Raw genomic sequence first — 72,089 nt, forward strand, 5'->3', positions numbered from 1 at the left:
TGACATAGCTTAATTGCCTCTTGTGTGTTCTATAAGTCTAGTGGGTTGTATCAGGCATTAATAGGTCAATCTTTTGGTCCAACAACAACTCTAGCTTGTAACAATACCATCCTGAATCATGTAATCCAGCCACCTAGTCCTATCTAGAGTAATAGGTTCTCTACAAGCCTTCCAAACCTCTACAAAGTCAAGATCCTTAGGGTACAGATTCTTGAGTTCATCAAACCCATCCACTTCAACCTACATTACTATCAGTAACAACCATCTCCTACTTAATGCATTTGCAACCCTTTAGACCTTTTGCTTCTATGTTTTAATAAATATGTAAAGCTTTGCATGAACTCTACCAATTTTAAATGTCTCTGATTCAATTTACCTTGGCTATTTAGGTACTACAATGCCTGGTGATCAGTATACAAAGAAAATTCTTTTGGCAATAAATAATGTCTCCATTTCTTTAAGGCTTGAACTATTGCATAGAACTCCTGATCATAAATAGAATACCTCTTCTTTGCATCATTCAATTTTTTACTAAAATAGGAAGTAGGTTTACCTTCTTAGCTCAACACACCCCTAATAGCACTGCCACTAGCATCACAATCTACCTAGAATACTTTGTTGAAATTGGGAAGTGCCAACACAGGTTACTTTGTCACCTTCTTCTTTAGTAGTTCAAAACTCCTTGTAGCTCCTATCCACTTGAACTCTTTTCTATCCCCCCTTACTATTTCAGTTAGGGGTGCACATATACTACTAAAATTTCTAATGAACCTCCTGTAAAAACTAGCTAGATCATGGAATGAACTCACCTCAATGATAGACCTTGGAGTAGGCCATTCCAAGATGGCCTTCATCTTCTCTGGTCTATTTTGAGAGCCTTAGCTGATACAACAAACCCCAAAAAGACTAACTTCTTTTTGAAAAAGCTACACTTCTTCAAATTAATCATCCAGATAGATGATAAAAACATTTCCCCAAAATTTATTTAGTACCTCATTCATAAGCCGCATGAAGGTGCTTGGCACATTGGTTAGTCCAAAGGGAATGACTAACCCCTCATATAGACCCTCCTTGGTCTTGAATGTAGTCTTTGACTCATCTCCTTCTTGTATTTGTATTTGGTGATAACCACTCTTGAGATCTATCTTTGTGAAGTACTGAGCTCCACTCAAATAGTCCATAGGGTCATCCATTATTGGCAAAGGAAACTGATACTTGATGGTTATTCTATCTATGGCCCAAGAGTCTATACACATTCTCCACTCTCCATCCTTCTTTGGTGCTGGTACTATAGGTACTACACATGGACTCGGGCTCTCTTGAATCAAACCTTTCCTCAATAGCTCTTGAACTTATCTGTTTAGCTCCCTAATCTCATTAGAAGTCATCCTATGAGCAACCTTGTTAGGAAAACTAGCTCTAGGGACTAAATCTATTTGATGATTGATTTACCTTATTAGTGGCAACCCTTCTAGAAAATTATCAAAGATGACATCTCCATACTCACTTAATAGACCTAAAACTTCAAGTGGAATTTCACTACTACGTTCCTTATCTTTTCTAGGAATTAAAGCATAACACATATGATGATGTTTCATGCCATCCAAAATTGTTTTTTCCATCAACAAGACATACCCTAGCACTACTGTATACCTTTTCACCCTCTGCTATCAAGGGCTTCAATTTGTGGCAAACTCCATCCTTTGTTAGAGAGTATGTATTTGCACGACCATCATGTATAACATGCTTATCAAACTGCCATGGTCTTCCCAATAATAAATGATAGACATCCATTGGAATGATTTCATAGAGAGCCTTGTCATGGTAACTCCCAATCTACCTTATGATCATCCTACACCCAAGCAATTTTATAGGGTTGGGGGTGTTTCTCCCTCTTGAACTTTATCTTTGAGACCATCTCCTCTAATACTAAGTTGTTAGTGCTTCTACCATCAAAAATCACATCACAACATTTACCCTCGCACTTGCACTTGGTACAAAAAAAACTCCTCCTTTGTCTAGGTTTAATCTCACCACTTAGTAAGACCCTTTCATTAACTAGAACCTCTCCTCTTTCTACATCCTTTGAATGTGATGACTGTGCATCATCATCCACATGAGAAACCCTTGCTTGACCATCAACTCTCCTATCTATCCTTCCTTGGCATTGAGGGCATTTGAAGGCATGATGACCTTCTCCATTACAATGAAAATAGGTATCATGGAAGCCTCCTCTTCTTGAACCTTGTCCATGTTCTCTACCTCTCACTCTCTGATCTCCAAATTTTTGATCATGGGAGTGGTTGAAACCCTTATTCCTCTGATTTTGGATAATACCCACATCTTCATTTTTCTTCTAGTTCTCATTTTAGCCTCCAAATGACCTACCACCACCCCTTCCTCCTTGACTGTGCCCTCATTTCCTTCCATTAAACCTTTTTTTTAGCTTCTCCTCAACCCGCAAGTAAAAATGGTATGCCTCTTCAATGCTAGTAATTCTAACTAGACTTAACTCCTCTTGAATACTAGGTCTTAACCTACTAAGGTAATGAGTAACCTTTTCCTTGTTTGCTTCTGCATGCCTCACCCTAATAAGGACTAGGTAGAATTCCTTTGTGTATTCCTAGAAAAAAATTTCTACTTGCTTTAACCCTTTCATCTTTTTGAACAAATCAAGCTTGTAATCAACAAAAATGAACTGCTTCTTTAGTTTGTCCATCATGCGATCCCATCTTGTGATTTTCTCCTTTCCTCTTCTATTTCTTTCCAACTAAATCTCTTGCAACTAGATTTTGGCATGGCCTTTCATTTTGACCTTCACAAACTTAATCCTATTAGGGTTCTTGATATCCTCATATTCAAAATATTCCTCCACCTCATTGATCCAATTGATTAACTCATCTGAGTTTAGATTTCTCGAAAACATGTTGATGCTAATTTTAGGTCTTTTTCCAAGCTTGGAAATGACACTAAAAATCTTCTCCTTTTCCTCATTTAGGACTTCTCTATCTCCTTCCCATCCTACCCAATATTTCTTTTTTCATTTTCTTCCTCACTTGCATTGCCTATGTCAACATTAATCCCTCTACTGATCTCCTCCTACAATGCCTAGACTTGTCTCTGAAGTTCTCTGACCTCAGGAGTAACAACTCTAGCACTTTCACCATGCTCCTTTCATAGAGGAATATTCTTGTATCAAAACCCACAAACACACAAACCTAGTGCAAACTACCTCATAGTTGGTGCTTTGTCTATACACTCAAAAAAACCCACTTTGATACCACTTGATGAAGACACAAGCCAAGACAAAAATGAACACAATAGGAAAAGGGGAATATCATTATTAGAAGTGATCTGCTACTATATTCAATACAATGAAAATAGACCCAAAGACATGCCCTATAGGCTTACCATGTTACATTATCTTGGAGAAAACCCCTCCTCCAATACCTTCTCTCAAACTCCACCAAAAACTACATTTAAATTGCCAAAAATGTCCTTAAGTAAACCAAATTAGGTTTAGGTTTAGGAATACATTTTAGAATACACCATTTGGCATCCACCTCCAAAATAGAGGGTTGTAGAAAACATGTCAAAAGTCTGTGTAAAATTAAAAGAATCCAGAAATGGTAGTCCAACTTCTGGTAGGCATAACTTTTGATCTAGGACTCTGATTGATGAACCATTTACATTTTCAAAAAGCTCTCCAAGTGTTCTATAGCCCTATGAAAATATTTTCTTATCCCTTATTCTTTGGGCCCATATGATGCCATTTAGTGCCTTTAATATGAGTTTGAAGTGCTCTTACGAGGTTTCCAAGCAACTTAGAACAACAATAACTTTCAAATTGTAAAGCCTTTTGACTTGATTCTTTTTTTTGGAATGCTTTAAATTACAAATATATCATCCCTCTAACTTACACCCTCTAACTCATTATAATTATGGATCAATTACAAAATTGTTAATGTATAGCATCAATAGAAGTAATGATGCTCATTTGATTCATATATAAATCTATGATTTTTGTTTCTCAGATACATTATTGTTAATGTTTATCATATATGTGTGTGTGTGTGTGTGTGTGTGTGTGTGTGTGCGTGTTCGCTTGGATTAACACAATCACAATGCAATTATCAGGAGACTAACAATGCCTATCAGCAGTCCTTATTGGAATCAACATGTTCTTACTACCTTGTTATTGAGCACTACTTATATTATGGTTATCTTAACTAACATTTTGTTAAGTCGTGCCACCATAGAGGCATGACTCTATGGGGGTCATAACCCTCCACCAATATACTTAAGGGAGAGAAGATTTTCAAGGGAATACATCTATCTGTGACATCTCAGACACAACAATCTGCAAGTAAAGCATTATCAATATTTGTTCATTATATATTTTATAAAGTCTAACCTATAGGAGCATCAAAATATTTGGAATACAATCCATATCATCTGCAATTTTCAAGAAATGAAATATTGATCTCAAGCAATATACAAATCACCATTAATTGAAGGAATACTTAGCACTACTGCAATACAAGTAAGTGTACCTATTGTCTAAGAGTATTTATTGTTCTCATATTATTGTAATTGTTTTATCTATTAGAGATCCATAAAACTCAAACATGGTATCAGAGCCATTTTGATAAGAAAAATCATTACTCATAATAAATCTAAAATCTTATATTTTTAAAAGAAAAAGGGGCTAAATTTTAAATCATTAAAATGGTGAATCATGTGAGACTAGAAGATAGGCTTACGGGTGCATCTAATTTCTCTTCATGGAAAATTAGAGTAATGATAATAATAAGAGAAATGGAATTAGAGGAATATATTGAATCAAACATATCCATGCCTAAAAATGAATCAAAAAAGGTAACATGGAAAAGACATAATAATAAAACAATGAAAATCATAATAGACATGACTTGATGAAGACACAACCCATGAAAAAAATGAACACAATAGGAAAAGGGAATATTATTATTAGAAGTGATCTACTACTACATATAGTACAATGAAAATAGACCCAAAGACATGCCCTATAGGCTTACCATGTTGCATTATCCTAGAGAAAAACCCTCCTCTAGTACATGCTCTCAAACTCCACCAAAAATTGCCTTTACAATGCTAGAAATGTCCTTAAGTAAACCAAATTAGATTTAGGGTTAGGAATACATTTTAGAATACACCATTTGGTATCCACCTCCAAAATAGAAGGTTCTAGAAAACATGTCAGAAGGTGGTGTAAAATTAGAAGAATCCAGAAATGGTAGTCCAACTTTCGAGAGGAATAACTTTTGATCCAAGACTCCAATTGATGAACCATTTACATTTCTAGAAAGCTCTCCAAGAGTTTTATAGCCTTAAGGAAAAATTTTCTTATCCCCCATTTTTTGGGCCCATACAATGCCATTTAGTGCCTCTAATTTGACTTTGAAGTGCTCTTAGGAGGTCTCCAAGCAACTTAAAATTGCAATAACTTTCAAACCATAAAACTTTTTGACTTGATTTTTTTTTCTTGAATACTTTAAATTACAAGTATAATCATTCCTCCAACTTACACCCTCTAACTCATTATAATTATGGCTCAATTAAAAAAACATTAATGTATAGCATCAATAGAAGTAATGATGCTCATTTGATTCATATATAAATATGTGATTTTGGCTTCTCAAATACATTGTTGTTAATGTTTATCATATATATGTGTGTATATATTTGGATTAATACAATCACAATGCAATTATCAGGAGACTAACAATGCCTATCAACAATCCTTATTGGAATCGACATTTCTTACTACCTTGTTATCAAGCACTGCTTATATTATGGTTATCTTAACTAACAATTGTTTAACTCATGCCATCATAGAGGCATGACTCTATGGGGATCATAACCCTCCACCAATATACTTAAGGGAGAGAAAATCATTGAGGGAAGACATCTACCTATGACATCTCAGATCCAGTGATCTGCAAGTAAAACATTATCAATATTTGTTCAGTATATATTTTATAGAGTCTAACCTCTAGGAGCATCATAATATTTGGAATACAATCCATATCATCAGAAATCTACAAGAAATGAAATACTAATCTCAAGCAATATACAAATCACATTAATTCAAGGAATACTCAACACTACTGCAATACAAGTAAGAGTATCTATTGTCCAAGAGTATTTATTATTCTCATATTAATTTAATTGTTTTATCTATCAGAGATCCATAAAACTCAATATTTTATCAGAGCCATTCTAATAAGAAAAACCATTACACAGAATAAATCTCAAATCTCAAATAAAAGAAAAAGAGGCTAAACTTTAAATCATTAAAATGGTGAATCATGTGAGACTAGAAGATAGGCTTGAGGGTGCATCTAATTTCTCTTCATGGAAAATTAGAGTAATGATAATACTAAGAGAAATGGAGTTAGAGGAATATATTGAATCAAATATATCCATGCCTAAAAATGAATCAGAAAAGGTAACATGGAAAAGACATAATAATAAAGCAATGAAAATCATAATAGACATGACTTGGTGAAAACACAACCCATGAGAAAAATGAACACAATAGGAAAAGGGGAATATTATTATCAAAAGTGATCTACTGCGACATTTAGTACAATGAAAATAGACCTAAAGACATGTCCTATAGGCTTACAATGTTGCATTGTCCTGGAGATAAACTCTCCTCCAGTACCTTCTCTCAAACTCCACCAAAAATTGCCTTTACAATGCTAAAAATGTCCTTAAGTAAACCAAATTAGGTTTAGAGTTAGGATTACATTTTATAATACACCATTTGGCATCCACCTCCAAACTAGAAGGTTCTAGAAAACATGTCAGAAGTTAGTGTAAAATTAGAAGAATCCAGAAATGGTAGTCCAACTTCCAAGAGGCATAACTTTTGATCCAAGACTCCAATTGATGAACCATTTACATTTCCAGAAAGCTCTCCAAGTATTATATATCCCTATGGATAGCTTTTCTTATCCCCCATTTTTTGGGCCCATACAATGCCATTTAGTGTCTCTAATTTGACTTTGAAGTGCTCTTAGGAGGTCTCCAAGCAACTTAAAACTACAATAACTTTCAAAACATAAAGCCTTTTGACTTGATTCTTTTTTTTGGAATGCTTTAAATTATAATTATAATCATCCCTCCAACTTAGACCCTCTAACTCATTGTAATTATGGCTTAAATAAATTATTGTTAATGTATAGCATCAATACAAGTAATGATGCTCGTCTGATTCATATATAAGTTTGTGAATTTGGTTTCTCAGATACATTGTTGTTAACTTTTATCATGTGTGTGTGTGTGTGTGTGTTTGAATTAACATAATCACAATACAATTATTGAGAGACTAATAATGCCTATCAACAGTCCTTATTGGAATTAGCATGTTCTTACTGCCTTGTTATCGAGCACTACTTATATTATGGTTATCTTAACTAATAGTTTGTTAAGCCATGTCTCCATAGAGGCATTACTCTATGGGGGTTGTAACCCTCCACCAATATACTTAAGGGAGAGAAGATCACTAAAGGAAGACATCTATCTATGACATCTTAGAACCATCAATCTACAAGTAAAGCATTATCAATATTTTTTCAGTATATATTTTATAAAGCCTAACCCATAGGAGCATCAAAATATTTGGAATACAATCCATATCATCAGCAATCTGCAAGAAATGAAATACTGATCTCAAGCAATATACAAATCACCATTAATTTAAGGAATACTCAACACTATTGCAATACAAGTAAGAGTACCTATTGTCTAAGAGTATTTATTATTCTCATATTATTGTAATTTTTCTAATCTATTAGAGATCCATAAAAATCAACATGGTATTAGAGTCATTCTGATAAGAAAAACCATTACTCAGAATAAATATAAAATCTTAGATTTCTAAAAGAAAATGGGGCTAAATTTTAAATCAGTAAAATGGTGAATCATGTGAGACTAGAAGATAGGTTTGAGGGTGCATCTAATTTCTCTTCATGGAAAATTAGAGTAATGATAATGCTAAGAGAAATGGAGTTAGAGGAATATATTGAATCAAACATATTCATGCCTAAAATTGAATAAGAAAAGGTAACATGGAAAAGACATAATAATAAAGAAATGAAAATCATAATAGAATCTATAAAATATCATATTCTCCCATCCATATCTAGTCTGAAGACTACATTTGAGATGTTCTCCACTATTCGAGAAATATTTGAAATCAACAATACTAGAAGATTATTAACTCTAAAACAAGATCTACTATATATAAAGATGAAAAATGGAGAATCTATAATTTCATATTTTTCAAGGATTTCTAAACTAAAAGATCAACTTGCAACTATGGAAAATTGAGTTAATGACAAAGAACTCAGCATGATCGCTCTAAGATGTCTTCTTTTATCATGGGAAACATTTATTAAGGTTTAAGTTCTCAACCAGAACTCCCAAAATTCGATTTATTAAAGAATGAATGCAACAAGAAGAATCTAGATTAGTCTCAAGAGGACTATGTACAAATCAAGAGGGAGAAATTCAAGCACTCCATGTGAAATCAAACAAGAAAAGAAAATTCAAATACAACAAAAAGGAATCTAAAAAGTCATACAAGCAACATGACTGGTCTGAAGTTAGATGTTTTAAATGTGATAAAATTGGTCACTCCCATAGCTTCTACCTTAAAAAGAAGAAAATTGAAATAGCCTTAGCTGAAATCAAAGGAAAGGATGCAGAGGAAGAAGAAAAAGAAAACTATTCTTTATAATAAGCTCTTTCAAGTGAATTAAACTCTAACGACAACACTTGGATCATAGATAGTGGAGTATCTCAACACATCACTGGTTCTAAAGACAAATTTGAAACTTTCTCTAAACAAGCCTCAGAAGAAGTTACCATTGGAGATGACTCTACTAATCCTATTAAAGGAATTGGTTCCTATTCAATACAACTAAATTCAAGAATTACATTACAACTAAAAAATGTTTTATATGTACCAGGAATAAAAAGAAACCTAGTCATTATTTTTGGTCTTGTTGAACAAAGATTTAGAATCACATTTCAAGAGGACAAAGTTCTATCTTGGCCCAAGAACTCTAATATTAAGAAAGCCACTTCCATTGGATTTAGAGATGGAAGTATTTATAAACTTTTTAATAATCAAAACATAGCACTTAGTCATGAAACTTCAAATTCTACTAGAATTTGGCATAGGAGGCTAGGTCACCTTCACTATCATGCATTGTCATCCATAGGAAAAATTGTAAAAGTTTTACTTAGTCTTAAAAATGATGATTTAAGTATTTTCAAAGGATGTTCTTTAGGTAAAAATACTAAAAAATCATTTCCTAAAAGTAATCGCAAATCTAAATTCATCCTTGAACTTATCCACACTGAACTTTGTGGTCCTATGTTTGTACCTTCTCTCAATGGGTGCTTCTGCTATATAATTTTCATAGATGATTACAACCAAACTTGGATCTATTTTCTAAAATAGAAAGAATCAATTGAAGTTTTATCAAAATTCAAAGAGTTTAAAGCCTTAGTTGAAAATCAATCAAGACAGAAAATTAAAACACTAATGTCAAACAATGGAGGTGAATACATCTCTGATATTTTTCAGAATTTTTGCATAGCTATTGGGATTAAGAGGGAGTTTTTTGTGCCTTATAATCCTCAATAGAATGGAATTGTTGAATGTAAAAATAGAACAATTATGGAATATGCCAGAGCTATGATGCACAATCAAAACCTTCATTCTTCCTTTTGGGCTAAAGCATCTAACAAGACAATTTACATTCAAAACAAATGCCCACACTCAGTATTAGAGAACACCACTCTAGAAGAAGTATTCACCAGCATTAAACCTGATCCAAGCCATCTAAGAATATTTGGATGTCCAATTTATATCCACATTCCTAAAGAGAAAAGAACTAAACTAGAAGCTTTTGGGGAAAAGGGGATATTTATTGGATATAGTAAAACTACAAAAGGATACAAGGTATTCATTCTAAGTCAAAGAACAATTGAGATTAGTAGAGATGTAAAATTTGAAGAAGATATTGACTTTAATATTTTTAGAAATGTTGATGAATCCATTATTGAATCTATTCCTAAAGTAGATGAAAATCAACAAGTAAAAATTGAGTGAGAGAACGATATTGAACCATCTTCTTCCATTATGTCTAATCATGACGATTCTAAAAATGTCAATAATAAAAAGAGGCCACTTTGGGCTAGGAAAATGATAGAAGAAAAATAGGTTGAGCCTAATGAAGTAATGCAAGAGAGCAAAAGAACAAGAAATCAATCATGTTATGTTGCATTGTTAACTAAACTTATAAAAACAAAACCTTCTAGTGTCAAAGAAGCACTTTCAAATTAGTCTTGAAAAGAAGCAATGATTGAAAAATATAACTCTATATTAAAAAATGGTGTATAGAATGTTGTACCAAGACCTAAAAATAAATCCATTGTTTCTTCCAAATGGTTTTTTAAAATTAAACATGCATCTGATGGAAACATTGAAAAATACAAAGCCAGGTTTGTAGCACAGGGTTTCTCATAGAAAGAAGAAATTGATTATGAAGAAAAATTGTTCCAGTTGCTATATATACTTTAGTCAAAACCATCTTGGCTATTGCAAAATCCAAGGGATGGAAGGTTCTTCAAGTGGATGTCAAAACAACATTCCTTAATGACAAGATTGAAGAAGAAGTCTGTATCAAGCAACCAGAAGGTTTCAATACTCATGATAGAAAAATTCATGTTTGTAAATTAAAGAAAGCACTTTATGGTCTCAAACAGGCTCCCAAAGCATGGTATGAAAGGATAGACAACTATCTAAAGAAGTTAGGATATTTCAAAAATGAAACTGATCCCAACTTATACTTCAAAAAAGATGGTGATCATATGATTATTCTTGTGTTATATGTTGATGATTTGTTGATAATAGGTGATGAATATCTCATAAAGAAATGTAAACAAGAACTCACAATAGAGTTTGAAATGAAATACTTAGCTCTACTTTGCTACTTTCTTGGATTAGAAGTCTGGCAATAGGATAATTGCATTCTTTTGAATCAAGGAAAATATATAGTCGACATTTTAACAAAATTTGGAATGATGGAATGTAAACCAGTGGCTACTCCTATGAAAGTAAACCTACACAAGTTGAAAGATGATATGATCAAATTAGAACTTACAAATTGTAGTTACTATAGGTAGATTATTGGATCTTTAATATATTTGGTTAATATTCATCCTAACATATGATATGCTACTCACACTTTGAGTTAGTTTATGTGTGCACCAAAGAAGATACATCTACATGTAGCTAAATACATTTTGAGATATCTAAAAGGTACTATTGGAATAGGAATAAAATATGATAAAGTCAACATCAAACTTCATGGATATTCAGGTTCTAATTAGGTAGGCGGTCCTATTGAATGTAAGAGTACTTCTAGATATTGCTTCAGTCTAAGATTTGGAATGGTTTTTTGGTCCAGTAGAAAATAGACTTTAGTTGCATTAAGTTCCACCAAAGCATAATATATTGCATCTTCTTTGGGTGCTAGAGAAGTGGTATGGCTATAGAAGTTGTTAGCAAACTTGTTCAAAATACCCTTGAAGCCCACTGTGATTCATTGTGATAGTCAAAGTTGCATCAAGCTTTCGACCAATCCAGTTTTTCACAATCGCTCCAAACATATTGAAATTCTTTTCCACTACATTCAAGATATGGTGAATTGAGGAGTCATTCAACTAGAGTACATATGTACTAATCAAAAAATAATTGATATCTTTACAAAGCCTCTTGCTAAAGTGAAGTTGAAATACTTTAGAGAAAAACTTGGTATGATTAATTTGTAATATTTAATATTTAATTAAAAGTTTTAATTCATGTGAGTTTATGTCTCTATTTTTGTTTAGTTGCATCAAATATGTAATGAAAGGTGATGATCTTTCATGGAAATACTTATTTAGAAGATAATTATTTACAAGGTGATGATCTTGTAAATGATAGGCGTGTTATCATGGACATCTCTAGACATTGCTTTAGGCAATTAGAGATCATGAGTAAAAAATTTGCATGTTATTATAATGGACATCTATAGACATTGCTTTGGGAAATTAGAGATCATGGGTAATAAATTTTCATGTTATTACTATGGACATCTCTAGACATTACATTGGGCAACTAGAGATTATAGATAACATTTTTATTACTCTAGATATTGTTTCAAACAATTAGAGATCATAACATACTTTATGATAGTATTTATAAATTGAAAATCTTTATCTGACTAGTCATTGTTTCTAAGTGTTAAGTTCAGACAATGTGATCAAATTTTTCATTTGTGTATTACTTCTCCCTTGCTAAGAGGGAGTGTTAATGTATAGCATTAGTAGAAGTAATGATGCTCATCTGATTCATATATAAATCTATGATTTTGGATTCTCAAATAAATTGTTGTTAATGTTTATCATACATATGTGTGTGTGTGTGTGTTTTTGGATTAACACAATCACAATGTAATTATCGGGAGAATAAAAATGCCTATTGATGGTCCTTATTGGAATCGACATGTTCTTACTACCTTGTTATTGAGCACTGCTTATATTATGGTTATCTTAACTAACAATTTGGTAAGTCATGACACCGTAAAGGCATGAGTCAATGTGGCCAAAGGCCACATAGAGTCATGAATCTACGAGGGTTATGGCCCTCCACAAATATACTCAAGGGAGAATAGATCATTGAGGGAAGACATCTATCTATGGCATCTTAGACCCTATGATCTGCAAGTAAAGCATTATAAATATTTGTTTAGTATATATTTTATAAAGTCTAACCTATAGGAGCATCAGAATATTTGGAATATAATCCATATCATTAGTGATTTGCAAGAAAGGAAATACTGATCTCAAGTAATATACAAATCACCATTAATTGAAGGAATACTTAGCACTACTGCAATACAAGTAGGCATACCTATTGTCTAAGAGTATTTATTGTTCTCATATTATTGTAATTGTTTTATCTATTAGAGATCCATAAAACTCAACAAAAATAACCTATTTTCTACATTGGCATGTATCCCAAGGTTCTCAAAAACTCTAACCCAAAAAACCAATAGTGGATCTATGAGAGTTGAAATCTTTAATTGACCAAAATGGGTATTCAAAAATGAAAACACTTTAAACAAAAACTAATACTAAGCATATTTTTGGGTGATACAAGATTATTCTTACACCATTGGATGCTCCTACATCAAGCTTGGAGGAGAATGCTACTGTTCCAAAATATACCATAGATCAGGCTACCATTAGATAAGGATTGGGCCTAGAGATGAGTGGAAAAGAACATTCAAAATCATTGAAGGGTTATATGAATGGCTTGTCATGCCAATTGGTCTAGGTGCTACCCCTGGCACCTTCATGAGGTTGATGAATGAAGTACTTCATGAATTTATAGGTAAGTTTGTGGTCATCTATCTTGATGACATATTAATTTTCAACAAATCCAAAGAAGAACACACAAAACATTTGGAACTAGTCCTTTAAAGATACATGAAAAGAAGTTGGAAATAAACCTTGAAAAGTGTGCATTCATGTAGACAGAATTAAAATTCTTGGGCTTTGTCATCTCAAAGGGCACCTTGAAGATGGATCCTGAAAAGGTTGAGGCTATCCTTAATTGGCCAACAACTAAGACAATAGGGGAAGTTAGAAGTTTTCATTGATTGGAAACCTTCTATAGGAAATTTGTCAAACATTTCAATCACATATGTGCACCTCTGTTAGATGCCATCAAGGGAGGTGGGAAGAAAAAGTTTCGATGGACTACTCAGGTAGATGGGTCATTTGAATACTTGAAAGGTAGGGTAGCACAATATCCAATCTTGGCACTACCTTCTTTCAACAAACTGTTCACACTAGAAAATGATGCAAGTAACCTTGACATACTAGAAATTCTTAGCTAGGAGGGAAGACCAATGGCTTTCTCCTTCAATATAGTAAATGATGCAAAGAAAAAGTATAGTACATATGACTTAGAACTATATGTTATGGTTTAGGCTCTAAAGAAATGGAGGCACTACTTACTTCCTATGGAATTCATTATCTATATAGACAATCATGCAATAATCTTCCTGAATAGCCAAGACAAGTTGAGTTGCAAACACATTAAGTGGGTTGAGCAACTCCAAGCCTTCACATTTTCAGTTAAACATAAGAAAGGTATTACAAAAAAAGTAGCAGATGCTCTTAGTAGGAGAGCCACCTTGGTGGAAGAAGTCTGAGTGCAAAGCATGGGGATTGATGCCCTTAAATAGTTATACAAAGATGATCCAAACTTTGGAGAAATTCATAAGGTTTGTTGTACATTATCTAATGCATATAACACAAAATATTCTAAATATTTATTCTAGAATGGTCTATTTTTTTAAAGAAGGAAAAATTTTCATTCCTAGATGCTCCATGAGGGAAAACCTAATTAAAGAGAAGCATTGTGGTACATAGGAGGTCATTTTTGGATTGAAAAAACTCTACAACACCTAAGGAGGAACTATTATTGTCTTAAGTTACCTACTAATGTTAGAAAATTTGTTGAGACTTGCACAATATACCAAAGAGTAAAGGAAGTAATGAAAAATCAAGATCTTCTTCAACCCTTACCTATTCCAATCATGGGATGATGAGAGAATGGATTTTATCTTAGGTCTACCAAGGACAAGACAAGGTTTTGATAGCATTTTTTATATTGTAGATAGATTTAGTAAAATGGCTCATTTTTTTCCTTGTAAGAGGTCTAATTATGCTTCACACATTGCTAATCTATTTTTCAAGGAAGTAGTTAGGATTCATGGACTACCAACATGAATTATCTTAGATAGAGATGTGAAATTCCAAGGTCACTTTTGGAGGACCTTATGGAAAAAGTTGGGCACAAATTTATCCTTCAGCTCTTCCTACCATCCATAAATAGAATAGTAGATTGAAGTAGTCAAAACATCATTAGGAAACATTTTAAGGTGTCTAACAAAGAAACATGAGTAGATATGGGATGTGATCCTCCCCCAAGTAGAATTTCCCTTCAATAATTAGTCAACAAACCAATAGGGAAGACACCATTCCAAGTAAACTATGGATTCCATCCTAGAGGGGTCATAGATGAGTTCAAAACTAGTACAAAAGGTGAGGAGTTCTTAGAATGGATCAAAACAATTTATTATAAGGTCAAAGATACTTTGAATCAAAACACTACAAGATACAAATAACAGGCAGAGAAGAAAAAGTGATATGTTTCATTCAATGAAGGAGATCAAGTATGTGCTTATCTAAAAAAGGAAAGACTACCAAGGGGACACACAAAATTGTAGATGAGGAAGATTGTACCCTATCAAATATTACAAAAATTTAGAGAGAATGCTTATGAAATTGTATTTCCTCTTAACATATCAATTTCTCCTATCTTTAATGTTTTTGATCTCACCCTTTTTAAAGGTGATGTAGAGACTAATAATGTAATGTAGGATGTTGATGAACATGTAGAATGGATCAAGGATCTACCACCTAGCCAACCACTTCAGTTGGAAAATATTTTGGATTCTAAGGTGGTCAAGAAGACAAGGAAGAAGACCTATATAAACTACTTGGTCAAGTGGAAGGGCATTCCAAACATAGATGCTACGTGGATGAGTGAAGAATGCATTGCTAGGCATGAAACCTCTAATCAAAAACTATCTTCAAGTGGGACTTGAGTTTTTCAAGAAAGGGAGTATGGTGCAGGAACACCCAACCTTCCATTCTCCATAGAATTTATCATTGCAACTCTACATGAGTTCTACTCAAGGGAATTTATGCCTAAGAGACATTTATAATAGGTAGAAATAGTTTTCTAATAAATCAAGCCACTTGTAAGGATTATTCACCATTGGTATTTTATAACCCATGGGTTTTTGACTATGGTCATTAGGTACATCTTAGTCCTACAATAGGATAGGTTTGTTCTTAGGATTTTAAATCTAGGTACTCAGATAACACTAGGAATCCTTTGTTAACTGGCCCAACTTAGCATGTTCCTAGAGCTTGACATATACTGGGAGCTCAACAATGCTTGAGAATTGACTGGTGTAGATTTTACAATAAATTTTGTTTGTTAATCAACACAACTCAATTGACACTATCTCTAAACTTGGTTTAAAATGAAATGCTTGACACCTATAGGGGAACTATTTTCAATGACTACGTAGGCTCATCTAGTACTGACTACTCAGCAAGGCTAACAATTTTTTGTTACTTTTAATAAACTTTCACCTAATCACTCCCAAAGATCACAACCTTTGAAAATAAATTGGATTAGTCGGGAAAGGTTTTCAAATAGCCCTTTCAGGCAAGTAGAAGATAGAGACACACAAAATATGTAATTTTGCATTTTGAATCAATAAAAGATCTTGTTTTACTTGTAAAACATTTCATTTTCATAGTGTATGGATTGGCATAGGTGAATAAATGATTGATTTGGTAACTTGAACATATTGGTAGAAGAATGATAATGGTTTTGAGAGTTTAAAATATTCTACAACTAAAGTTATCTGAACTTCCTTCTCGAGTGCAGAAAAACCCTTCAATTAGTGATGGAAAGCAAGGCAATCACTTTTTCTAGCAAACCCTAGGCCAAAGATCTCTATGTGTTTGGTGCAAGACAACAGGTGTTAAAGTGCTATAGGCACTTGGGGGTGAATGAAACTAATCTAAGGGTGGACAAAGATACCTAGTAGATCCCTACATGTTTCCTACTTAGTTGCTTAACCTAATCAATCATTGATTTTGTGTTTCCTTCACAAAACCAAGCTATTTAATCATCTCATTCAAGAACAAATTTTATCTATTTCCAATATTCACAAATTCAAACCCCTAGAGGAAAATTTGTAAAGCCCTTTAGATATATCTATTATTCAACAAATCCCATGGGTTTGCAGGAAACCAACTCCGATACCACTATAACAATAATATCCCCCTAGGATATTATGTCCAAAGTTTTTAACCAAATGATGATTTTAAATTTATCCACCCAATTTTACAAGAAATTATAAAATATCAAAACTACAACAGGGAGTCTAAAATGAGATATGAATATTTCCTTTAAATTTTAGTAGAGCAACAAAACTTACAGTCAAATTGGAGAGCTATAAATATGAGATTCAGTTGTCATTTAATGGCCACTCTTACATTATTTGTCATCATCTAATGAACCTTTTCTTATGTTGTCATAGACTTCCCAAAATATCATGTGTGGAATTCATAATAGGATTTGGCCTCACAAAGAGAAGGCACTAATTTGTAGTTAAATATAGTTTATCTTGGCCATAAACTTTCTTGTAGATTAGTAAAACTAAAAATCTTCTAGATTGGTAAACATTCTAAATTCTAATAATATATCAAGTTTATTTTATAATGTTTTTCTCTTCACAATAGGAAATATTGCTTACCAAGGGAGTAATTTTTCTTATTAAAATATCATGTCTTCTTATGAACTTAGGTCAACTTCTCTTAAGCTCATTGAAATATGCAAGATGTTACACAATATAGGATAGACTCCCATTGCTTGTGAATTCATTTTGGGTGGATAATTGTTTAGCGAATTGGAGGAGAATTTTTAATATGGTGCTTAGTTATAAGTGGGGTTAGAAATGGTTTAGAAAGATTAGTGATTCATATATTTTCCTTTATTTAATGTGGTAAGGAAAACATATTTTACATGTTTCATTTAGCAACTTGAATAATCTTATATATTTTCTAATAGTTATATTTATATTTTATTGACCCTATAATATGTAATTTAATCTTAGATTTCTTAATGTAAAGGGGATATTATGTTTACCCCCTCTTGGTCACATTACATTATTAACCTAATTCATAAGATTGGGCCTACATTAGAACCCAATAGTTTAGGACCATCATGGTGGAGCACACTTTTTCTAAATTGTATGCTACAATTTTACATGATATTCCTTCTCATGAGCTTGATCAATGATATGCTTGGGCTAGAGGGTGGGAAAGCTTTCATCCATATTTTCAAACCACAAATTACATTCTGACTCTTAGAGCTATTATCAAGGAATAATGCCCTTACTCCTTTAAGGTTTGTTGTTGCTTTGTAGATTTTAACAAGGCATTTGGTTTAGTTTCTAGGATAGCCTTATTCTAGAGATTGCAAGATATTGGTATGTTGACAACTCTCATGAGTTCCATCATGTGACTTTAAACCCCTCATGGGTTGTCAAGTTTCATCCATAGTACTATATGGGAAAAGTAAGGCTTCCCTTTGTCTCATGTGCTATTGTGACTCTACATTGATGAGTAAGATGGGTTCTTGTATATATACTTGTCACATGAGGTTTCTTGTTACTTAAGCTAGGTGTTGATTGTAACCTACTATTTGTTCATGATGTGGTCCTCATGGCCTCCTTTCTAGAGGGGCTTAGAGAATCCTTAGCCACCTTGATGCTTTATGCAATTTGTAACAACTAATAGTGAATATGAGTAAGACCACATTGATGGTCTTCACTTAGCTCAAGAACTTTGACCTTTTCTTTCTTTTATAGGGGGAGGTGTTTGATATTCCTTCCTCTGATAGTTATTTGGGGGTTAGATTCTCAAGGCCTCACTTCAGTTCGAGATGGACAGTTCAACCTTGCATCAATAAGGGTTAGGGATCATTTCTAGCCCTTATTGAGAGACAATGCTTCATAAATCATTTTGAGGATATGAAATATAAGTTGACTCTTTTGGATACTTTTCTTAGACAAACTATTCTTTATGGTTTTGTGGCATGGGGTCCATCTTTACTTGATTATGATTGGGCTTCAATAGAGTAGATGTAGATCTTGTTTCTTAGGTGGACCATTAGATTCAGATAGTCTACCTCACATATTGTTCTCATCAAGTTTGGGGTTCAACCTTTCAAACTTGTTACTAATTTTTATCTTGTTTGGTTATTACATCATTTCCATAATTTCATGGATTCCTTAGAGAGGTATTATAGATATTCCTACCTAGTCCACTACTCTTGCAAAGGCTATTGTTTAATCAGACCCTATTGGTTGTGCCCATTGCTAGTTCCTGCAAGCATCATCTTTTTGTGATCTATCAAGATCAACATTGACCACCTCTCCTATTTTAGTACTCCTTGGATGCCCTATTTTATCTTTTTCTATCTTGATAGGAGTTGAATTGGCATACCACTTGGACATGTCCCTCTAGGGGACTTTTTCCTAAGATGGCTTTCTTTGTGGAGGACTTTCTTTAGCTACAAGACAATATCATTGTGTGTCCCCCTAGCTCTCTCAGGGTTGTCCCATACTCTTTGTAGCTCTCTTGGTTATTTCAGAGTAGCTTCCCATCAAATGTGCATCTAGAATGACTACCATTTGTCTAGAGAGGACAAGATTTTATAGCTTTGTGATTTAGGGGAGGCTGAGATGAGTACTTGCTTCATTTTTTGCTATAGGAGTTGAATAGGCATACCACTTGGACCTATCCCTCTAAGGGACCTTTTCCTAAGATGGATTTCTTTATGGAGTACTTCTTGAGCTACAAGATGAGATCATTGTGTGCACCCCCTAGCTCTCTTTGGGTTGTTCCATACTCTTTCTATCTCTCTTAGTTCTTTTAGAGTGGGGTCCCATCAACTCTGCATCTAGAATTACCACCATTAGCTAGAGAGTACAAGATTTTCCATCTTTGTGATTTAGGGGAGGCCAAGATGAGGACTTTCTTCATTTTCCACTTTCACATCTAGTACGAGATCAAAGGGGGATTCTAGTGCCTATTCAAAGTGGTCCAATCTCTTCCAACCTTCTTTACACATATTGATTAAAGATGTCTTTTTCTCTAGCTAAAGGAGACATGGAGGCTTATGGATCTCATCCTTTAGTTGATTCTCTCTCTAAGGTCACATTTTGACCTGCTCATCACCTCCTTCACAATGAAACTCTCAAAGTGGGGCATCAAGTGGACACTTGACCCCTCTCCCCTTGAGGATGCCATAGGGTAGTGAATCCACATAGATCCTCCAATTAGCAATGACTTCCTTCTACTTCTATGACTTTGGAGGTCCCTATAGGTGTTGTAGGATGTTGTTACCTACTATATATCCATCAATTATTGGTTTTTTCCTAGTAGATTGGGGGAGTTAGGTTTTTGGGTTGTTGTTCTTGGTTTGGGGATCTTCTCTTGCTTTAGTTCTTTTCTTGTTCCTCTATCTTTCCTTGGACACCATTTGGTGGTCCCACTGTTAGTTGGGTTGCTACCCTATTTCTCTCAATCCCTTTAGCCCTCTTGTTGGCCTTTTGTTGTGATGAAGCAAAAAATTTTGTTTCCATTTGTGAAATAATATTGAGGAGTCATGATAGAAAATGCCATATATATATATATATATATATATATATATATATATATATATATATATATATATATATATATATATATATATATATATATATATATATATATATATATACATATACATTATAGATCAAGGAAGAATAAGTATAGAGATATAAATATACAAATCTTGAATGCATCTTTTAAAGCACATTGGGGAAATGATACAAGATGAGCCCCAACATATTATTCAAAAGTTCCTAGATATTCACCATGAAAAGCAAGCATGCTTATTTGGTTTCAAAACAAATAGCAACATCTAGCAGTAAAATAAAGATGAGAAAATATACACACAACAATGATTTGAGATTATTCCTTGGGACCATCAATGATTCAACAACCACTAACAACTACAACTTAGGAAAAATAGTAAAGGGGTGAACAAGATGCCAAAAGGAATGTATTTAATGATGAATTTATAGAGCTGAGAGATGGTTTCTAGACATTTAGTCCCAAAATAATTAAATTCTCATTTTGAGATTAAGCAACAACCTTCATTTTATACTAGCATATGTGTATAGGAATAACTAATGTGATGATTGGATATAATCATTTAGTTAAAAAGACAAGCTGTGCAATTTGCATGTGAAGATATGATAATATGAAAGACTTGTTTTACATAAAACTAAAAATCTAGAAACAACAAAAATTATTTGAGACTAAAAACAAGCAATAAATGGTGATTAGAGTACTAATGATGATGTCAAACAATGAGCAATGTACACACTAGATTAATGCCTTTGACCGGCATGACCAACAATGATAGAAAGCAATAAGTATAAAGAGCTAACAATAGCAAATAGAAATATGATATGAAGGATTGAGTGGATATGCAACATGTATCATATTTCATACATCTAAGAATGTCATCAGTTCTGCATTGATTAATATAGAGTAAGTTTCAAACATAATGATTTTAAAGTCTTGATGATATCAAAAGTTTGATTAATGCCAAGAAGACCCCAATATGAGATCTCAAACACTCATGAAAAAAATGGAATCAAAACCAAAGAAATGGACCAAAAGATAACTCCTTTATAGTGAGGACCGCTAGAGAAAGATAATAATTAAGTGTGTCCATCATCATACTCCTATGACACAGTGAAGAGATTTTATACACTTAGGGGATACAGTAAATTATTTGGAATCCACAACACTTGAATGAAGAAGCCTCATTGACAAATTACTAAGAATTCTAAGCCAATTAGGGAGCTCCATGGTTATCACATGGCCAAGTAATAATGGATGAGGAGAATCAAGGAACATCAAGGGTTTTGTATATACACAAATTTGCTATTCCAAAGGATCACACAATAATGCAAATTTCAATACCTATATTTCACAAGGCTTCCTTAAGAGGGGGAATTATGTTTTTTATTATTAGTCATTTTTAAGTAGTTTAAATCTAACAACATCATATGCTTGTCATAGGTCTATGGGTGCATGATAACAAGGAAGTAGTGTGGCTTTGATATAGAGATTATATCTCCTAAAGTTGGATAGCGATGAAAAATGGTTAGCCTATGTTGTTATTTTTAATCTAAACAACAACTAGATATAATTAGAGTGAGATGAAACTATTCCCATTTCCAATTACATGTTGAAGTAGCCATGATGTAAACTACAACCATGTAGTTGTAACTAGATTAAGAAGCCTGAAGTGATGTGATGCTTTAGGATCAGTTATACAATTTCCAAAAATTATACATATTCATATTATTATGTACTCTTGAAATATTATATTCTTTCATTGGAAAAGGAATGAATTTTTTTTTTTAAAGATCATGGATTTGGATCGTTGAGTACAATTTTTTACTTCTTTTTTGGAATCTAATTGCATTGGATGGATCATCTATAAGGAGTGTCTTCATTGCAATTTTAATTCTAGCATAATTAGTAAGCATATTTATTTTACTTATTTGTATAAAAAATTTAGAATTTAAATTATTATTAATTTGTGTCCTTTATAAATATTTTAATATTTAGACAAGTGCATTGGATCGTTATTGCATTTAATACTTGATAAACATATATTATGAAATATTTAATTGTTTATGTATTTATGTCTAGTTTGTCTCCATATAATAGGATTTATAATGTATTCTAGAGAATTTTAAAATTGTGATATTTAATTGTTTCTATAATTATGTCTAGTTTGTCTCCATATCATAGGAGTTAAATTAATGCATTCTAGAGTAGTGTAAAGTTGTGTTCGTATAGTTCATCCGTCACATCTAGATTATTGATCTATTTATAGTTTAAGTACATTGAAATTTATAAAGTTGTACATCTCAACTTATAATATTGACTCTATTTGCCAATTTAATTAAGCATTGGTCTTTATACTACTCTTGATTCATAATCCATATGTTGGTAATTGTTTCATATCTTTCCTTTGAAGAATTAATATATTCATTTTTGCATTAATCCATACTTATTCTTATTCAAAAAAATTCATATATTCATTTTTTATTATAAATTCGTGATTCTCAAGTTAAAAAGCTTTCTACAATTCTTGGCATTTAAGAAAGTTTCATTCAAATTCTAATTGATCTTCTTTAAGCATCTTGGATCTAAGTTGTTATCCAAGATCAGGTGTACTCACCTTGGCCTTGCAGAGGCATAAGTGCAAGGAACTTGGATTACATTATTTAGTTTTGTCAAGTTGGCCATAACTGGTTGGATATCCTAGCATCAAGTTGGTAGGGCTCGTAGGATTCCAATCAGCAGTGGAACTAGCATGTTGCACATTAATAATATATCATTATCCTTATCATGGAGCTTTGGTAACTTTCCCCTCTCAATAGGAAGCAATATGTGTGTTCATCTGTTAAAATATTTATGAGAACAAATCATGGACATCTATCTCTATTTTCATATCTTGTCTCTACTAGATTATATTATGTAAGAATTCATGCACTCCTTTGTTAAAATGGTTTGATAGGGCTTACCATAAGAAGGTTGTACTATAGAGGGTTGTGAAGACCATTTTTGTAGATTCATCTAATGAGCACATCAAAGAGATCTCCAATTTTGATTAAGTAAAAATAGGTTTTGATAGGATGTGAAACCTCTTATAGAGTACCAAATAGAAAAGCTAAGAAAGCTCTTGAGGAACTGTGCATCAACACTAAAAAATAATACAAACTATGACAAGTATCCATGATACATCAAACAAGAAAACAAATAGCAACAAGACATCAATGAGACATAAGGACAACTATAAGGTCTTTAATAAATGAGTAGCTTGATCTACAAGTATATTCATGTTTACAATAGAGGCCCTCAACTCATCAATTTCTTTGTCATCCATAACATCTATCTTCTTTGAATTTTCCCTTGTTCATTTACTAGGGCCTTGGTCCTCTTTCATATCCTTAGAACCTTGAATTCTCCCCTATTCTAGTTTGTCCAACAAAATCTTAATGTTATCTACAATAGTCTTCAAATGAAACACCTATAGTCTACAAGTTTCTTTACCACATTCTTAGTACTATCAACTATGTTTCCCATCACATCCATCTTTTACTGCATGTCCTTTATCATATGCTCCATAGCTCTATTGTTTGCTTCTAGTAGTGAGACTCTCTTTATTAAATTCTTGACTTTTTCATTCCCAATAACATTTGAGAGTCTATCTAAATGCTAACCTAAAGTCCTCTCACCTCTAATAGTCCTACTTAGCCGATCAAAATCCCTCCTTATATCATACATCTATTCCTTCATACTAATAATTTCCCTTTTCATCACACCCAGGTTTCCAAAGATACCCTTCATATACCCCTATTCATCTTGGGCAATGCTCTGATTCAAGTTTTCCTCATCCATATCTAGAGTATCTTTTCTAGCATCTGTCTCCTTGATGTCTTTTTCCTCTGTCTTCCCTTGAGACAAAACCTTCTTACCTCTCAACTCCTTCTTTTGAATTAGAAGCTCATCATTAGAGATTTCTAGTTTTAATATTCTTTTGCATTAGTTTTGTGTTTTGACAAGTTGTTGGTTGTTAGTCTTTTAACTTCTATTATGTTTTCACTTTTCAATATTTAGATATTTTAATATTTTTTATCAAGTGGGACTTTTAGGTAATTAGGAACACTTTAGTTTTAGATGAAAAGTGTCAAATACTTTGTTAGAGGATTTATTTATAGGGTGAACTAATGTTTTATTGCTCGTAGTAAGAACTAAAAGATTTACTATGTTTTCTTTCATACGTAGAATGCTTTTTAATAGTGAATGATGGAATTGTTGATGACAGAGATACAATTTCACCAAATCAAATTTAGATGCTTTCTTTGGGGGACCAACAATCCTAGCATGGTCACAAATGGGAAATTTATATGGGTATAATCTTCAATATTTCAAATCTATAAAAACCAACTAATTTTTGATAGCCTTCTGATGCATGTTGATTATCTTATTTGAATTATTTTTTATTCTCCCAAAGTTTTTGTCTTGTTACATAAAACTTTTAAAATAGTAGTAGTATTCTGGCAGGATAAGCATGCAACCTTCTTAATCTCACAATATATTTCTAGTAATTCCTTTCAATCCTAAAATACAAATTAGGTACATTTTCTTTTTCTCAAGCTAGTTGATAAAGAATTTGAGCATTTTATTTTTGAATTTGATGATAAATATTGCATCTTGGAATTACTATTTATTTTCTAAATGTGTGTGCTTATGGTAGATACGGTGGCCCTCTACCTCAAAGCTGGTTGGGTCAGCAACTACACTTACAAAAATAAAATAATTGGTCGAATATGTGAACTTGGATTGTCTCTTGGTACCAATTTTATTTTTAAGAGCTTTATCTTAACTATATTTATCTCTAGCATGTTTGCTAACATAATTCTTGATAATATTTATAATTCCAAATGTTATATTGATTGAGTTTAGATTTATAAACTTTTTCTAATAAGAAAGAATGGTAGTTCTATTAAAATATAGAGAAATAATGCAAAAAAATAGGATATGTGTGTTTTTGCTACATCTAGACCATCTAAGATGCTAGAGAGTAAGGTCCAAGATCCATGGTTCGTTTTATAGATCTACTCATACTATAGACATCTCTACATGATTATTTGGGGTTATACATATTATGGATACTCATTGTTTGGAGATTTTATCATTAAGATTAAAAGACATCATAGATTGTTGTCATACTCTGAATTCTGATTTTTTGATATGACATTGAGCAATTTTTCTATGTTTTTCAATTGTGCTTGCTTGGGATATTTCAATCTCACTTTTCAAAATCAAATCACTTTGAGACACCCTCTTTGTACGTGTCTTTATCTTTTACCATTTATATAATTAGATATTAATTATTTCATCTTCTCATGTTTGAAATTTTTATTTGAGAATTCGATTTGGAGAGGAGATTCAAGGTGAGAGTCCCTCAGTATTCTATTTCTCTAGAAGCATTGTTTTTAGAAGAAGAAACATTATTTTGCATTGATATCAAAATCTATGACATCATTGATGCTCAGTTTTATGGACCATACAGACATATTCATCCATGGTTCCATAGCAACTCATGGACTAGAGAAATATTGTATCTTTGAACTTAGAAGAGATGCACAATCAGTCAAAATATTTGAAGCTCTATGAATATCATATCGACATTACTGTGAAACCTATAACTGCAACTATCTAAGTTATATGTACAATGGCTCCATTGAAACCAAGAAATAAATACATCATCATTTTTTATAAGCATTGGTTCACATATTTTTTGATGTACATCTGTGATTTCATATTGTCAACTCTACATGTAAATACTTCATTCACAATACAATCTAATTAGTTATAACATCATACTGATCTTATCTAATTGACATTGTTCATCCCAATTGATCAAAAACTGAATACATCTCCCAATATTCGATACTCATTGTTAAGATATTTATCATCAAGACTAAAAGACATCGTAATAAAACTCTAAATTGTATCGATTTCTAATTTTTTGATCTGATATTGAGAAATTTCTCTACTTTTGTCAATTGTGCTTGCTTGGGATATTTTAATCACACTTTTAAAAATTAAATCACTTTGAGACATCATCTTTGTATGTGTGATTATCATTTACCTTTTCATAGGAATTTCAATGAGTTCAAATAAAGATTATTAAGTTGAATTATTTATTTGCACAATACTTCTATCATTTTTAGTTGATATTGCTTCAACTCAATAAATACAACTATGTTACATACATAAGATATTGATAAATCAAGACACTAACCTTCTGCATTTACAAAATTCATTAAAATCATTTGGGAGTAGTTGGAAGAATGGAAGTAGGTTTTTGCATTTCTTGTTAATTATTCAAAGCTATAAACTGAGTCTAAATGTCGTGTAATGAACTGTTATATTTTATGTTAATAGTTTCCATCAGCTCACACTTTTCCAATCTCTATGAAATTTAAAATAAAAATATCTTGGGACTTTATAGCATTGTCACTATTTGTGGACACATTTTCAAGGTATTGAATCATCATAAAGAGGGTTCAAGTGTGCAATTTAGGTATAGTTGTTTGTTGTTTTGGTTGTTGATTCCCACTTTGGATCTACCATTTTTTGAATTGACCAAAGATGATCCTCAATTTGTTTGGGCATCATGTTCTGATGAGATTCTAATGCACTAATCTCATCCTCCTCCACCTTCAACTAAGTCTCCAAGCTATGAACAACTTCAGGTGCACATGAAGAACTCTCAAACTATTCTTTTTTCTTCATGTCTAGAATCATTACCAAATCCTTTAATCATCCAAAGTCATCAACTTCATTTCTGTCATTGGAACTAGGTACATTTTTAGATTCCATCCTTGATTGAAATAAGAGGATTTTAATGTTATCCATCCTCTTTTTCTTTCTATGTTGATGAGATTTTCCTTTCCATTGACTTATTGAAGATGTTGTCTTATATTGGTAGCCACCAACTTGGCATTTTTAGCTTTTTACAACCATTCATCATTCATTTATTTAAACCTCTTTACTTCTTTAATGTCAAAGTATGTCAAACCATATCTCATATGATTGATATCTTTGTGTTTACTAATGGGCGTAGGAATTCTACCAATGAATGATATCATAGTGTTGCCTTTCTCATTATTACAAGCTTCTATTTCATTAAAATGATGATGCATAACATAATTATTCTTAAAAAAATCAGTAATGATATCTTGTCATTGTAAAGTCTTACCTTCATCACTTCTAATAAAAATACTAAGGTTAGCTCCACTAAGTATAGGATCAATCCTCATATTCACCTTACGAGACTTAATAAAAATGATGAGGCCTTTGTAACAATCCATTCTAGAACAAGTTGTCCAATTCAAATGTGTCTAAATCAAAAGAATTATGTTGTGTTCTATCATCCACACACACACCCACATCTAAGGAACTATTACAATGTAACTCAATACATAACTCAATTGCATGTTCATCTTGCTCAAATTCTTGAAACTCCATGCTGACAATTGAATCTTCAAACTCATTTTCTAAGAGCATTTTTGAAAAATAAAACTTGTCATAACATGAATCTGCATCATACAATTTATCATTAGTACCCACTTCTTGAGTACTACCATGTGATAATTCAAGAATAGTGTCTTGCACTATTGGCCCTTATAGATGCAAGGTTTCATAGCTGCTATTATAAAAGCAAAAGTGTTTATGCAATCTTCATTCATGACACTAGTATCTTGAGTGTCAATATCCAAGGCCACTTCCATAATCTCTTGTGAATCCTCTTGTAAGGAGGATGTAGTTAAATCATTGTCCAAATCTATCATATTTTTTTTTGAATTTAAATTTTCATATCTATCAAATTCATTATATAATTTTTTACATACATTATTAGAATTAGAAGACATAAAATCATACTCCCTTTTCATGGTTCAAAGATTTGAGAAAGTGTCTAACTTATGAATCCAAGACTAAATTGTAACTTCCCCACTTCTATCAAGCATAGGTAATGTGAATCTGTTGGTTACATGCTTCATATCTTTATTTTGATCTCTTGGTCTTCAATCTCATCTCATCTTGTAATGCTTGACTATCCTTTGATGTAGAAATCTTTCAAAGCTCAAATGTTTCCTAGCCTCTTGTTTCTAATTCCCATTCAACATTTATTGCTATAAGATGATATCCAAATGTTGCCTCTCCTTCTTCAACATTATCATCTTCAATTTCATCCCTCATGAAGGTAAGGAATGTAGGCCTATCAATGGTAAGGGCGGGATAACTTTGTGCTATACTTCAATCATTATCCAACACTTGGTTTTGTCTATCTTAAGTGTTTGTTTGTTGTATCATGGAGGTAAGTACTCGTAGATCTTCAACCACTTGCTATTTCTCCATTGCCAAATATTTTAAAATCTCTCATTCTTCTCTTTCTTCATTGTCTCCTATGTTTCTTCCTTCATTTCTTGGTGGTTCTCCTCCTCCCATGTCATCCATCTCTTCTAAGGGTAGAATCTCAAATTGATTTTTCTCTCATTCTCTTCTTCTATGAGTGTAAACCCTAAGGTGACCTTGTTGATGTGGTTGTATATGAACTTCAACCCTCCAAGATGGTAGGATCAAAGCTCTGATACCACTATAATATCCCTTCCAATTCTAAATTAAATTTTCTGATTCCTTAACTTGATAATTTCATCAACCACTTTTCATAGAAGGGATATACATTGTAAATCTAAATTCTTATTTATTTTTGAATGCCAAACTATAGTAAAGAACTCCAAAACATCCAACAATGAAGATGAAAATGTTGTAGTATTTTTCTTGAAACATGTAGCATTTGGTTACAAATGATAAAATATGCATCTACAACAGTAATACATTAGGGCAATGCCTGCTATGGTTTTTAATGATATTCTAATCCCTTTCGAAATTTTTTTATATAGGACTATGATATAAATTAGATCACAAGACTTCAACAACTGATTTCTAAATCCTAATAAATACCCTAAGATATTTAGATCTAACCTCAATGCAATGAAAAATGTAAATGGATAGGAACTTGGAAACCACCCCCCAAAAATGTGGATTTTTACTATAGCAACCATACTATAGAAAAATATTTTAGCAATGACAATGTTCACCTTCAGTTATAGGAAAGTCTTTCAATTCTTCTAGAATCATTAACCAAATATCTCATCCCTACTGCAATATGGTTGGAGATTTATATCAGACTTATTTCTTCAAACTTTACTCCTCAAATCTAGCCCTAGGCTAAAAATTCAGCACAATGAAAAGATTAATTTTTCTTCTACAATAGTTGCAGCCCTTTGGAGAATCTATCACTTTTCCAATGGACGTAGCAAACCGAAGAAACCCTTGGCTCCACATGTTATTAGTAAAAGTAGATGGCAACACATTAAATATCCAACAATGAGGCTTCACTCCTTATTTATTCTTTTCTCCAACAGGTCAGCCTCCTTCTAGAAGAAATAAATAATAATTATTATTTTCACTTTCTAAAAGATTCACCCCTTCTTACAATAATAATTAATTGCACTATAAACTTATAAAGTAATATAAAAAATATAATTGATATAAAGTGCAAATATCATAGACTACAAGAAGTTCATGGCTACAAGAAACCCATGGCTACCAAAAGTTTGTGGCTACAAGAAGACTTTGACAATAGTAAGACTTGCCCACATAACCCTCTCCTCCACACCTTGGCCTAAGAGGGTCCAATTATAGGCCAAACTCCATTAAATCAAAGTGCTAGTGAGAAGAGGACATTACATATTCTTACTGATTCCTTTCTTTATTTGTACCTGGTTCATGGTGTAGACTACAATAATAATTTCTTCTCTCCAAGACATCTTGGCTACATCTCCTTTGATCATCATGGTTGTGGGGGTATAAGATGTAGTTTGGTTCCTTCTTTCTACAATCCTTTTTTGTTGTGGATATTTGAAATATATATGATAGGCTAAGTTACTGATAGGGGAGGGGTAAATCGGTAACTTATAAAACTTAATTTTTAATTATCAATTAATCCTTTTATGTGAATTCTAATCATGCATAAGAAACTAAAAGAAATAAGACATTTATAACACTTTGACACACAATATGGTGACGTAGAAACCTTCCAAATAGAAAGTCAAATTGGAATGGGGATGAAACCCATAAGCTTTAGTACTATAGTATAAAGTTGGCCTAGTAAGGCTTACAATAATCACTTTTAATGATCTGCCATATTAGGAGCAATAAGGATTACTAGGTCCACCTTGAAAAAGGATTTACAAACATACAATGAAGTGTGTAATTGGTTAACAGATTTAAAAAATACTGTTAATTCTACCTTGTGAAAGGATTTAACTAATCCACTTGTTAGGATGAAATATTTGTTGATCTCTAATTTGTGACTTGGTTTACTAAGTGAGATTCCTTTTAGTGTAATGATCACCTTCTTGTAATACATAAATCTTTGTTGCTCCATATACTATTGTAGCCTTTGTATTTCACACTTCTCCTCTTCTCTTCTAGTTATATTCCATACATACATCTTATTGGATGTGATATAATACTTTACATATATACCAATCCAATTTACAAATCAACAAAGTCGGCTATAGTATAAGTTTACACAAAAAATGCACAAAGTTGGCTCAACAGTAAAAACTCATGTTCTAAAGACTAGCTTAGTGAGTCTTTGATACTCAGCATCTACTATCAATGCTCGACATCATCATGCATTTAGTAGATGTAGAAGCTCAGTCCATACTGATCACTTTTAAGTAGTCTAAACTCAGTTTGTATTGGTGACTCGGTGAATACTATGAAACTCAACATATAAACTAAATCACTTAATTCACACTACATAGCTCAATCGATTCTATCACAATGAGCTCAGTATAAACTAAATCACTTGGTTAACATTGAGTGGCTCGGTCAACATTGGATTCACATCATTGTAACTGCAAACTTGGTAAGCATTGCACAACTCAATTTTCACTAAAGAACTTGTTAAACCTTATGTAGCTCAGTTTTCACTACTGATCACCATCATGGTAGAAACTACTCGGTGCAAACTGAATATTGTCCCTTGAACTTGGTAGCAACTATGGAATTTGGCAGAGTCTAAAATTCTTGGTTAACTCTGTTAACTATACAATATGCTCAATAGATACTTACAATCTAAATAAGTTTGTGTCGCTGTAACAAACCTAACTATAATTTCAACAATCTCCTCCTTTGGCATTGGTGACAAAAAACACTTATAAAACAAAACTGAATTCAAAAATTTCAAGAACACCTTTTATCCATCATCTTGTGTCTCCAACTTGGTAGAGTACTCTGCTTTTGGGATTTTTCAAAATTGCTTTTGTAAAAGATGTTTCCCTGAATATTTGTACATGATAATGCCTCCCCCCCCCCCCCCCCCCCACACACACACACACACACACACACATATAATATACTTTACATCTTTTCATATTTTCACATATAATATATACATTTTCTCCCCCTTTATGTTTACTACATCTTATATTGTATCTTCTCCCCTTTACAATATACATTTTCTCCCCCTTTTTGAAATTAATGCCAAAGACGTATGCTATATACTATACAATAAATGCCAAAAAGTGACAAAAATCTTAATGTACCTCTAGGATTAGTGTCAAAGTCTTGTCCCAATTTTCTTGCAACACCTTGCATGTGTGTAATGCAACTTGAATTTCTATTGAAAGTTCTATCATGTGATCTACAATTGAGAAGTCATTATCATGGATGATTGTTTTTGCATGTGCAATATGTTTTTGTAATGCATCCATGTTTAGGAGAATCATATCCTGGCTTCTTCTCTTAGCAATTCTCCCTACATATCAGTTAAGAATTTGATCTTTGTTTAGTGGGTAGAATTGTAACTCGGGTCAAGTTGCAATTGTTGTGCACTTTCCTTTAGATCTTCATCAATGTTTGAAAGTTTATCTTTAATTTCCTTGGTGAAACTTGAATTATCACAAATTTTACCGAATAAGGAATTCACATTGTTGCAAGAGTTCCCTAATGAGCCTAAATAGTAGACAAGACTACTTAGTGAATAGCAATCTATTGTGCTACTAGTTCCAAAACTTTATTCTCAAACTTCTTCTCAGCTTTCTACAATAATATCTCCTATCCATTCAAATCTTCATTGAATTTATGGACTACCTCTACTAACTAAGCCAAAATTGGTTGAGAATGTCAACATCTATGCAAAGTGCTTTTGCTAGAATATTCTTCACATCTTCAAGCACTTGAAATTTCTTATTTCTTTCATATCTAAGCCTCTACTACTTAGCTTTCTTCTAAAGTATCTCTCCAAATATATGCATTTGATCAAGATTAAGATTGGAGATTCCCAATTCAGAATAACAATCTCCTAATCAAGATTAATTTCTTCTTCCTTCTCTTTGCCTTTATTCAAAAATTTTGTACTCAGTTGATGCTTGGTCTCAACTGTCCTTGTACTTATTAATTACATGCAAGGAATAAAAACAATAGTAGAAATTGTAGGACTGGTTGAAAAAGTGGATACTGCACTTATTGATGAAATACCTTGTGTAACCAAAATTGATGGAGGAGGAAGTATTGATTTTTTGATAGATGAAGTGTTTTTCACTTCTATAAATGAAGTATTGTGCTGTACAGGTGCAAAAATTGTTTGAGTTCTTGTACTTATAATGTTTGACATAGTCAATCCTATAGTAGCTTTCTTTGGGCTTGATGTTTTCAATGTTTTGCTTAGAGAATGAGGAAGTGAGGCTATGACTGCTACTATAATTTTCTCTAGGTCAGTCTCCTCAATGTTCTAAACTTTAGGTAAATCTTCCTCGATAGCTTCATGTTCCTATTCCTATTCCTCATCATCTATGTTATAATAATGTGTTACTTCTTCATCATTAGTTTCCTCTTCCTTGTCATGTTCACCATCATCTTCATCATTTTCATTGACATTAATAACAAAATCACTCTACTTCTAAAGAACATAAATGTTTTTCTATGTGTTGGTGGCATTTCTTACCACATGTTCAATGGCATTCATCAATATAAGGCAAGTGTTGAATCTCAAGGTAAGTTTTTCTTCATTCTTTTTGATGGATTCTTTCACCTCTTTGTCATTTAAGCTTGGCATTAGTTTCCTTAGGGTTTGCTCATAAATATATTTAGTAGTTTTTATAACATTCTCCCATCTTGGCTTGATTTTCTCCATTAAATCACTTGAAATCTACAAGAGTTTTATTAAATCACTTGAATACTCCCATTTACCCATCTTAGACATTATCATGTCTTCTATTTTCTTCTTCTCCTCTGCAATCCTAGTCTCATACTTTAGTGATCTAATTTTTGTTATTCCTACTCTTGACTCTATTTCTTTCAATATTTCCTAAAAGGTGGGTGAAGGCCATTTAAAGATCAGATCTCCTCCTTCTTTATCAAGTTTCTTTCTAGATGTCCTCCTTGTGAGCACAACCATAAATGGTTTGGCAGGCTTGGTTATAATAACCTTACCTTTCTTCTTTATAGGTTCTTCTTCTAACTTCTCTTCATCTTTTGCTTCATCATCCTCAATTTCATCACCTTTGCCTTCAGTCAACAGAAGAGTGGAGTTGGTTATCAATATTGCAATTCTCTTCTTCCCTTTGTTGACCACCTGAGGGAGTTTTATTTCAAGTTCTATTCTTTCCTTTGCTTCATCATAGGTGCCAAAGTAAGTAGAATTTGGGTCAAAAAGCTCATTTATTAGTGCTTCAATGATGTCCTTGGTTTCATCTATGTTAACCTCATAACCTAGAGGCTTAACCCATATAATTCTCAGTCTTACTGCTTGTATATATACTTTATCACTATCAACCATTATCATCAAAAAGTTTCTTTTAGATCCTAAATCTAATATTCATCTTATTCTTGAATGTATCAAAGTAATAATCCATAATACTCACATAGTTTTCTCCCAAAATTTCAAGGATTGCTCTTTGAAGTTCTTATACTCTCTATATTTTTGTTGAATTGATTCAGCATCAACTCAACAAGGTCAAGTGACAGGTTATTCTTGAACACTTTGTATGTGAGATCTACTGCTTCACATGATACACTGTTGAGTTTTCTCAAGCTATATATTTTATGTGTAATGACATGTATCCCAAACTTCAATTCTATATTCATGACATAGTTGATCTTCATTTCCCTTCCATCCCACTCAAGAAGGGTTTTCTTTTCTAGTTCAACTTGACTTAAGGTTTTAGTCATTTTTTCTTTTGCCAACATTAGAAGACCAATGATCCTATGGATCATCTTCTTTGTTATCAAAATAGGTTTCTCCAACCATAGATGGCCATTATGTACATGGCTAAGGATAAATCTTATCTATTTGATTTGAAAGTCCCATGACATGTGTAGAATGTGAGCCAGACCCTTTGCTTCAAGGTGTTGATGCTTCAGTTTTAAAACACCATTCACACACAATTCTTTCAAGGATTCATCCATTTTCATAGTTCCAATATCTTGAATAACACACCAAAAATGTGAATGAATATCATTAATCAATAGTAACTTTGATACAATTTGTGATTGAGCTCCACTTGGATCTAAGGTTTCTGCAATAGCTAGATTCAACTTGAAGTCTGGTGCCTTCCATTCCATGCCTCAAACCAACATATCAGATCCTTTCTTTAATTTGCTACTAGTGGATGTCATTTTGCTCAGTAGGGTTTGAGAGAACATGGAAATCTTTAATAGTAACTTGCACAGATTCCTCAGATGCACTAAGAATATTCTACACAAATAATATTCTACACAAATAGCTCTCAAAAATTCATAGTGAGAAGTGACTTTGATTTTTCCATTTTTATCAAATTTTGTCTTTCGATTGCCACAAATGCCTGGTATGATTGTTCACTCAAATGATAGTCTGTCATCCACTTCACTTGTATTGAGTGCTTGGTAGAGTCATGCATGACTTAGTATCCTCATAAAACTTAGTTACTCTTGACTTTACTTGGCAAAGTCTTGCAACCCGACCTTGCTTGATAAGGTCTACAACCCAACCTCATTTGGTAATGACTAGTATGCATGATGATCCCTTTGCATCTTGAGTGTTGATATGGGTCTTTCATTCTATTGATTGGAACTGATGTGAGATGTCTTCTTTAGAATTCTAGTTCTAATACTCCTTATGAGAGATCAAGTAGAAATACTTGAGTTGAACCCAATTCTTGAGTGACATTTTCTTCAATGCTCAGACTTGCATTCTCAAAATATTTTGGAATCCATTGTTGTCGCATTTGATGTTATCATCTTTGTCTTTCTTTTCATCTTTAATTCTTCTAGTATTCATACAATTCTTGGCAAGATGACCAAGTTCTATACAAATAAAACATCTTCTGGTAGTGTCTCTTGTCCTCATGTGATGTTTTACACAATTCATTGCAATGTGTCCAAATTCTCCATAGTAATGACATTTGCACCAAGTGTTATAGTCCCAACCAAATATGACTTTTACAATCTATTCTACTGGGTTCAATCTCCTAGTGTGTATTGAGAAGATTTGTGCCCATGCTTCTTACACTTGTGACATTTTTCTTCAAACTTATTTTTCTCTTTGTATTAATAGGCTATATGACCATTTTGATTGCAATTGTAGCATTTTCCATTGAATTTAGCTTTCCCATTTCTCCAACCATTTTTTGATGTATGATCTATCTTACCATAGTGATTGCAAGCATGTCTTTGATTCTTTTGATTCTTTTGAGCTCCTTGCTTGGATGATTCACCTTCTTATGTATATCCAATTCCTACTTTTTCTTTTTGTCTGTATTAGATTTGCTCATTTTGTTGATCCATGTTTGCTTGAGATTTCATCATCCTCTCATTGATTTGCCTTTTAGTGTTTAGATCATTTTGCAATCTTTCATTTTCTGATCTTAGATTCATGATTTCTTCATTTGCATTGGTGAGCTGATCAATGAAGTCTTCTTTTTGAAGGGATAGGTGTTGAATCTCATTTTTGTTTCCTTCTATTTTTTCTTTTATCCTTTTTTTCTCTTCCATGACTTCACACAATAATACTTACTAAATTTCTTTCTCTCTTCTTAGTTTCCTAACTTCTTCTTGAATTGAACCATTCTTTTCTAATAGTTCTTTGATTTCTTAATTGCTTTTTGAATGAATGTCTTCAATTCTTTCTTCAATGTAGAGTTGGTCATTCATCTGGATTTCAAGATCTTTTCTCCTTTTTAGGGATTGAGCTAGTTACTCCTTTTCTTTCTTGAGTTTTCCAATAGCCAATTCCAAATCTAGCTTCTCATTATCAATAGCTTTATCAAGTCTGAATACCTCCATAGCCTCTAATCTTTACTCAAGTTGTTAAGCTTCTTTACTAAGAACCACAATGCTCTAATACCAATTGTTAAAAATATATATGATAGGCTAAGTTACTGAGAGGGGAGGAGTGAATCAGTAACTTAAAATACTTAATCTTTAATTACCAATTAATCCTTTATGTGAATTATGATCATTTATAACACTTTGACACACAATATGGTGACCCAGAAACCTTCCAAATAGAAAGTAAAATTAGGCTAGGGATGAAACCCACAAGCTTTAGTACTATAGTATAGAGTTGGCCTGTTAAGGCTTACAATGAACACTTTTGATGATCTGTCCTCTTGGGAGGAGTAAAGACTACTAGGTCCACCTTGCAAAAGGATTTACACACATACAATAAAGTATACACGCAATAAAGAGATTTAAAAAAGATTGTTAAGTTTACCTTATGAAAGGATTTAACTAATCCACCTATTAGGATGAAATAGTGGCTGATCTTTGATTTATAGCTTGGTTTGATGAATGAGATTCCTTTTAGTGTAATGATCACCTTCCTGAGATAGAGAAATCTTTGTTTCTCCTTATACTATTGTAGAATTTGTATTTCACACTTTTTCTCTTCTCTTCTAGTTATAATCCATACATACATCTTATTGGATGTGATACAACATGTTACATATATACCAATCCAATTTACAAATCAAAAAGTTTACACAAAAATGCACAAAGTTGGCTCAACTATAGGAACTTGGGTTCTGAAAACTAGGTCGGTGAGGTTCAAATACTCAACATCTACTATCAATGTTTAGCATTTTCATGCATTTGGTAGACATATAAGCTCGGTCCATACTGATCACTTCCAAGTAGTCTAAACTCAATCTGCAGTAGTGACATTGTGAATACTATGAAACTCAACATATAAACTAGATCACTTGATTCACACTACATAGCTCAGTCAATGCTATCACAATGAGCTCAATATAAACTAAATCACTTGGTTAACACTCAGTGGCTCGGTCAACACTGGATTCACATCACTTTAACTGCGAACTCGATAAGCATTGCACAACTTGGTTTGTACTGAGGAACTTGGTAAACCTTATGTAGCTCGATTTACACTGCTGATCACCAGCATGGTAGAAAATACTTGGCACAAGCTGAATATTCTCCCTTAAACTTGGCAACAACTGTAGAAAATAGTAGAGTATGAAATTCTTGGTTAACTTTGTTAACCATACAATACACTCGGTAGATACTTACAATCTGAATAAGTGTGTGTCCCTAATAACAAACTTGACTGTAATGTCAATAGTGGAGTCCTTGGTACTGACATTTGTCTCTTGATTATATTCAAATCAAAGTATTCAACAAACTCCCAAGAAGTGTACTCTTCTCCAACTTTGTTAGATCTCTAACACATCAAGTTATTACCAATTTCATTTTAATAAGCATTTTGAAGGCATCATTCTAGAGTAACCATTAAAGAATAAGAGTACATATCACCATGATAACTTCTTGTCCTCATAGGACCACACAAATTAGTATGCACCAAATCCAATATAATCTCAGATCTATATGACTTACTATTGAAAGTAGAACTATTAAACTTACCCAATTGACATTCTTTACACAACATTATTTGGCTTGACTAGTGGTAGCAATCCTCTAACTGCATTTGTCTCGCTTTGACCAATCTATCAAAATTCACATGACAAAATATTCTATGCCATAACTAACTATATTCAACCAAACAACTATTATCATTAGTATTCAGATGAATTAAGTTACCTTTTATTTCTCTCAAATAGATTTCTTGCCTTGGATGAATTAAATTTTTGAAACTTCCCACAAATACACATTGGTATTTAATGAATTTCTTTATTAGCTACATAAATTATTGTAAAGCATCAACACACTATTTTTCACAAGGATATGAGATACCAAATAACTTTATAGTTTTATCACATACCAATGGTTTCCACTTGGCTTTTTTTAATGTTTTGATATTGTTTATAATGAATGCAGAGTTGTAGGTCTTCAATTTGTACATTAGGGCTTGAAGTTTGAATTTTAATTGTAAATTGTCAACTTCACTTATGATTCATGAAAGTTAAATATTGGTAGCACACATGAGAAAAACATAGGTAAAAACCTCTTGTATGAGTTCAAACTAAAAGAAAGACATAATAAGCCTCAGTGAACTGGTAAAAATCATAGGTTTCACTTATGAATATCATGATATTCTAATCGTGTTATCCATGGAGATAGAGAATCATGGGAATTAGACTTTCTGTGGGTAATAAGTGGGAAGATCCACATAAGGGTAAATAATATTTCATTTTTATCAAAATTTTTAATGCATATACAAATAGACTTGTTCCATGGGTTAGTAGGTTAGCACACTTGACAATACAACAAGTATTCCCTTGCCTGAAAATTGTCATGCTATGTGCTAAAAAATAATGATGAAAATACACCAAGTATTCCCATAATTGAGAGTTAATTTTACACTCTGATTGACCAAGGGTTTATATAAGATAGCTTTAACATGTACATTGAATTGGATAAACTAGCAAAGGCTTATGAGAAATTGGAAAGAGTTTTTCAAGATTCCTATATGAAAGGATTAATAAGCTTTGAATAATCTACTTATAATATTAGTGATAGTGTTAAATTGGATAGAGATCATAAGCCTCCTTATGATTATGATATTATTGTGCCATGGGTTTAGAATACAATTTCTTTGTTAGAATTTTCTAGGATTGGACAGTAATAGGGAAGTGGTCACTAGTGTTCTTGAAATGATTTATAATATCCATTATCGAGGTGATTCAGTTGAGGAGGTAGGAGAAAGAAATAATTATGTTCAACACATTATTGAATCTATGCAATAATAATTACTAATCATTAAACAATATTCATGCAATATATTTAGGTTCACATCGTACTTGTGGTACATTCTTGAAGCAAAAGATCACCCAATATTTGAGACTAAGAACAACAAGCTTCATATTGAGGTCTAGAAAACCTAGAAGAAATTAGAAACTCCAAGTAAAATATAAAAATGGACACTTACGATGAGGATGAGTGCTAAGAATAATAACTATAACCATCTTGTAGACTTATTTTTATTACCTATTTATTGTAAAATTAAGAGAAATCTCATGCCTAGATTGCCTATGTCTTGTAGAGTTTGCATTCAACTAGGAAGTCAAATTGATGCAGGAGAATCCTAGATTTCCTTGGTATCCTACTCATCTTGTTCATTATGGTAGTTAGTGTTGAGCTTCAATGGTTTTTGAGCTAGGTTTATGAGCTATAGTTGTTATCCAGTATTGGCCAAATGTTTCTAAATGTGCCAAGCTGCCAAGTGTTGGCCAAGCATTCTTCTATGTGTTGAGTTGTCCAATATTGGTCAATTGTTCATTCATGTGTTGAGTGAACCTGATGTTTTTGGATGCTTGGTTCCTTCTTTGACCAATTGTATCTATGATTGGTTTCTAGTGTGAGCTAACTTATGTATTTATATTGGGTTGTGAATTTAGTGTAAAGATCTTGTCTTGGGATGTGTGCATATTGTTTTGAGGTCGACCTTCTATTATGTAAAGATCTAGAATATTTTTGTAAGTCATTTTGGTAAGAATAAATAGGGGTGTTTAGGCTTAGGTTAAGTATCACTTAGAGGATTTGGAGTGGATGGTCCTAAAGTAGTGAGTTTAGAGTTAAAATTGTAGAGATCGTGGATCCAAAAGTTGAATATTTGTATTGGTCATAACCCAAAAGGCCTTACAACTGGGCATATATGTTGACAATTTCATGAATCAATAAAATATTTTTTGTTCCTTCTCTCCTTGGTGTTGTTCTGTGTGTGTTGGCTTCCATTGTGTTAACTTAGCAAGGTGGTTGGTTAGTTAGGTGCACCTTTGGCCCTAGTTGTTAATGTCCCTCCTTACATCACAAATTTAATTGGTTGACTAGTTCTTCATGAAAAATTGTATTGTGTTAATGTTTTATAGTTTTGTGGTTGAACCTTACAAACATCTAATGCATGTGAAGGAGAGGGTTTTTGCATTGGAATATTTACACCAGATTGAGAGTGCATATGAACAATTCAATGGACAACAAAATAAAATGATATTTCCTTCCTTTCCTTTCTTATGTGGAGGGCTAGAATCTAAGAGAAAGGGTTTTAAAGCACGACAAATGAATTGGTAAATTTATTGAGATTTGATATTTTCACTTACTAGAATTATGATTCATGAAACATAAAAGAAAGACCTATTGCTAATGGAAACTTTGCAAGAAAATAGTAACATCAAGAGATGCCATTGGTAGTAAAATTTTAAAAAAATAGATTCTTGGAATGAGGTTAAGAAAGAGATGGAGAAACATGTGAGTAGAGAATAATATTTCAATGCAAGAATTGTCATCCCAAATTATGGCACTACATGTATATCAGAGACACATAAATCAAAGTTAGTGACATACTTCAATTTCTACAAGAAATTTGTTGCATCTTCTAATAAATCTATGCCAAATGAAATTAATATGTATACAAATTTGAATTTTGGTCTCAAACCAAAATGAATGAATTTTCAGAAATGGGGAAGAATTTGGGTGACCCAAAGACCTCAACACCTTTTGGGGAAATTGAGGAGGAAGAACTTTTTGTTTGATGATTATTGGAATAAAGAGCATTCATATGTGGCATATTAATATGACATTGGTATTGATAGTCAAAATGAGTTTGATGAAGATATTCAAGCTACTTAAGATCTTGAGTCAACTAAGACTCAAAGAAAATTTGTTAAATGAATGAACCTATTAAACAAGTATATATTGTATGGGAAACTATGACACAAAACATGGATCATGTAGGTTTTTGTGCCCTTGTTCTAGGAGGTGAAAGAATATGGCATCCAATTGTAGTACTAGATCCATCCAAAAGTGGAAGTAAACTAGTCATCTACAAAGGGAAACAAATGTTGTACTTCTGAAGGGAAACCCAATGCAATATTTGTTAAATCTTCAAATCCAATTGAAGTTGATCTCACTAGCATGGGTGAATATAGTGCAAAAAAGGAAAAAAAATTGACAATGACAACAACAACAATTTTATCAGTTACTACAATCAATGTATGCTCTAGTAGTTTCTGGACAAACCCCTAAAAATAGTCCTAAAACTTCAAGATTTGGAAAGAACCATTTTTAGGTTGTTATAAATTCTCAAAATACAATTGTTAGAACCAGTGACATAGGTGGAGTAACTAGAGTTGGATGAGCATACATGAATACAAGTGGCAATTCACCTTTTAAACACTCAATTGTCTCAACAAACCCAAATTTTCATTTTAATGACTTTGCAACAAAATTCGATCAGAAAAACAAAGTAAATAAGAAAATTATGAAAACATTAAAAGATGATGTAGTTAATGGATCTCACTAGGAAGATCCTTCATCTAATACTAATAGTGTATTTCCAACATATTACCTAAATGCAAAAAAAATGAACTTCATGGTTGTTATATCTCTAGCTAAAGATAATAATATACCAAAAAGTCCAATAAATCCTAATGATTTACATGTTAGTACTCTCTAAATGGATTTCACAAAAGTAAAAAAGTTGACAAAATTAATATATCAAAAGAGATGAACAAAATGATCTATTTGACACTTTTGAGAGGGAGAATCAAACTCTTGTGAAGGAAATAAAATTTTACAACCCAACTTGGAAAATGTGAAGACCAAGGAGAAAGCAACAGACAATAGGTCCAAATAATTGTAAATGAGGATAAGGAATTCTTTGTCTAAAAATTGCAAAGAAATTTTTTGCAACATTGATTTGAAAAAGGGTTGTGTACCATCATACAATCCTTATCAAACATAGTTAGGAAAATATGAGTACATAGACCTTGATCCCATTTATAAGCAATGTTTATAGGCAATCTAGGGTCAAGGTTGTCCCTAGTACACAAGCCATCCTAGAGGGGGTTTAGGGAAGATTATGTATTAAGTGAAGAAAATAAGTAATGAAATGCAAAATAAATATTTTAAAGAGAATTAAAATCTCTAATGTAATATTAAGATAAAAAAATATTCCTTGTGTACTTGGAAGGAATCTTGAATATATTTTCTTGACTCCTTGAGGCTTTTGGTCAAATTTTATGACAAATCTTTAAAAAATTACATACATCCTCCAAAACACAACAACTTTGGTGTGCTACTACTAGGGGAGTGTAGTGTTAGGGTGATGAAAAATTGCTTAGTTTAAGTTTCTAGCTAGAGAATTATATTATATACTCTATTTAAGGATGGATGCTCATCATGTTTGATAAATGGATCTCTAACTCCATATTCTCAAATGTTAAATAGTGTATAAGGTCAGGGAAGATAATTGTACTCACAGTGTATGAGCTTGTATGAGTTGCTTATTTTTTATTTCTTATTTATGGTTGAGATACCACTTTGGGGTTCCATCCTTAACCTAGAAAGGTCAAGTATACCACTAGATAACTTGGAAGATCATTAGGTGCATTCCATACTACTCCTTAATTCTTAAGGATTTACATCACAATCATTAGTGTCATGTAATTATTGAAAATTTACATTAATTTTATGTTATGATTCTTTATTATGGTACATGATTTAAGGGAAACTTAATCATAGGAATATAACCTAGACGAAATTAGGTAACCAAGTAAGGGGCCACCTTGGATGGTATTCCTTTTATGAACTTTTTGACATGGGTAGCAATCACAAAGAAGTTGTCTTGGATATTCATCCTAAAAAGTGTTGTGCACCCACCATACACTTAACATCAAACCTAGCTAGGAAAAAAAACCTTGAGACAATTTTGAAGCCTACATGTAGGCAGTCCAAGATGATTTTGTCTTTAGAATGTAGGTCATTGAGAGGGGGTTTATGAAAGATGATGTGTTAAGAAAAAAATAAAAAATAAATGTGTTAGTGAACAAATTGTCTTCCAAGAAATACAAATTAACCCTAAAACACCCAAACAAGAAGACTCAATCAACACTAATAGTTGGGTCACTTTGCTATTGGAATGCATAAGTGCCCTTTGAATTATTTAGGTAAAGCTCCCCATGTAATATTTAAAATGAATTATCTAACTTATGAACATGCATGCTTTTAACCTGAAAGAAAGAAAGGTACATAAACATCTACTTGTAAACATGACATAGATGTAGAAAGACTAAGTAACTAAAAGAAAATAGAAAAGAAATGACACAAAGTTCATTTATCCAAATGTTGCATTATAAAATGAATGTAGAGAGAAAGGTTCTTTCCAAACATGCAATTAACTAAAGCACAAAGTCCAAAATATAATTGTGACAATAATCATATGTATCAAACTACATTTAGAGATAACCAAGATAATGTGAAGATCTGAAACACTGATTAGGAATCTAATATGAAAACTCAAAATTTTGATGTATAAAGTCACCCTCCTCTGAACCCAACAAAAAAATACAGGCTTTATTGTTTGACACACACGAAAACCACTATCTGGAAAAATATTTCCCTTCTCTCCTTGTATTCACAGCTCCTATTATGTTGTAGCACAAAGTCTTTTGAGAAAATCAAGAAAAATTGGAACCTCCCTCTTTCCAAAAGATTCACAATAAATAGAATGAACTGACCATTATTCAATTATCATAACTAAATATTGAAATCAATATGGCTCTTGATGAATTTCTAGTCTTGATGGCTTCTCTTTCAAATCATTTTTACTTTAACATAATTTCACTTTGAATATGTTATCCTTGATGGTTATAAGTGTAATCTTATAATATTACACTTAGACATGTGGCTTATAAAGAAATAGATATTTTATCACATATGTAGGTCTCATTGTTTGATAAGGATAACCACTCACTCTTCAACATTATAGTTTTTTCCATGTAGACAACTATTGCATCCCATCTATCAAATATATAATATTTTTAGAAAGGGGGATGATTTCTTGATAAACTCTAACTGAATAATCAACTTTTTTAAAGCTAAGATTCAAGGAGTTGATTCTTTGGAGTTCATCAAACTCTTGCCTATGCAATCTATTTTAAAACTCAATGTTCGATACAGGGAAGGGGTGTTTTATTTCTCTAAGTTTCAAATAACTAGCAATCAAGCTTGATTATTTGGAACTTAGTGAGCCCGATCTACTTTTGATGGTTGAACATTATGAGTTCATCTTTTTAGTCTTAATGACATTATTGAATATGTTTGGACATAGCATCAAACATGTTTGTGCATCTCTTCATTAGTCGATCTCCAACTTTTCATATCTACACTTGATGATGGAAGCATATACAGTTATATGAAGCTTGGATTTCATGAGGATGGATTATGTTTGTACCGAGCTCATAGGTTACAATCCCTTCGAATCTTCAACATTTGCACCTGAGACTCCCCTCTCAAATTGTGCAATTGTCTGATGTCATGATTTCATCACATTCCCTTCATTATAGTGATTTCATAGAAGGATTGGAGTTATTGGCCCTTGACCATTCATCTTACCCAATAGTAGATCCTGGAAGATGCCTCTCTCTTCACATTGCACCTTCTACCCAGCTTTATCTCTATTGGAGAATGGTTATGTTAGACCTTCTCTTGTCTACCCATACATCCAAACCTTCATATGTAGCAAGATGGATAAACACCTACAACCAAAACTCATCAACAAGACAAATACCAATTCTCCAAGGTCCTGGTGTGGATTGCCTCCCTCGGTGCTCTATCCACACACTAAAGATCTTCAAGCTCTAATACCAATCTCATGTGAAGTCAACAACAATAAGGTGAATTAAGCCCAATCAAACTTATAAATATGGTATCTCCTATCTTATTTCAAGCAACAACCACATCGGCAAAACTATTTATTCTCTTTTAAAATCTGCATCAAAGATAACTCTGTCTTGCATATTATTATATTTTTCAAACCATCAATCTAAACAGATTCTTTGAATAATCAACTCGATTCCATGAACATTAAACATTCTTCAAAAACTTGATTCAAGAAACATTAAACTTCTTTCATTCAAGAATTAATGAAAATAGAAAATCACGAACGTAGAAATGAAGAATAGAACATATGAATATAGAATTTAATCCCTCTTCTTCATTTCTCAATTCCTCTTTACATTATTCGGTCTCATTCATCAAGACTCCATCTCCACCTCCCATCCAGTTACAAAATATGCCATATATATAAAAGTTTGCAAAAACCCGACAACTAATTATTATAAACATTGTATCTTAACTCCCCATAACCGACTCACTAACCTAGGAATGCTTCTAATGGTTCTCAATGACTGATTAGAAGTAGTTTGAAACACATAAAATAAAATAATAACACTAACTAAGTATCACATCATTTAAGACACAAAAATGGCTTACTTAAGCCATACACAATGAGCAATAATCATTTATAATCTAGAAGCTTCAAAATTTTCCAATTGTCGGATGCCCCTGCATCAATAACTCCCATCTTCGATACTTTGATATGTCCTGACCAAAAAGCTCATGTAATTTCTTATATTTACAAATTTGATGATGAAAAGTGACCAGGGAGTAGGGATGTTCACTAGGGAAGTCAATCTTCATCTTTATAATCAGATGGAGAGGGAGTGTCAAACCCCTTCTGTTGTAAAAGAAAACTAGGTGTGTCCTTGGCACCCACTGCCAAACTTCAGACCATTTCACACCAGAATTGATCGGGCTACACACCAAAAATGGAGTGACATTTTGTCAAATAATTTCAACTCATCCCTTTCAAATTAGCAAGCTGTAAAATAATTTGTGACCTCCTTTCATATCAAGTGTGTCCCTTGAATTTAATTGACTGTACATTGTCTTTGAATTTGCATAACAATGATAATATCTATGTCACATGGTTGAATAACCCATTTTGTGCTCCAATATTTCTATCTAACATAGGGATTAGACCATAGTCTGATATTGTCATTGTTTGTTTTGGACTGAGTATGCCTTCAATTTCACGATACTCAACTCGAAGAAGCCTGCATGCATTTGTGGTCACTGTCCATTGTTGGCAATTCCCAATGTGCTTTGCTAAACCTAGATAAGATCAGATATTTGTGGTAGTCATCATTTTCATCACTAATTTCTAATTTGTGGTTATTTTGGATAAGAATCATACACTTGATGAACATTCTTCATGTGTCTAAATAGTTCATATGATCTTCCCTTGACTCCATGTTGAGAGTTGTAACTCCATTGTCTTTTTAACCAATATATCTGATATCTTCCTATTTAGGCTAAAATCCTAGATGTCGAGTTGCTCATCATAGAAAAGTTTAGCAACTTTCCTCTGTGTTTTGAACTAAGGAGCTTCCATATCATGTTGATATATCATCACAATGACATGGAAATATCAAGTACAACAAAAGATATAATTGCAATTCCTCCATAAAGAGTTCTCTTCCTTGGTGGTAATTGCCAAGGTACTATGCATTTTTAGGGATCACCAATTTTTTTTTATCTCCAAGCTAGGACCCTTCAATAAATTAAGGGTGATCAATCAAACCACTCTAATTTGAGTCTTTGGAATTGGGCTTGAATCATTGGATCTGCGAGCTTGAACTAGTGGTACTTGAACTTGAACCTTGACTCTTTAAACTGAACTTTGAGCTAGTGAAACTGGATCTTAAATCTAAACTTTACTCCTAAACCAATTCATATCTTCAAACCATGACCTCTAAGCTTTGAATTTGAGCTTGAATATTGCAAATAATGATCAGCTTAATGAAATATGAATCATGAATTCAAACTTGTAGTGTGAATTGCCTCGAACCAAATGAGCCATTTGAACCTATTTCAATAAATTGAACCACTTTGAACTAAAATCAAAGGGGTTCAAGACCCTATAGTAAAAATTTAATTACTTAGTATACATATGGGTACCAACATGGGCTCTACAGAAGGATTGCCTATCCTACAAAAGAAGAGAACTCCAATAAATTATGGGTAAAAGACAAGTGCCTTATCCATTAGGCTATAAAGTCAAAAAGAAGGAGAATAGGGAGTCTCTCATAGAGAGGGTGGAGGGGAGTAGGGAAAAGCCAACCAAGGAAATACTAAACTACCAACAAGCCCAAAGCTTCTATATTATTCAAACTAACACTACACATACCCAAAGAATATTTACAATATATACAAAGGTAGGAAAAAAAACCTACCATGAGAATTAGAAGAATGAAGAACTCACATGAATCCATTTATTGGCTAAGAGAAGTAGGAACCTTTCCATAGTAGCAATCTGTGCCTTAATGGAACATCTCCAAACCACTGCCCACTAGCAATCTCTTCAATACTAAAACTCAAGCTGATAGTATACAAAAATTTGGCAAACCAACATTCTTTTTTGAACAACCAAAGCTCATCATAGCATTCCTCATCTCCAAATGGTTTTTATATATCATTCTTCAAATCAAGAGAAATCTCAATTTGGAGACAACAATTTTCATGAAATTTTTCATTGGCCTCTCGACGATGGTCCATAATAGCATGCTTATTTTCATGATCATGAGAATCATGTTTCACATTACCAAAATGATAGAATTCATCTAACATGGGATCAAAATCATAAAAAATTGCTTCAACTTCATCAAGAATCAGTGTATAATCAAATATGTAAAATATTTGTTGCTTTGTTTCTTCCAGTGCATCTTTAGATTTCATGACATATTCACACCTAGGAGGATGCAATAACGAATCACCAAATAACTTCTTATAGTCTATTTTTTCTAAATTCATACCTGGATTGCTCAAAGAGGGATCTCCTTTCCCAAGAGATGATAAAAATCTACATATGATGTATTCTGCTTCCTTGTAGAGGAGAGTATCACTCAATATCCCAACCAAGTCACCCATAGTCTGAAAACTAACTCAAACTTTTCCTCCTTCCATCAAAGTTTCAACATTTTCTAATATGAAAGAAGCGAACAGTTTTTCATCACTTAATGGTGAATCACAAGGCTAAAATAGAGGATTTTCTCTGATAGTAATATCCTCACAAAACCCCATTGGTAGGTATAGTGGGTTGGGCTTACTCCAAATGACCTTATCTCCTAGCTTTTCAAATTTTTCTTCAATCTCTCTTGTTGCTACTATGTCTTGTTGGAACTAGGTTGCTTCCCTTGTACATGCAAGGTGATCATCTTCTTGAAAACTACCTAGTTTAGAGGTAAACAAATCTATCTCTATTTCAATAGTCTTACCATTTTGAATGAATGTTTCATGCTGAAACTTATCACTTTCATATTCAGCTAGTGATTCTATCTTCTCAAGGAAAGTGGGAAAATCTTCTCCTTTCCCATCTTCTATGCATGGTGGAAAAGATCTTAGTTTTTTACTTTTAGCTAGATACAGATCAATAGTTGAACCATTCATAGAGGGATTCTCTTGATTACTAAACTTTCCTTCTTCTTCACTAAGAAGGACATTATTTAACATTTTCAATGGGCTATCCATAGGTTGGAATTTGATTTTAAGATCGCTTTCTTTCTCTTTGATGTCACTACTACCATGATTTTCACTCTCAGCCTGAGTGTTCTTATTTACCCATGTATGGTTTTCTTATGGCTGAGCTATAGCTATTTGGATTTCTTTCTCACTAAGAACTGAATAATTGCATGAGATGAAATGTGAAGATATAGCTGAGTCGTCATCATCATCCACCTCCAAATGTTTCTTCAATTGAAACACTTTCTCCTTAATTTCTTATAGGTCTTTCAACTTGTGAAATCTATAGCACAAACTATCCCATAGCAAGATAGAATTGTGGTCATCTTCAATGCTCAGATTTGTTCTCATAGCATGAGAGATATTTCTTTTGTAGTAGTCCATGAACTCATGCAATGCATTATCATTTGATTGGTCGATTTCCACAAATGAGGGATTTGGCCTTTCTTTTTCACGATCTTTCTCAGCTACATGATAAATCAATAGAGTCACCAAGCTTGCATATGTAAATAAAATATGCAAACTAAGGAAATAAAATAGATACTAATTTTCACTTTCATTTTCCCTAGTAGAGTCTCCAAAAATCTATTAGTGAACAGATTGTCTTCCAAGAAATACATACAAATTGACCCTAAAACACCAAGACAAGAAGACTCAATCAACACTAACAGTTGGATCACTTCATTATTGGAATGCACAAGCTCCCTCTAAATTATTTGGGTATAGCTCCCCATGTAAGATTTATGAAAAATTATCTAACTTATAAACATGCAAGCTTTTAACTTGAAAGCAAGAAAGGTACACAAACACCTACTTGCAAACACAACATAGATGTGGAAAGACTAAGTAACTAAAAGGAAATAGAAAATAAATGATACAAAGTTCATTTATCCAAATGTTGCATTACAAAATGAATGTAGAGAGAAAGGTGAATGGTTATTTCTAAACACATGATTAACTAAGGCACCACTATTATATTTCCCCTTGTTTTTCAACCAATTTTTTCTACCGAAGGCCATATTGGCCTATGATTTCTTCTTCTTTTTTGTTTTTATGCATGCATTGGTCAAAAACTTGACTAAATTAAGTTTTTTATGCTCAAGTTGGTCAAAAATTTGACCATATCAGGTTCATAATAAAAAAGAAAATCATGACATTTTGTCATTTGGCAAGTTTTCTTGGTGGGTTATTTTGGCATCAAGAGTTTGTTGTTTGGTCTGTTCTTGAACCGTATACGATCATTTCTCAGCATAACAAGACCCTGAGGTAAATTCATGTTGCTCAAAGCTTATGAATGTTTATAGGTTGGAATGATATATATGTAGCATTTTCATTTTGCAGAACTACATAAATTTTACATTAAAAAAATCTATGCAAAAATATTTAGGGTTAAAGCAATTATTTTCCCCCATGGTGAGTATGAGATTTAAAATAGAGATTGTTGTGTATCGAGATATTTGGTATAGTTGCTACAACCACAAGAGGCTTCATATTGGCTATGTTGTGTCCATGTAACCAATCATGTATTTGGGCTTTCTAACCTTTTTTGTAGGCTTATGCACTATAACCTGCTCTTTAGGTGTGCAAGGCTCATTTTTTAGTGCATTGAGTATATGCTTTTGGTAGATTCAGAATAACTGTAATGTATGGTATTATCATGTTTTCCATTTTAGTAGGTATCTACTTGTAACTGTGATATCTAACATATATTATAGAATTACTAAAGAGAATAAGAAAAATGCCCTCCTCTTCATTCTTTGGAACATGGTGAACTTAAGCATTGCATGATTAAGTCCTTTCATTGAAACTTTTCATATATCTAGTCTTATGCATCATAACTTGTGCTCTTTAGGTGTGCATGGCTCTTCATCATTGTATTATTGTATTGTGTATATGATTTTGGTAGATTTCGAATGCATATAATGTATAATAGTATCATGTTTTATAGTTTAGAAGGTATCTACTTGTTACTATGATATTTAACATAAATTTTAGAATTGTTGAAGAGAAGAAGAGAATTGCCAACCTCTTCAATGTTTGGAGCATAGTGAACCTAGGTATGATGTGATAAAATCCTCTCAATGAAACTTAGTGTATATTCTTTCCCATGCTAAATATTCACAACCTAAGCATCATGAAGGTATGGCTTTTGGAGTTTGGACATAATGTTGATTTGAAGCATTGTATTACCAGTAAATATACAAATTCCATTGAGAGAATGATGAGGCATGAAAGGCTACACATAAAAAAATTCTAAATTCTATGATCTACTACCTCTCAATGAATGACTACACTCACCAATTGGCAGGAGAGAAGTTGAATGAATGTAATAGTTTAAATACACTAAGATCTGCTTACTCTTGTATAACTAAGAGATGTGCTCAAGAAATATAGATAAATACAATATTGTTAAGGATTTTCTTTTAGTTTGGTCCATTCAACATCATTAGTAACCTCTAATACCTAGGTCACATCTCTAAGAATAATTTCTTTCAGCACATAATATGGGTGAATTTGAGTGAGGTGACCAAATTTTTCTTTCAAAACCATATGTGCAGATATGAACATTAAGTACACCATGTCCAATAGTTTTGTAGATATATTTTCCTGTGAAGAAAGACCAGGCCTGGCAACATGAACTCGAAAAAAAATAAAGAGACAGTTGCTAGATTGTGGTCTCAGTTCTAAAGGAAAGTTGATAAATGTAATTGTCCTTGCAAAAAGCGTAAGGGCTTAAAGAATTGAATAATTCTAATTAGAATAGCCTAGAGTCATTGTAGGCAATATGGTCACATTGAAAGGGGCCATGATTTTTATTGATTGGTGAATGTGGATTTCCAACTAGAGGAACAAAGAGGTGTGAATATCCAAGCTAAGGACAACACTCCCATGGAAGAAGATGATAACATGCTAGAGGATATGATTGAAGAAGATGGTATTGGCACAAATGATGAAGATGCTCATGATGATGGTACTAGTGCATATGATATGATGATGAAGATGATCTTAATATACCTATACTTTAGAAGGCACACATGCCCCTATATGAAAGCTCCCAAACAACTCTTCTCTCTGCTATAGTGTTGATGGTGAACTTGAAGGTTATGAATGTTTTATCCAATGTATCAATGTCATATATGCTAAGGTATGAAATTTTTGTCATGTCCAATGTTAAAATACCAATACATATCTGTTTTTGTAGGTTGATACGTGAGTTTTTGTTACCACCATCAAACATTCTGTCTTGTTTGTACTAAGAATTATCTGCCATTATGAATCAAATTGGAATGAAGTATCAGACAATACATGCATGTCCCAATGATCACATTCTATATCATAAACAACATGAATTTATAACAAATTGTCTTGATTGTCATATTAGTAGATATCAATCAGATTAAATAACAAAAAAGGTGCCTCATAAGGTTCTTTAGTAAATTCATATTATCTACGTCTTGAATGATTATTCAAGTGCACTAGCTTGACACAATTTATAGATTACCATGCACACAATAGAAGTCAAGATGACATTATGCGAATGCCTATGGATGGTTCCAAATTTAGAGAGATAGAAGAAATATGGCCACTCTTTAAAGAAGAACCTTGTAATCTCAAGCTTTCATTGGCAGTGGACAATGTCAATCTATTTGGAGATATGAGATTTGTTTACTTAGTGTAACCTATTTTTGTTATTAACAATAACATTCCTCCTTGGATGTCCATAAAGAGGGAGCACATAATTTTGTCAATGATCATACAAGATATTTTTTCATTTAATGTTAATCTAATTTAATTTATTAAAAATGCATCAAAATAGTCATATTAATTATGTAATGGTTATCTTCATTCAATTACTAGGTAAGTACTAAGTAAAAGATATGAATGTGTATATTGATCCCTTTATTAATGAGTTGTTAAAGTTATGGAATGACGTCACTATCTATGACATCTCTAGACCAATAGGACAAAGACAATTTCAATTACATGCAATGCTTGTATGGACAATACATGATGCCCCTAGACTAACTCATTTTTACGGTATGTTATATTGTTAAGGTCATATATTTTGGTCTATTATAGCGTTTACACATTATTGTTATGTGCTTAAATTTCCCATGATAATTGTACATGATCTAATTATACATGATCTTTTAGTTCTTTAGAAAAAGGAAAAATTCGCATGTCCAATTTGTAGTCTAAAGTTTGAAATTTATATTTTGATATTTTTTTAATTTAGTAATGATGTAATTGATTCTTTTAAAGGTTGTCAATGTATCAATGACCAACTTCCTAAAGGAATAAAAAGTTATCCTACTCAATTTAGTAGGTTACCATACTACAAGGATCTTCCAATTATGTATTTGTTTGATGCTATGCATATTGAAAAGAATATAACAGAGACACTATGAAAAATATTAGATGGAAGGCATGATAGAGAAAAAAATTCTAAAATTTCTAATGAAATTCATGAATCCAATCATGCACTGAAAGATTTTATTGAATCAAATAGCAATGGAGACAACATAAAAATTAGTGCCCTTCCTTCGTTATTATTAGAACAACAACGTGATGCATTAAAAGAAGTTATAAAAAACAAAATTTCCCACAAGATTTATTGCAAATATAAGCATTCTTGTATCAAAGAAAGGTGATTTTGGGCTAGGGTTGAAAACACATGATTGGAATACCTTCATCAAGGTAAGTCATATTCTCTATTTACAATATATATGTAAAATCCATGTACTACCTATTGTATTGTTTCATAATATATTGAAAGGATCATTTTTTAATGATTGCAATATGTCCTACCTCTATTCCTCCCACACCAGTTTGACAACAATATTAAAAAATAAATATATTATCTTGGAAAATACATGAGGTCAGAAGTGTTATTTCTTAGATTTGTTGTACATATATTATATTTAGACTTACTTTACTTTTTATGTAATCTATTGTATATTTTTATCTAAAATCTCATTTATATTTTCTTGCATGTTAGATCTCTTTTAGGTGGTTATTATCTAAATAAATTGATGAAAAAGATATAAAGTATTGGAAGAAATTTTTTCCATAGCTTATGCGTGAAATGCAAAACTGTCTACCTTCAACTTTTTTCAATGCTCAAGAACACTACCTCATATATCAAGTTCAGGAGACTAAATTGTGTGAACTTGTATAAACTAGCTCAATGTGGATGGTTGAAAGGAAAATTTGGATGGATGAGAGGAAATTAAAATTTATGAAGGGCTTGGTTTGATAAAGAGTACATCCTGAGGGTTCTATGATAGAGAGATATATGGTATACTAGACCATGGTGTACCTTAGTGAATATCTTCTAAATTTTGTAGCAAATATCCATGTAGATCACATTTGAGATCCCAACTTGATTAGAAAATTAAAAGAGTACTTGATAGGGAAAGATAGATTGAAGAGAGCGAGTTGTAATTATAAGATGTTATTATAGTTAATTAATTCTTATCCATCATCAATATAATTTATTTCTAACTGGTCTAGTTATTTTCTTTATAGGTGGCCATGAGTGGGATGCACTACATTTGTATATTGCAAACAATATTGATTAGATGATGGTATGAATTCAACAGTCTCAAAAAAATAGTCACTCATTAACATAGGATGATGTTGCATCATTGGTCAAAGAAGATCATCATAATGGAGATCTCAATGTTATGCCAATGGTACTTGATCTAGTATATAGCTTAAGAGATAGAAAGGTATGCAAAAAATTACTAATCATGACCAATAGGTTTAGTATCAACTCACAGATTGATGCAAATAATTAGTATATATTTGAATAATTGCAGATCAAACACCACAGAGCTAAGTATTACCATGGCTATAAATTTTTCATAAAAAAGTTAGACAAAATGAAGAAAACTTGAGATTCTAGGATAAGTATAGTCTTTGAGATCATCAATATTTTTTTTAGAAATGACATACACCCTCAACAATTTAAAAATTGATACTATGGAATTTCAGATAATATACTTGACTGTGACTTTAATTCATTCAAATTAGTTCTATTTTTTGTCAAATGGTATAGGCTATGGCTAAATCGAAATAATTATGATTGAATTGTTATTGAACATGATAGTGAATTTACAATGATTAATAGAAGGTCATTTAAGCTAGTTGGAGATGAGCCCTATGTTCTTCCAAGCCAATGTGAGCAAGTGTTTAACTTTGGCATTCCACATAAACTGGGATGGTCATTTGTTGCTAGACATGTTCCAAGAGGAAGGCTAGTAAAGTATAATTTGATGAAAGAAGAAGATACTTAAAAAACTAGAAGATAAAGTAAATGATGATCACGAATAATTATTACACAATGATGATGAAGAAGAACATGATGATGATTCTGGTGGTGATGATGATGATGGTGATGATGATGATGATTGATGAAGATGGTAATGATCAAGGTAATGATGGTCATGATAATGGTGATGAAGATGATGATGATAGTGATGAAGATGATGGTGGTGACAAAGATGATCAAAGTGATAAGTATGATGATGGTGATGATGATGATGACATGGATGAAGATGATGATCAATGACTCCCTTGAGCAATCCAATAAAGATAAATAGATGATAAGAAATATTTGATGATGTCTTTGAGAATGCGATTAATTCTTATAATAGATCTCATTGTTATTGGATACTTGCACCTATAGGTTGGGATAATACCTTTGTTTTTCAGAATTGGGCATTTAATGGTTAATCATTATCTTTGCATAGTTATGAATAATTGTTATTGATTAGTTTGTTCACTTCACTTGTCATTATTTGATTAATCTTCCATAGCTGGTGATAAAGACAATATCATGCTCATTGTTGAAAATGTGACTATCTATTTGTTGATAGGAAACTACATACATATTTACACACACACACACACACACACACGCACACACACACACACACACACACACACACACACACACACACACACACACACACACACACACACACACACACACACACACACACACACACACACACACACACAACTATGGCTACAATTATGTTGTTTGATGTGGGAACACTTGAATGGTATGACAAAAATTTGTCCTTTGATGTTCAATCTTCCTAATCAATACTTTTTGTAATGGTTATAATTGATGGGTGATTATGATGATCATTTGAACCAATTGCCTCTAATTAATATTGACTCGAATATACAATCTACTACTTTATTTAAAAAAAATTTGGTAAGTTTATTACTTTCATTTTGTTGTTGATTGCTAAGAATTACTAATCTTTTTCATAAGGTGACATGGATACACCACAAGGCACAGGCGGGGGATGTACCAACTCACACACCTTCTTCACCAAAGGTAAACTTTAATTATTGTAATTGTACAGATTATTCAAAAACAATATCATACTATTATGTTCTTTTCTTTATGACTTTGGTAAAAATTTACTGATATTGATGTCACAACTTGATACTTATTGATAGGGAAAAGAAAAAATGATAGTAGATCAAATACAATATGAAACATAGGCATCTTTTCTAGATGACATTGCATGTAATGCTAACCCCATATTCATGGCCCACCAACTCATACAAAGATATAGTAATGAAATTATTAATATTATCATATTATCCTTGAGAGAGACCTAACCAAGGAGATAGAGGCACTGAAAGAAGAATTGATATTTAGAGTCAGTTCTTTGAAGGTAAGAAGTAATTAATCTTAAGAAATAATAGAAGTTTGATAGATGTTTATATTTTATAGTATCATATGGATCATGATCTAAAATATTATGTGCTCTTCTATAGGATTTTATGACACCTGCAAAACCGTGTGGTCAACATGGTGAAGGTTGTAGCACACAACCTTCATGTAAGTAACACTTCCTCATTACAAAATTACTAAAAATTATAGTATTATTACAACTTTGAGTTTATTTAAGGTAGATTCGGTTGTAATTGAAATTCCATACTTGGGTCTCTGTTTGAACTAGTTAGATATATGCCAACTCTGTATATATATTTAATCCATATATTTAGCATTACTGAAAATTACAGTATTATTATACTTTCTCTTTAACTAATACTCTCATATTCCTATGAGAAGAAAGAATGCAATAGTTGTACACATTGTGAAATAATATGAGAAAAATAGAAGATTGTGGCCCTTCTAGTGCAACATTCTTTGTTTTCATCAACATTATAACACTTAACTTTTATTTTTAGATTGGTCTAGTTAGTATCCTATTTGATCTTTATTCATTACAAATTTCTTTTCTAACAATATATTCTTCAACTAATGATGAAGTGTAGATGCCTCCTTCAATCATCACTCTGATATTGCCAAATGCATTGTCAACAACAAGGACCTTGCAAAAATCTTCGACTATGCCAAGTATAATTGGTAAAACTTTGTTTTGCTATATTTTGTAATGTGCTAATCATGCATTTTTTTTTTTGTTGGGTGGATTTTATATTCATGGACATATTTCGTACACTAATAGATAGACCTACAGTTGATAGAACAAAAAAGAATAGTACTACTGAAGCTGAACCATTTCTTGGAGCATCCCATGTGACTAGTACTGGTTCATTTGTGGGGACATTGTTGCTAAACAAGAAAACTATGTTTCTGTTAAAATTATGAAAGCTTCCAGGTGCTTTAAAGTACTATTATTTATAGTGTAATTGTAGTTTATTTTTACATAACTCATTTTGGACTGATAATCCCATGACATTTTTGTAGGAAATGGTGTTTCCTATGATCATCTTTTTCGAATGAAATTAAAGCTATTTGAACCGACCATACATAAAAGGGACATAGTTTCATATCATTGCTACAATATTTTTCTTTTCTTCCATTTATTGTAATATATTAAATTTATTGATCCAACAATTTTTTTTTAAAGGTGGAATGAATAGGTTCTTGAGTTAAAAAATTAGCTCATTACATCTTTTGAGGATCTTTTTGAAAAAAAAAAAAAATTGACACTGCCCTACTTCTTAAAAGAGCATCCAGACATATAAAGACTATGAGGGATGAATATAGAAGGGGTCAAATGATAACCCAAAGTATGATCCTCCTCCTATGATTCCACTAATGGAGTGGAATAAAATAATAGAAGATGAAAAAGAGAAAAGGCTACATGGTAAAACAAATGAACCACAAAAGGGCAAAAGAAGGTATGTCATGATTGTATTGAGTAGAATGTAATCATGCAGTAATTAGTGATCTTTGTAAATATATAATCTAACATGTTTCAAACTATCCATAGACTGCGGGACACATTAGTGACTACAAAAGTGAGCCTAGAAAAGGTTTCCCAACACAAACTTGGCTCTGGTAGCTATATGAATCTTCAATTTTGACTTGTATGTAGCAGCAATAGAATTTCGTATAATTTATTTTTTTAATATAATTTTGTAAACAATTTTGTTTAATCAAATCATACATGCAAAATTGATGATACTACGAAAAAAATATAGGAAACCGAATTCAATGTAGAGCCCACAGACACAAATACAAAAATTTGAAAGCCATACCCAAGAATCTAGTGCACCAAATGAGACACAATTAAATTGGTCAAATGAAAAGTAAATCAAATTGAATAGTTGAGAAATTTCTTTTTTGGTGCTAGTTTTCAAAATAAATTGATTGCATAACAATGCACACAACATTTCACAGTAGCCTTCATATCCTATCCCAAAACCTACACGTGATGAAGGCCATGATGTGCATCATAGTGGTAGAGGTATTAATTTTCTATTGGAAATTAATTACACAATTATGAATAAAATTTAACATCTTCAATTGTAATTTGATGTGTAACTTTTTTTTGAATATATTAGGGCATGTTGAATATCATGGTGAAGGAGTAGAGCATGATCTAATTGTTTGGCATATTGAGGTGGCGGTGGGTCAAAATGTTATTGTACATGATGCGGCATTGTTGAGTAAGAAAAATGCATATTATCTTCTACTAGTTAATTAAATACTTTTAATAGTTATAAAAAAAAAAGGAGTATGCAAATTTAACCCATTTACTTGTTATTGCAATAGAGCCCCTTTAGTATAGTAGCTTGTTGCTCCTCAAAATAGAGCGGGGCATCATAATTTGACATTACATGTACCACAAGAGGAGAAGAATGAGGAAGATATCGATGCTCCTATCAGTCTTTACCTTAAGAGAACTAAGAAAAACAAAAAGAAGAAATTATTTTTTAAAAATACTCTTTGATTGAATGTTATGTGATTGTATTGATTAAATGTTATAGCTCATAAATGGATGAATGAATGAATGAAGTATGTAATTACATGATAATAGGGAGTTTAGATTGATGTTAAGGGGAGGGGGGTGAGGTCAAATTAGCCTCCACATGGTTGGCCTTGTTAAGTAGAGAATATTAAAGTATTCTCAAAACCAAGTGAAGCTCAAAATAACATACTTTATTAATTAATTAATTTCATTCAATAGCTTTGCCACTCACCTCATTTTGGATCTTGTAGTTGGATATAGGGATGACACTAAAAAATAGTTTTACATGTAGGATGTGGTTGTTCACAGTAATCAAATGACAATAACGATGAGTAGGTCAACATGAATTTTACTTTGTTTAATTATTTTGATTAGGATTTCATTTTATTTATACATAGAATGAAAGAATATAAATATTAATAAGATAAACTAAGTGCATCTAGACTCAAATTTTTTAGTGTAAATAATTAATTATTATTTACACTTTACTTAAGTTTACTTAGGTTAATGCATTATTTTATTATTTATCATATGGACACCTAGGAGTATGCGTACTCATATCAGTTCTCTTATTGACAACACAAGAGTTAGCAATTCATTTTAGTACATGGTGTCTACAACATATTTTTATGTGATAAACCTATGTAAGCTTATCCTCTCATCATCATATAAACTCTTGTGCTCAATGGAGGATAATCCACTCTTGTTGGACATGTGCTTAATTGTGAGGCTTATCATTTTGCTAACTCCTAGTCATTCTAGAGGCCTTATATATAGGCACTTATAGTGTACATGTACATCAACTCATTCTCATATTGTTATTATGATCATACATCATTTGGTCCATATTGTGCTTTGTTCTTGAGCTTCTTGATCTTGGTTTCATTTTTCCTTAAGGCAAATTCTTACATAGTATCAGAGCTATAGGAGTGTCATTTTATAGCCATTGAAGACAATTTTTGCTTCACCTCTCAAAGGACCATGATTTAGATCCAAAGTATCTACAGCTATTGGGAGTGTCTAAAGCCAAAGCAGACCTCACCATTATGTTTGGAGTGTCGATTCGATGAATTTTGAACCCAAGGCCATAGTCAAAATTGAGGCAAAACTATTTTGCAAACTAGAACCCAAAGACCCAATTTGTAGAATCTTTTAGATTTGTGAATTTAATTTTCAGATTTGCATATTTTAATTTTTGTCTCTGCAATTTCTTTGCACTTTTTAGAATTTCTCTACAATTTTTGAATTTTTATTTCGAATTTTTTTGGCCTAAGTAGAGAAAAAGTTTTTGCAAGCTAATCGAGTGATAAAATCCAAGTGCTCACATAATATAACACTATGGAATATTCCTCATCATCATTGGTCATTCCATACTCCATGGAAAACTTCATAAATTGCTATCACAAATTTTTGGTCAAATCCACATAGCCAGGATGGATCTCACAACTTAGTGGACATAGAGCAGTGGCTTCTAAGCCACTTAACCCTCCGTGTTGCCTTTGTTTTAAACAACTCAACATTTTAAAGTGGGGTTCATGTGGGACTAAAGTCCCACACACCACTTGTCATTAATCCTCCCATTAATGTCAATCCTCCCATTGGCGATGATACTGGCGATGTTGCCCACTGCTCCTGCTGGTCAAAGACTTTCCTAGCAACACCTCATCAACACTCCCAGGATATAGTCAGTAGCCATGTCATCACTCAGCAATGTCAGCAACCGAGCCACATCAACTAGGACAAGTTAGTGACATGTGTCTACCACATAACTTGCCACCTCAATGACTGTACTTGCCACATCATTAGTATGGACATGTTGACATCATCAGTCCATACTGCCACGTAAGCCATGGAGTTTTTTGTCGATGTCTGCATTTCATGAGCCTAAATTTGATGACCATTTGACTGTCACAAGCAGGCCATATTGCACTACTATGATGACCATTTGGATGTCAATTTTAACACAGTGTTTGGCTGAGAAAATCCCTTACCACATGTAGTTTTGATATGACAATCCAACTTTGATAGGCCATATCTCAATTGTTTGGACTCCAAATGAAGTGCTTTTTTAAAATTTTGGTTAGAATTACCTGAATTTTTCAGTGGTGCTATTATTTTCTAGTTTTGGTGTACAAATTTGTTATAAAATTTAGTTTTTGGTGACTATACCTATCCAATCTTGCATTTTGCAACTTCAAATGCTCCATACGGGCTCATCCAGACACATTTTTAGATTTTTTTTTTTTTAAGTACATAATTTTTGTCTACTTTCTAGATTTGCAATTAGATTATAGGCTTGTCTCAATAGAAATGCCACTTTTAGAAATAGGCTCTTTTTTGCATTGTATTGCTTTGATCAAACTTCAAAATTGTTGTACATCTAAGCTATAGTGCTTAGTACCAAATTTGAACTCCAAGAGGAGGTTGTCAAAAAAAAAAAAAAAAATCCACTAAGGCCAAAATTGGTAAGTGGCTATTATAGTCACACCAAGTATAAAGTGTCACAATCATTCATTTGGGGTGGGGGTTTTTTGATTGAGTGAAAATGGGGGGTGTCTCTTGGTGTTGTGTTCTGCTTTTCTTGTTGTTATCTTTCTTTCTATTCATTATGGGAAATCTTAAGATTCCAAAATTAATACCACATAACTATACCACATGATCAGTTAAAAAATGGTGTGAATTGATGAATAAAGAAGTTTCTCAATATGTAAAGGGTTCTTTTCCTAAACCAATAGGTGATCAAGTATCTCAAAGTGATATTAATGCTTGGGAAACAATAGATAGGAAATCCCTAGGAATCATTAGGTTAGGGGGTTGATGACAAGATCCTCTATCAAGTCATTAAATATAATACATCCAAAGAAACTTGGGATGCTCTTAAAAACCAATATGGGAAAGTGACTGAGGAGGATGTCTACAAGAATGAAGATGACCTTGTCTCCCTAGATCCTAAGAGCTTTGATTCTATCTAGGATCTTATCATTAAGGTGAATGATTTAAGAACAAAACTTAATAATTGTGGTAGTCCTATTAAGGATGACAAGTTGATTTATCTCATTCACAATAAGCTGTCATCTGAATACTCCACATTTGTCCCTTCTTTGAACACCACAGAGACTACCTTAGGGGCTTCCTATAAGAAAATAACTTTTGATGATTATGCTCAATTGTTAGAGGATGAACAAGCTAAGTTGATAATAATGGGGATTCTAAAGTCTTCAAAGTTTAAGGCATTGGTGGCTAACAATAAGAGTTCTAAAAATTTAGCTAGTGAAAGTTCAAACAAAGGAAATAGAAAAAAGAAGAAGTAAAAAATAACAAACAAGGGAACACAAAAAATCCAACATCAAATCAACAACAACAAGGCAAGTCTTCTCCTAATACCAACAGAAAGGGGGACAATAATTAGGAAAAGAAGAAGTGTGCCTATTGTAAAAGAACTAGTCATAATGAACATCAATGTTATCACAAGTAGATTGATGAATTGAAAAACATCATGAAGAAACACAATGTTCTATTGCCTAATACTTATAAGGAAAAGGGGTCTTTATCTTCAGATTCTAAGAGCAAAGGGCAAGCTTTAGTCACAAAAATTGTAATGGATTATTGACTCAAGTGCCACAAATCAAATAGGTGTTTCAAAGAGAGATTTTTCTTCCATGACGCATTAGAGGTACCTCATATCTTTGTAGGAGATGATACTAAAGTGGAAGTTGAAGGAAAAGGTGAAGTTAAGATGGAAAATGGAGTGTTCAAGGATGTACTCTATGTTCCTAATCTTACCTCCAACCTTCTTTCAATCTACCAAATCACTCACTATGGAGGTGGAAACAAGGTTGAATTTCTTCCAGATTTAGTGGTAGTGAAAAGCATCAAGGATGATTCTATGGTTGCAATAGGTGAAGCTAATTCAAGGCTTTAGACTTTATCTTCCTTTGTGCGTAAATATAATGCACAAGCCTTGTTAATGCATTCAAATATAGAAAGAAAACTATGGCATGAGAGGTTTGGACATCTCAACTATTGGTATCTTCAACAACTTAGCAGCAAGAACATGGTTCATGGTCTACCTTAAGTCTAGGTTTTAGATGGTGTTTGTTCAGGTTGCACACTTGAGAAGCATCCAAAAAATGTTTGACAAGGGGAATTCTTGGAGAGCACAATGTGTTCTTGAACTTTTTCATAGTGATGTGGCAGGCCCATTTCCAGTGCCATCATTTGGAAAGTCTCACTATTCTTCATGGCTCATAAGACTGAAGTGTTTGAAGAATTTCTCAACTTCAAGGCTCAAGTAGAAAAGAAGTTAGAGAAAGTCATCAAAGTCCTTTGAACAGACAATGGAGGGGAGTATGTGAACTCATGACTTATAGACTTTTGTACTCAGGAGGGAATTGACCTTCGATATTCAACATAATGGTGTTGCCAAAAGGAAAAATAGACCCCTCAAGGAAATGACCACTTGCATGCTACTACACAAGTCTCTTGATCAAGTATTTTGAGTTGAAGTAATGAATTGTGTCAACTACATCTAGAATAGGATTCCTCATAAAGCTTTGGATGGTGTAACTCCTTTTGAAGCTTAGGCTGGAAGGAAACCTTCTATAAAGCACCCTAGAGTCTTTGATTGTCTAGCATGGGCATGAATACCTCCACAGAAATGCAAGGCATTTGAACCTCAAAGCCTTGCATCTTTTTTGGTTATGTGAACTCACATAAAGCCTACAAGTTAATGGATCCAGAGACATATGACATATTCTATGAGAGGAGTGTACACTTTGAAGAAATTTATCCCAACTTTACTTCTCCAACTCCTCCTTCCTCCATTGAAGAGAGTGATAGTGATAATAGTGACTTGGAAGATTTTCATTCATGACCCAAACACAAGCATCAGCTAGATGAGGTTGAGGATATCCCTTCTACATCATATTCCACTAGACCTAAATGGGCTCAGTAGACATTGGATGCAACAGGACCATTGGTAGGGAATCCTTCAGATACTAGGAGGGCAAGATCACAACACAACTCACTCCCTCATGCTTATATTGTAGTTGTTTCCAATCCACAATCATTCAAAGAAGCTTTAGGTATTCCAAAATGGGATAGAGCCATGGAGGAAGAATATACTAGCTATGAGAAATTATCCATGGGAGTTAGTCTCTCTTCCTAAGGGAAGAAAATTGGTTCAGTGTAAGTGGATCTATTCGACCAAGTTTGTAGTGGATGGAAGTGTTGATAAGCATAAGGCTAGACTTGTTGCAAAAGGTTTCTCTTAGGCACCTCGCATTGACTACACTGAGACCTTTGCACTAGTTGCAAAAATGAACTCCATTCATTTAACACTAGCTACAGCAGCAACTCAGAGGTGGGTTGTTCATCAGATGGATGTGAAAAGTGCATTCTTAAATGGTGATCTTCATGAGGAGATTTATATAGAGTAGCCACAAAGGTTCATTTAGGATTCTACCTTGGTTTGCAAATTGAAAAAGTCTAACTATGGACTAAAACAAGCTCCAAGAGCTTGGTATGCCAAGATGGATTCTTTCCTTCTCTTAGTAGGGTTCACCAGATGTCATTTTGATCTGAATGTCTACATTCTTTAGCGGAATGATCCTCACTTGTTACTTGTGCTTTATGTTGATGACTTGATCATTAAAGGGAGTACAACATCCATTATTGATAGTGTCAAGGCTACTTTATAGGATAGATTTTCAATGAAAAACTTGGGTCTACTTCATTATTTCTTTGGTATTGGGATACATCACTCTTCATTAGGGATCACATTATCACAAGCCAAGTACACTCTTGATCTACTTGCTCAATTTTGCATGAATGACTACAAGGCTACATCTACTCCATTCCTTTTATTTGTTAAGTTAGAAGAAAAGTGTTCCACTCTACTTGTTGATGCTACTTTGTATAGATAGCTGGTTGGAAGTCTCATCTACTTGACACATACACGCCCTGACATATCCTTTGCACTTGGCATGGTTTCTCACTTCATGCAAGAGCCACGTGAACTTAATTGGAAGGCATCCATATGCATCCTAGATTATATCCAGGGTACACATACATATGGGATATGCTATGTAGCTAGTATTGGATTATAGTTAGTGGGTTATACAGACTCAAACTATGTAGGAGATATTGATTCTTTCAAGTGCACTTTAGGATATACGTTTCATCTTGGTTCCGGCCCCATTTGTTGGCAAAGTAAAAAGAAGAATTCTATTGCTCTTTCATTGACTAAGGTTGAGTATTAAGGAGCTATCAATGTGGCTACAAAAGCTATTTGGTTACAACCAATTCTAAAGGAGTTTGGTTTTGACATACATCTACAATCATACATTGTGATAATTAGAATGTCGTTGAAATCTCTAAACATCTAGTGCAACATCAACAAACCAAATATGTTGAGGTTCATATGCACTACATCAAAGAGTTGATTCATGAGCAGGTCATTGCATTGTAGTATTTTCCTACAAAGTAGCAAATTGCCGACATCTTCACCAAGCCCTTCACTAAGGTCAAGTATCTTCATTTGTGAGATCTCTTGGGGGTGCAAGATTTTTCACCAAGGGGGTCACATGAATCGTCTCTTCTTTATTATATTTATCTCTCTTTTTGGGGGAGGGTTTTTCATATGAGGTTTTCCCTCTTTCTCCATTTTTAGAGAGGTTGCATTTCATTGCATTGCATTGTATGTACAACATTGCATTTGTACATGAGTACCTAACATGGCCTAGTAGTCAGGACCCATCATGCATTTTCATCTTAGCTTTTGTAAGCTTAAGTGCATTCCCCTAAATATTAGTGTAAATAATTAATTAATAATCTTTACACTTTATTTAAGTTTACTTAAATTAATGCATTATTTTATTATTTATCATATAGACACCTAGGAGTATGAATAATCATATGAGTTCTCTTGTTGACAACACAAGAGTTAGCAACTCATTTAAGCACATGGTGTCTACAACATCTTTTTATGTGATACACCTACGTAAGCTTATCCTCTCATCATCACACAAACTCTTGTGCTCAATGGAGGATAATCCACTCTTGGTGGACATGTGCTTAGTTGTGAGGCTTATCATTTTGCTAACTCCTAGTCATTCTAGAGGCCTTTATATACATGCACTTCTAGTGTACATGTATATCAATTTAGTCTCATATTGTTATTATGATCATACATCATTTGGTCCATATTGTGCTTTGTTCTTGAGCTTCTTAATTTTGGTTTCATTTTTCCTTGAGGAAAATTCTTAGAAAATTCAATTTGGAAGTTCCCTCAATAAGGTTCTATAACCGAATCATTCAATATTCACTATATACTTAGATTTACAAAGTTGAATACAACATATGGTTGACAAAATTTGGAACAACTGTCAATAGAAAAAGAACTAAATTGTATAGACTTCATACCCTCACTCTACATCCTAAAAGTCCTCATATAGACGATTTCAACAAGCTTCAGATGGGAGGATAGATGTCAAAAACTTATGTTACATAACAAACATTCTTTTTACTTAATCAAAAACTTGGTTGCAGTTACAAAATTGGTAGGTGGTACTTTTAGTAGGTATCCTTGCAAATTATGTTAGTCTTCATGCTCCTATTGCTTTATTTTCCTTTCTCTTATTTCCTCTACCTTTAATTGTATTCCTACATTACCTAGTCATTGTCAATAGATGGTATAGCCTTTATATCAGCAATGACTTCCTAAATGGCAATATCAATAGCCACATCTAGCACTGTGGTATCCCTAACTACATCCAACACATTAAGGTATTTATTACATTTAGTACCAGTTATTAAATTTTCTAGTAACTTTGCTCATGTTTGACTCAATTCTAAATAGAAATTCAATCATGCTGTAGACAATTATTACATCTATCTCATCATTGCAATAGGGAAAAAGTTGTGGATGTCTCAAAATGTCCTCAAAAGAGGAAGACCACTCCTACCATTCCTTTATAACACCATTAGCATCTAGAATAGTAGGAATAAAATTTGGAATCCCCATGGAAATTATCTTCATCTTACCTTGTATTAATAATATTTTTCCTAAGGAAAACGTGTGCAATTATTTCACCCTATTAATCATCTTTCTTGCATTAATAATTACTACCTTGGGCAATTCCTTCTTTTGGGGTAATATGTGAACCATCCTATCAAAGAATTGTGTATATGGTCCCCATGTTGTGAATAAAGGGGATAGAAGGGCTAATGATTTTGAGCATTTGAATTCAGCTCCTTGTAGAGAAATGTAGCTTCTATGCACATTTTGTGATACAATTTATAAGGCACCTATCTTGTCCATCATCAAACACTTAATTGACTTGATCTCTACCTCCTTGGTACCATCCCATTCATCTATATCAATCTACTAACTTTTTTCTACATTTGTTGCATCAACTTCTATTTGGGCTTCCTAGTCTCTCACCTTTGTAATGGGCCTTACAATAGTTCTAGGCTTCTTCTCTTTTCTTCTAAGGTAGCCAGCCTCTATTCTAGGACATAAGTCCTCTTTAGTTATTCCTCATACTTTTTCCTAGCATCAATGGATATGATGTATGTTTGATACACCTATTCTTCTAGCATATCCATTTTTCTCTTCCCCATCAATGATGTTGTGTTCTATAGATTATGGATTTGATCACTAGATATAGTAGTGAAATTCCAACATATTACATTGCCTTGGGGGGAATCTTTTATCTCCATGAGAGTTAGCTTATTTCCCTTAGGATCCATGCTCCATACAGCTATTGTCTTACTATTAATGTTGAATCTAGACACCTACAACTCACTAGCAATATTGATTCCTTCAAAAGAAACTGACTTATCATATCTTCTAATTTGGTCTTGCATGAAAGATGAACTTAGCTCCCATCTTGGAAAGAGAAGCATCCCACTTCTTGTTACAAGCTCTTTGGTTTCTTCTACTATTAGGACCTTGATGCTAGGATCATATTCCTACAACCTTTGTACTAGGTCTGTGGTCTTCTTAGGGGAATCTCCTAGTTTTAGTTGTAAGGTAAGCTCACTTTTCTTTACTGTGTATAAGAATATCTTGAATTCATCTGACTTGATGAATTCGTCATCCTTCATAAACTCTTAAGCTTGAATGATTCACTCATCTAGCATCTGAATCTGTAATTCGGTTTAATTTGGGTTCTTCTCATTCTCCCCTACTTGCTTCAACAAGAAATTGTATCTTATGGTGTCAAAAAAATTGGATCCCTTAGGAAAAATTTGAAGTGCTTTTTCTTTGACCTTGTCAGGGATCTCAATCATTTTCTATTTCTTCTTCCCTTGTGTCCATGAGGAAATTTCTAGCTGATCATTATCAACCTCAATGTTAATGACATCCTCCTATTGAGTGGATTAAGGATCTACCTTGTCTCTAATTTTAGCAAGCACCTGTGCCATTATTTGATCAAAATTGTCAAGGCACCTATTATATCTGTCTAGGTATGTTGTCTCATGGTAGAAACCCTAAAATGATAGATTATTTTCCTTCATGGCTTCTTCAATTCTCATTATCTTACTCCATCTTTGGTTTCTATACCTAAAAAGCTCTATTTCTAAACAGTTCATTATGCAGTCCTCTTCCCAATTTAATTTTCTTCTAGGAAGGGTGTACTTTCTCATCTATTTAAGAGCATGCCTCACCAAATCATTTGGATCATAGGTCCTAACAGAGGTAGAGGGAAGCTTGAACTCTCCCATGTACTGATCTATCTCTTTTATAACATCTCCTATTATAAAATCATCTACCTTTGTATTTGTTGCTACTAAAGAGCCTTTCTTAATAGTAGGACCTAAATATTCCTTATTCATCATCAAAAATTGCCAAAAGAATTGTAATTAGCCTAACCTTTTAGGGATATATTTTGGTAATACATGAGGGGGGCGTGGACACCAAAAGCCCTTATAATTAAAAAAATTTCAAAGAGAAACAAATTACCCCAATCATGACTTAGTACCCTGCCTCCATTTGGACAAGTAGATGGTTTTATTAGCACATCCTTACCCCTCTAGGTACTCTTTCAATGATATCTACTAACATGTTTGTAATAGGAAAAATAAAATCATTGTAAAAAGTAATAGCATTGGTATATGGATAAAACCTTTGCCAAAAGTGAGTCCACATCTACATAGGCAATTTCTCTCCATTCTCTTCAATGGCTTCAATGATGTCCAAATTAATATGCCCTATATTCTTGTACAAAATGATGTGCATCAAAAATAAGTAATGGAAGAATATAAAGTTCCCAAGTTCTCCATTCTGAGCTGCAATAATTTCATCATGCATCCTATTGATGATATACTCCACAAAACCATACCCAACATTATGATTTGGATCCTAAATATCCAAAGAAATGATATATATAGCCTAGGTCACTATTTGTGCCATCAATTCCTATCATCTTATTTATCCCAAAAATAGTGTACCTAAAATATTTGTGAAAAAACTCAAGTAGCATCAGGTCTCATACCTTTTTTGGTGTCTCACACTTCTCTAGCTTTGAGTTGGGAATGTGCCTCTTCTTGACTCTTCTAGTAAAGAAACTATTATAATTTTTGAATGTTTCATTCATCTTCTCCTTTTCAATTGCCTTTGTCACAAGTCTTCCTAGGTCAAAGACCTCAATGAAAGTGTCCCTATCTAGTATCCATAGGATACTCATATCCTTCCTATGGAAAGCTTTGGTGGTTGGATTGTAGGATTTGATTAATGCCCTTATCAGATCAAAATCCACTATTCCTTCTGGCATTATCAATTTTACGACATTCCTAATCTACAGGTTGCATATTGGTGATTTTGTAAACCTATTTTGATAGAAATACCATAAAAGCTCATTTCCATTCATATCAAGTATAATGGAATCTCTATAGAAAGGGTATGCATATCTAAAAACATGTGCATTCAAGGTTTGAACATGGGAAGACCATAGAAGGAAATATACCCACTACTCTACATACAGGGTTACCAACTTTGTTTTTTCTTGTTCAATAGCTTGAGAACACTCTTCCATGTCAATATAAGCTATTATCTTGCCTTCTTCTTGTGCCATGATTCCACAATCAAATTCCTACAAAAAAAAATCTATCAATATCAAACATCTAAAAGCTCTGCAAATATCTGCAAATTCTAGAAATTTCTTAGTGCCCATAGTTCTATCTCTAGATTGTGCAAAAGACTGTAACTTAGAATACTATTAAACCAACCTATTAATAGAGAAAACACACAACAGAGTAAGAAAAGAATTTATGTCTATTTATATCAATGTGCATGACAAAATCTCTATTTCTGTAAAAGTGCCAAAATCTACTTGTACTACCAGTGTTTCCTAACTTTTTATGCACTTTTGATGGGACATCACTTTTAAGGCATAGTGAGGCTCCTTAATAGTAATTTTTGCATTAAAACCATCCTCACAACTCAGTGAATCCCTTGTTTGTCATTCTACAGTCACTTTCTACCTTAGCACTGAAACACTGGTGACTAGACAACCATAGATTCAAACCCTTTTCATCACTTGGCAGTCTATCTAACATTTTTGGTTGTTAACTATGAGACTGGGCACCTTAAATATTTGACCTCTCTTTAACCTTAACCACATAGTCACCTCATTTTATTAACATTTACACTTACTGTTTGTGACAGTGTGAATACCCCTAGCAATCTAGAAATTGCACCTTTGCACACCTTTCTTAGTTTTATGTTTTTATTCCTATGACTATGTGATCAAGTTACTATATACAGTTTAACTTTAAGACTTCATCAGTTCATAACTTGGCTTATCTGATAATAGTTTTACTTCATGACCATGTGAGCAAAGGATATTTTATGCTCTTTTAACTCATTCACCACTTCATGGTTTATCTTTACTACTATTTCTTTAACATCATGACTGCACAACCCTTTATATTTTGCTTTCAATCTGACTACATTGCATAGTTGTGGTTTGATCATGTATTACATTTATTAACTACACAACCATGTGAACAAGTACCTTTTAGCTAGTTTTGCCATGTTGTGACTTGTTTCAATCACTTTCCTCTTATCACTGCAACAGTGCAATCAATTGAATTTTCTTCTAAGTTGATGGCATCAAAAAGTCACTAACTTAGTCACTCTTATCTTCTTTGACAACATGACTAAGCAAACAAACATTTCAAGCAGTTTGTAGTACTGATCACTAGGTCACAATTTATCATCTTTACTACATAACACAAATCAAGGCCCTCTTACCTTAAAATTTTCAAACATTGGCAAAGCAAAAATGAGGGCTATCACACCTTAGGGGTGGAAATGATTGGTTATTTGGTATTATAATTCTAAATCCCTTCACTCACACTCTTTTCTCCAAATCTATCCCCTATAGCAGAATTTAGAGACAAAATTTAGAGAAACAGATATTGCAGAATTTCCTCCTTGTATTAATATTCTTTGAAACTAACAATACATTATTGATATAAACTCAGGAATAACTCAAGATATGACATAATTATCATTCAAGATCCATT

The sequence above is a fragment of the Cupressus sempervirens genome, chromosome 3, assembly GCF_028749045.1.
Source record: "Cupressus sempervirens isolate cs-2001-9-10 chromosome 3, ASM2874904v1, whole genome shotgun sequence".
In the NCBI taxonomy this organism is placed as follows: Eukaryota; Viridiplantae; Streptophyta; class Pinopsida; order Cupressales; family Cupressaceae; genus Cupressus; species Cupressus sempervirens.